The sequence below is a fragment of the Capra hircus genome, chromosome 3 (genome assembly GCF_001704415.2).
Source record: "Capra hircus breed San Clemente chromosome 3, ASM170441v1, whole genome shotgun sequence".
Classification (NCBI taxonomy): domain Eukaryota; kingdom Metazoa; phylum Chordata; class Mammalia; order Artiodactyla; family Bovidae; genus Capra; species Capra hircus.
The window spans coordinates 108,905,556-108,977,644 of record NC_030810.1 but is presented as its reverse complement, the minus strand read 5'-3'; the positions used below and the strand labels follow the sequence as shown (position 1 = coordinate 108,977,644).

General features: G+C 38.9%; 5 protein-coding genes across 5 annotated transcripts; 4 read left to right on the top strand and 1 right to left on the bottom strand.

Moving 5' to 3' along the window:
• LOC102185795 (olfactory receptor 6N2) lies at window positions 2,874-3,827 on the top strand. Its single transcript, XM_005677307.2, has one exon. The coding sequence runs from the start codon at window positions 2,874-2,876 to the stop codon at window positions 3,825-3,827; it is 954 nt and encodes a 317-aa protein (XP_005677364.2).
• On the top strand, window positions 19,284-20,240 carry LOC102173432 (olfactory receptor 6N1). The gene has a single exon (XM_005677266.2). It carries the CDS (start codon window positions 19,298-19,300, stop codon window positions 20,234-20,236), a length of 939 nt encoding a protein of 312 aa, XP_005677323.2. The 5' UTR covers window positions 19,284-19,297; the 3' UTR covers window positions 20,237-20,240.
• On the bottom strand, window positions 27,596-28,618 carry LOC102186070 (olfactory receptor 6K6). Its single transcript, XM_005677308.2, has one exon. The coding sequence runs from the start codon at window positions 28,541-28,543 to the stop codon at window positions 27,596-27,598; it is 948 nt and encodes a 315-aa protein (XP_005677365.2). The 5' UTR covers window positions 28,544-28,618.
• LOC102186357 (olfactory receptor 6K3-like) lies at window positions 50,467-63,375 on the top strand. Its single transcript, XM_013976109.2, is given in 3 exon segments — window positions 50,467-50,900; window positions 50,902-51,392; window positions 63,287-63,375. Coding segments are annotated over 3 exon segments (1,014 nt in total).
• Window positions 64,063-65,013, top strand: LOC102186645 (olfactory receptor 6K3-like). Its single transcript, XM_005677310.2, has one exon. It carries the CDS (start codon window positions 64,063-64,065, stop codon window positions 65,011-65,013), a length of 951 nt encoding a protein of 316 aa, XP_005677367.2.

Here is a 72,089-nt window from a genome sequence, read left to right as displayed (position 1 = left end):
AGTTGCTCAGTCCTGTCCGACTCTTAGCAACCTCATGGACTGCAGCCTTCCAGGCTCCTCCATCCATCGGATTTTCTAGGCAAGAGTACTGGAGTGAGGTGCCATTGGACAGCCCTCTGTAAATGTGATGTGACTGATATTGGTTATCATTTTTATGCATTTAAAGTCACATTACTTGTGGGGTTTTTTGTTTGTTTGTTTGTTTTTAGTTATGATGGTTTCTTTTCTTTTCCTTTCTTTTTCTTTTTGAATCTGCTTCACTTTGGTCTTGAGAATAAGAATGTCTGATATTTGTTCCTATGAAATATCATTAAGCCAGGTATATTTCTCACTTATTTCTGTTTTTCTGAAAATGTAGGATTTATACTAACTGCCACTTTATCATGTTTATTTTTTAGCCTTCATTCTCTTACCAGATGTGTTAACACTCCACTCATCTTTCCATCAGTGATACCCACAGGCAAATTCACACCTTCATCTCTGAGCTTGGTTAAAGTAGTCAAATATCAGTGACGTTTTCAAAATCTGCATATGATCAGGTCATTTACTGACCTAATATTCTTCAATGGCTTCCCCGACCTTTTGGAGTAAGATCCTAAATCATTGGGTGAGCTTTCCCAGTTGCCCTGTCATACTGACAAGCATGTGTTTCCCTAAATCAGGCTGCTTCCTGTTCATCATCTGCATGTGTGCTTTTTGTCTGAAATGTTTTTTTCCTCTCCCAGGTAACCCCTACTATTCCTGGAAAATTCTATTCAAAGGCTTCCTCCTCTGAGAAGCCTTTCACAGTCTTCCTGCCTTAGCGCTCTGTCGTGTTCTGTACTTCACAGGCTGTATCAAGATGACTGCTTTGTCCTCTTCCCCAGGAGGATGCAAGATTTCTGGACACAGGGATTATAGCTTGTTTCACTCTGTATTCCTTATGCCGGATACATCTGAATCCAATAAAGTTTTAGAGCGGTGAGCTGAACAATTAGAAAAGGCTTGTTACTGCATTAATCTCATCGACAAAATTCACCCTGAACTCGAGTGGCCTTGGCCTGCAACAGCTTGAAGCAGGGCTTAGGTTCCTGGCCAGAGGTTGAGGCTGGGTCATGGCAGTGAAAACACCAAATCCTAGCCATTAGACAAGTGATCAGTGACAAAGGCCCTTCAGCTCTGCAGAAAAGAATTCCCACAAAGATGGAAAGTAGTGAAACACGTAAAGTATTTACTAGGAGGAAAATAGTATAATATGTGTAGACAGACAAAAGGGCAGACTCAGAGAGTCCCTGAGTCACACTCTTGTGGCAGTTTGAATTAGTTTTATTTTCCAGGTTTTCTTTGGCCAATCATTTTGATTTTTCTGGTTCACTGTTCATATTTAGTATATTTCAGGATTGTCCCATGTGTGCACACACATCTCTTAGCCAAGGCGGATTTCATGTGTGGTTCGGGAGGTCTCCTGACTTTGAGGAGAAATATGTGGCCTGGGCAGGGGCCAGCCTCCTCTCTTAATTGTTCTGCTGGTCTCATCTTGGAGTTTCAGTCCACAGGGAATGAATCTCTAGTTGCTTTACCCTGTGGGGGTGGGGATGGGGAGAGTGCATCTACCTCCTGTCTCAAACCTTTGGAGACCTGACTGAAGGAAAACTATGAACCAGGTTATAGTGAAACAGAATGCTTGGGGAAGGTCACATAGCATAGAGGTAAATAGCATGGAGGTAGCATGCATAAGGTGAAATTCTGTTTCTGTACCATGGTATCTATATGAAATAGAAAATCTTCATAATCTCACTATTTTCTCTTAAATGTTACCATTGGTAAAACATGTATAGCAATGGTACTTATCTGATTGGATGTGTGAAAATTAAGTAAAATATTGAATGCAAAGCACTTGTAAAATGCTCAGTGCACAGTGAGTGCTAATGAGAGTTAGCTATTATTACTTTTCAGTTCAGTCAAGTTCAGTTCAGTTCAGTTGCTCAGTCGTGTCCGACTCTTTGTGACCCCATGAATCGCAGCACGGCAGGCCTCCCTGTCAGTCACCAACTCCCAGAGTTCACTCAAACTCATGCCCATCGAGTCGGTGATGCCATCCAGCCATCTCATCCTCTTTCGTCCCCTTCTCCTCCTGCCCCCAATCCCTCCCAGCATCAGAGTCTTTTCCAATGAGTCAACTCTTCGCATGAGGTGGCCAAAGTACTGGAGTTTCAGCTTTAGCATCATTCCCAGGGTTGAAATCCCAGGGTTGATCTCCTTCAGAATGAACTGGTTGGATCTCCTTGCAGTCCAAGGGGCTCTCAAGAGTCTTCTCCAACACCACAGTTCAAAAGCATCAATTCTTCGGCACTCAGCCTTCTTCACAGTCCAACTCTCACATCCATACATGACCGCAGGAAAAACCACAGCCTTGACTCGACGGACCTTAGTCGGCAAAGCAATGTCTCTGCTTTTGAATATGTTATCTAGGTTGGTCATAACTTTTCTTCCAAGGAGTAAGCGTCTTTTAATTTCATGGCTGCAGTCACCATCTGCAGTGATTTTGGAGCCCAAAAAAATAAAGTCTGACACTGTTTCCACTGTTTCCCCATCTATTTGCCATGAAGTGATGGGACCGGATGCCATGATCTTCGTTTTCTGAATGCTGAGCTTTAAGCCAACTTTTTCACTCTCCTCTTTCACTTTCATCAAGAGGCTTTTTAGCTCCTCTTTACTTTCTGCCATAAGGGTGGTGTCATCTGCAAATAGCAATAGCAGTGGTAGTAGTAATGAAAGTTCTGCCTTTAAATTAAAAAAAAAAAAAAAGACTAAACAGTAAAGAGACACTTTTGAGTTGAATTTTGCAATTACTTCAATTTAATTTCTCCTTTCCTTCCTCTCCTCAGCCTCTCATGGAGCCACACAACCATTCAAGCCTGGCTGAATTTGTGCTCCTGGGTTTCCCCAGGGTGGGACATATCAGGGGCTGGATTTTTGTCCTGCTGCTGCTGGCATACCTGTTCACTATCTGTGGCAACATGCTCATCTTCCTAGTCATACGACTGGATGCAGCCCTACACACACCCATGTACCACTTTGTCAGTATTCTTTCCTTCTTGGAGCTGTGGTATACAGCCACCACTATCCCCAAGATGCTAGCTAATCTTCTCAGTGATAAGAAGACCATTTCTTTTTCAGGATGCCTCCTTCAGACCTACTTCTTCCACTCCCTAGGGGCCTCTGAATGCTACCTTCTTACAGCAATGGCTTATGACCGATACCTGGCCATTTGCCGGCCCCTCCACTATCCTGCAGTTATGACCCCCATGCTCTGTGCCAAGATGGCTGCTGGTTGTTGGACCTGTGGCTTTCTATGTCCCATATCTGAAGTCATCCTGGTCTCCCAGCTCCCTTTTTGTGGCTACAATGAAATTCAACACATCTTCTGTGACTTTCCACCTCTTCTGAGCCTGGCCTGCAAGGACACATCCACTAATGTCCTGGTGGACTTTGCCATCAATGCCTTCATCATCCTTATCACCTTCCTCTTTATTATGGTGTCTTATGGAAGAATCATTGGGACTGTGCTGCAGATAAAAACGATCGCAGGAAGAAAGAAGGCCTTCTCTACATGTGCTTCCCATCTTATTGTGGTCCTCATCTTCTTTGGGAGCATCATCTTCATGTACGTACGGCTGAAGGAGAGCTATTCATTGACCCTTGATCGGACACTTGCTGTAGTCTACTCTGTACTGACACCACTAGTCAACCCAATTATCTACAGTCTTCGCAACAAGGAACTCATTAAGGCCATTAAGAGAACCATCTTCCGGAAGGGAGAGAGAGCTAGTCCCACCCAACACTGACATTCTACCAAGGTCTTTCCTCCACTTCAATGTTGTTCTCAAAAAATTCTATTTATCTTTGTCCTAGCCTGTAATAATCTTCCTATCATCACATATGCAATGAATCCCATCTCCTCTTACATTCTCAAAGGCTTTACTTCTTTTTATGTTTTCTTTATTTTTTACATCTTTATGCTTTTATTATTTACTTGAACAGTGCTTTCTGCATTTAAGAATACTTTAGTATCTCCATTCTTAAAAACAAGCCTACACATTTCCTTCAGGCTTCCCTAGTAGCTCAGCTGGTAGAGAATCTGCCTGCAATGCAGGAGACCCTCATTCGATTCCTGGATTGGGAAGATCCCCTGGAGAAGGGATAGGCTACCCACTCCAGTATTCTTGAGCTCTCCTGGTGGCTTAGACGGCAAAGAATCCTCCTGCAATGTGGGAGAGCTGGGTTCAATGCCTGGGTTGGGAAGATCCTCTGGAGAAGGGAACGGGCTATCTACTCCAGTATTCTTGTCTGGTGAATCCCCATGGACAGAGGTGCCAGGCGGGCCATAATTCATGGGGTTGCAAAGAATTGGACAACTGAGGGACTAAGCACAGCACAGCACATATTTCCTTGGTCATATATGTCCAGCCAGCTAGGGGTCTATTTCTCTGTTCTTTTCCAGTCACATTTCTCAATATAATGAATGGCACAATCTATCTTTTGTTCTTCACATCCTATTCACTTTTCAACCCATTTCAATCTGGTTTTGGTTCAGACCTTTCAGCCAATATTTTGCCACAGTCATTACTGACCTCCACACTGCCAAACCCATTAGGTACATCTTGCCTTTCCTCTTATCGAGCTCCTTATGTAGGTAAACAGTTCCTCTTAAGAAAAGTTTGTCTCTCAGATTCCATGTTATCAATGTCTCTTGATTTTCTTAACTCTCTAATTGGTCTTTATCAGTGGTCTTGTCATGTAGCCCTGTCTTCTTAGATGCTCAGAGTTATTCCTAAGAATTTAAATTCCATCTCTACTGATATCAACAATTCTTGAATTTATATCTCCAAGCCAGAACTCTTTTCTGAGCTTTAGACTTTTATATCCAAATACCTCTTAACAATCCTACCTGGGTGTATTAAAATATTTTAAAACTTAACTTGTTAAAAAGAGAGTTCTTTAATTATAAGATTATAATTTTCCAATCTTTGAATATTTATTAAAGCTCACAGGTAAATTTTCAATTTTCCCATCCTGAAAGCTTAATGCTTTTGTTTCTCTGTGCTTGGGCAAGAAAATTTCAAAGTTTATTTCAAATTTTCTTCTAGTCCTTCATTATTATCATGTGTAAATTCTTCAAAATATATCCTCAAATCTTTTTTTTTTGTTTGTTTTGTTTTCCCTTCCTTTTTCTCTTTAGTGTTTCTCCTGATATAAATTTCCAATATCTCTCTACTGAATTAATTCCATAATATTCTCCCCACTCTCCTTGATCCTACTCTTGTTCCATTCTAATATATTTTCCATAGCAAAACCAAATTGACATATTTTAAAGTTAAATTGGGTATGCCATTCAATAAAACCATAAAATACTACAATTACGGTTAACATAAAATCCAAAGCCTTGTCACACTTTACAAGATTCAACAGTATTCTCCCATACCATTCTCTCCAACATTGACTCCCACCTTTCCTCCATCAGTTCACTCTTATACAGTCAAATTATCACTCTAAATTCTTCAAACAAATTAAAATCTGTATGGTTTCAGGAAATTGATACTGTTCTCCTCAACCCCCTCAACCTCTCTAGCACTTCAATGGTCTCATTCCTCTTTGCATGAGTTTCTTTTCAAATGTCACTTTCAAATGATGTTATCTCTTAAAGAACTTCTGAAAAGCCATCCTATTTATGCTACTTATTTCCCTTTTGAAGTAGTTTGTTTTCCTTCAAAATATGTATCAAAATTTATATGTATATTCACATTTGGGTATATACATATACACAAGATAAGTTGGATAAGATAAAATTTTCGTTTTTTTTCCTGTAAGACTATAAAATATATTTGGCCTAAAATCATGTCAGTTTTGTTACTTGATATATAATGATATCCAAAATCGAACAAGTGTCTAAATATGGTGAGTATTTAATAAAAATGTAATAAATGGAAAGTGTAATGAGTCTTTAACAAACTGTGAAAACCTCTTAAAGAGATGGGAATAGCAGGCCATCTAACCTGTCTCCTGAGAAACCTGTATGTGGGTCAAGTAGTAACAGTTACAACCCTGTATGGAACAAATGGTTGGTTCAGAATTGAGAAAGGAGTATGACAGGGCTGTCCACTGTCACCATGTTTATTTAACCTATACACTGAACACATCATGAGAAATGCTGGGCTGAAAATTACAAGCTGGAATCAAGATAGGTGGGAGAAACATCAACAACCTCAGATATGTGGATGATATCACTCTAACAGCAGAAAGCTAAAAGGAACTAAAGAGCCTCTTGATGAGGGTGAAGGAGGACAGTGAAAAAGCTGGCTTAAAACTAAACATTAAAAAAAAAAACTAAGATCATGGTGTTCAGCTTTCTTTATAGTCCAAATTTCACTTCCATACAAGACTACTAAAATAACCGTAGCCTTGACTAGACAGACCTTTTTTGGCAAAGTAATATCTCTGCTTTTTAATATGCTGTCTAGGTTGGTCAGAACTTTTCTTCCAGGAAGTAAAAATCTTTTAATTTAATGGCTGCAGCCACCATCTGCAGTGATTTTGGAGCCCCCCAAAATAAAGTCAGCCACTGTCTCTATTGTTTCTCCATCTATTTACCATAAAGTGATGGGACAGGATGCCATGATCTTAGTTTTCTGAATGTTGGGCTTTAAGCCAACTTTACTCACTCTCCTCTTTCACTTTCATCAAGAAGCTCCTTAGTTCATCTTCACTTTCTGCCATAAGGATGGTATCATCTGCATATCTGAGGTTATTGATTATTTCTCCCAGCAATCTTGATTCCAGCTTGTGCTTCATCCAGCCCAGCGCTGAAGAAGTGATGCTTTAGAATTGTGGCATTGGAGAAGACTCTTGAGGGTCCCTTGGACTGCAAGGAGATCCAACCAGTCACTCCTAAAGGCAATCAGTCATGAAGATTCATTGGAAGGACTGATGCTGAAGCTGAAGCTCCAATACTTTGGCCACCTGATGCAAAGAGCTGACTCATTAGAAAAGACCCTGATGCTGGGAAAGATTGAAGGCAGGAGAAGAAGGGGATAACAGAGGATGAGATGCTTGGATGGCATCAATGACTCAATGGACATGAGTTTGAGTAAACTCTGGGAGTTTGTGATGGACAGAGAGGATTGGTGTGCTGCAGTCCATATGGTTACAAAAAGTCAGACATGACTGAGCAACTGAACTGAACTGAACTGAAGACTTGCTGTTCATCCCTGTAACTTCATGGCAAATAGAAGGGGAAAAGGTGAAAGTAATAACAGATTTCTTCTTCTTAGACTCTATAATCACTGTGGATGGTGACTGCAGCCATGAAACCAGAAGATGATTGCTTCTTGGCAGGAAAGCCATGACAAACCTAGACAGTGTGTTGAAAAGAAAAGACATTACTCTGCTGACAAGGGTCTGTATAGTCAAGGCTATGGTCTTCCCAGTGGTCATGTATGGTTGTGAGAGCTGGACCATAAAGAAGGCAGATTGCCAAATAATTGATGCCTTCACACTGTAATGCTGGAGAAGATGGCTGAGCAAGCAAGGAGGTCAAACCAGTCAGTCTTGAGGGAAATCAATCCTGAATACTCACTGGAAGAACTGATGCTGAAGCTGAAGCTCCAGTATTTTGGTCATCTGATGTGAACAGCTAACTCACTGGAAAAGTCCCTGATGCTGGGAAAGACAGAAGACAGAAGGAGAAAAGGGAGTTAGAGAATGAGATGGCTGGATGGCATCACCAATGCAACAGACATGAACTTGTGCAAACTTCAGGAAATGGTGAGAGACAGGGAGGCCGGGCGTTCTGCAGTTTGTGAGGTTGAAAAGAGTTGGGCATGACTGGGAGACTGAACAATAACAACGAGTCTTACCCACTCTTGTCACTGACATACTTTTATCTTTAGTGATTTCTTCCTGATTCCAATCACTACCCCACTGACTTCCTACTTATTAATGAAATGTACTATCTTTCATCTCTTTCTTACAAATCTTCCAGGTTGCAATGCATTTAATGTAAATGTCTGTGGGAAACACAAAGCAAAAGGATTTAGAAATTACAGAAGAAAAGACTAAGCTTTCTTTGGGCCTGATTCCTAGTTTGTTTTACTCTCTATTTGATTTGGTAAAAAATTGACTACACTCTGAGTAAATTACATACTATATGTCAGCTTCAGTTCTTGACCCCACAACCCTTTTGTTTTGCGGAGCCTGCAACTAGCCAAAGGAATGCAAGATACACAAGCTAGATGGTAGACTATCAGTGAAAATCATTACTGAAATATGACACTTAAACATGCAGAGAACTATATAAGATATAAATATGCAACAAAATGGAAGTTCATAGAGACTGAACTATTTCTTAAGAAAAATATTTATTTTTATTTTTTGTTTGGCTGTGTTGTTGTTGTTCAGTTGCTAAGTCATGTCCAACTCTTTGTGACCCCATAGCTGCAGGATGCCTGGCTTCTCTGTCCTCCACTATCTCCCAAAGTTTGCTCAAACTCATGTTCATGGAGTCAATGATACCATCCAACCATCTCATCCTGTCACCTTGTCTCCTCTTGCCCTCTGTCTTTCCCAACATCAGGGTCTTTTCCAATGAGTTGGCTCTTCACATCATGTGGCCAAAGTATTGGAACTTCAACTTCAGCATCAGTCCTTCCAATGAATAGTCAGGGTTGATTTCCTTTAGGATTGAATGTTTGATCTCCTTGTAGTCCAAGGGATTCTCAAGAATCATCTCTAAGACTACATGTTGAAAGCATTAATTCTTCAGCACTCAGCCTTCTTTATGGTCCAACTCTCACATCTGTGCATGATTACTGGAAAAAACATTTATCTGGCTGTGCTGGGTCTTAATTGCAGCACATAGGATCTTCCTTTTGGCACACTGAATCTTTAGTTGTGGCATTCCAAATCTTTAGTTGAGACAAAGTTAGTGAAAGTTAAGTTGCTCAGTCATGTCCGACTCTTTGTAACCCCATGGACTATAGCCCACTAGGCTTCTCTGTCCATGGGATTCTCCAGGCAAGAATACTGGAGTGGGTTGCCGTTTCCTTCTCCAGGGGATCTTTCTGACCCAGGGATCAAACCCAAGTCTCCTGCATTAGAGGCAGATGCTTTAACCTCTGAGCCACCAGTTGAGACATCTGGGATCTAATTCCCCAAGCAGGGATCAAAACTGGGCCCTCTGCATTGGGAGTCCAGAATATTAGCCCCTGAACCACCAGAGAAGTCTTGATGGAAACTTTTTATATAATGAGCGTTCAGAACAAAATATTGGAAATATCGCCAACACTCCCCATGCTCTTTTATATTAAACATACCCCTTTCCCTCCCACGACTATAATCAATAACATGACATCTAACACTGTAGACTGATTTTGCCTGTTTTGGCATTTGCAGAAGTTGTTTCTTACAGTATACATCTTTTGTGTCTGATTTTTTCACTCTACATATATTTATGAGATTCATCTCTACTGTCTTCATTTGCTGTAGCTTTTTCATTCCTGGGAGCTTCCTGGATGGCTTGGTGGTAAAGAATTCACCTGCTAACGCAGAGGATGCAGGTTTGATCCCTAGATCAGGAAGACCCCCTGTAAGAGGAAATGGCAACCCATTACAGTGTTCTTGCCTGGAAAACACCGTGGACAGGATCCTGGTGGGTTACAGTCCACAGGATCTAAAAGAGTCTGACAAGACAGAGTGACTGAACAATTAAACATCCTCAGTTCATTCCTGAGAGGTGAATATTAAATTGTCAGGGATTTTGTGAGCAGGTAGCTTGAAATTAGTCATGGTGCTGGAGTATATACACTATGCAAATCAATAAATGCTACAAGGAAAGCAAAAGTTGCTCAGTCGAGTCCGACTCTTTGCCACCCCATGGGCTATATGGTCCATGGAATCTTCCAGGCAAGAAAACTGGAGTGGGTAGCTGTTCCCTTCTCCAGGGAATCTTCTCAACCTAGGGATCAAACCCAGGTCTCCCACATCACAGGCAGATTTTTTACCAGGTGAGCTGCCAGAGAAACCCAAATGCTACAAATAAGAGCCTTTTTTTCAAGGTGATGGGTATCAAAAATAAAAAAGCTAGGCACTAGTTACAGTAGTAAGGAGAAATTTTAATTAGTAGCATACTATTGCAAAAAAGTAAGAGGTACAGTGTGAACTGAACTCCAGTTCAACTTGTACAGAGGTGACAGCTATTTAAAAGAAGAATGGGGAAGTAGAGACAAAATTGAGAATGGGCACAATAGAATCAGGGAGGTAAAGTCCAGGTTCAAAGCGTGATATGGGATCCTCAGGGCTGGTGCACTGGGATGACCCAGAGGGATGATGTAGGGAGAGAGGTGGGAGGGGGGTTCAGGATGGGGAACACGTGTACACCCGTGGCAGATTCATATCGATGTATGGCAAAACCAATACAATATTGCAAAGTAATTACCCTCTGATTAAAATAAATAAATTTATATTAAAAAATCAAATAGGGTTGGTAAGTATAAGTGCAATAAGGCCAGCTGTGTCTGGTAGCTGGCAATAAACTAAATTAGGAATCTTCTCTTTTAAAAAGACTGGGAGACAGAGGCCTTGCCTTTCCTGATGACTACACTTTAAAGGAATGGCTCTTAGGTATTTTGAGAAAGACACTTCTGAGTTGAAAGAGATTCATACACATCTCAAAAGGATAAGGGAAGCAGTCACAATTGGAAACCCTTTTCAGTAAGTGCCCTAAGAAAGCACTGGGCCTACTCAGTTCAGTTCAGTTCAGTCGGTCAGTCTTGTCCGACTCTTTGCAACCCCATGAATCACAGCACGCCAGGCCTCCCTGCCCATCACCAACTCCTGGAGTTCACTCAGACTCACGTCCATCGAGTCAGTGGGTCCGCTAGTTGGCTAGAGTAAGCAGTAGATTCTTTTGGCAGTCTTGGTCTGTCTCAGGCAGCAACTTCGTTAAGGTGGGTGGCTAGAATCACTTTTGGGATGAAGCACTGAGGTGTTAGAAACTGTTATTGTTTGTTCAAGTCTTTTAATGTGTGTGAGTTGGGGATGAGGATAGCCAAAACTATTATATAAATCTATAGTCATTCAGTCAGTTCAGTCGCTCAGTCAAGTCCGATTCTGTGACCCTATGAACTGCAGCACACCAGGCCTCCCTGTCCATCACCAACTCCTGGAGTTCACTCAAACTCATGTCCATCGAGTCAGTGATGACATCCAGCCATCTCATCCTCTGTCGTCCCCTTCTCCTCCTGCCCCAAATCCCTCCCAGCATCAGAGTCTTTTCCAATGAGTGTCAACTCTTCGCATGAGGTGGCCAAAGTCCTGGAGTTTCAGCTTTAGCATCATTCCTTCCAAAGAACACCCAGGACTGATTTCCTTTAGAATGGACTAGTTGGATCTCCTTGCAGTCCAAGGGACTCTCAAGAGTCTTCTCCAACACCACAGTTCAAAACCATCAATTCTTCGGCGCTCAGCTTTCTTCACAGTCCAACTCTCACATCCATACATGACTACTGGAAAAACCATAGCCTTGACTAGATGGATCTTTGTTGGCAAAAGATATTCTCTGCTTTTGAATATGCTATCTATAGTCATTCATTACATATAATTATTAGTTAAAAATCTATCCATAACAATCAAGGGATAAAATAACACTTAACTCAAAAATTAAATTATTGTTTAAAATATATCTACATAAGCATAAAATAACTTTCATAACTCAGTTTGAAAGGAGTAAAGTCCTCAAGGAATAGGTTAGTAAGAAGAGAAGTAAAAATTTGGATGAACAAACTTGAAGGCATGAATGGGACCAGGAAAATGAAAATATTAAGTCCTTTCATGGAATATGTTATAACTGATAAATACATTTTACATTCATTATCACATTTGGTCATTATTGCTTCATATGAAGAAAGTATATCTTCTTCACATGAAATATGGGACATCAAATACTCAGGTAGGTGGCCAATGTCACATAAATGGCTAGAAGAACAGCTGGGACTGGAATGCAAGATCCTGAGGCAGGGCTCTTTGTAGAGCAAGATAACAGTAGAGTAAAGAGGAAGCTGCTGTATGCAGTTGAAATGAAACTGCTATAGATACGAACAACAGGCATGAGTAGGAGGCATCATTTATGTTCTCATCCTGGCTGTGTTCTTATTCTCTTAGGGCCCTAAAAGGCCAGTCACATTTTAGAAAGATCCTGTTATAATTAGAAGTTATATGCTTTCTCCTAGGTTGTATGATACAGGAATCCATTTGAACCTAGATCTCCCACACCAGTTACTGTTTTTCACAGAAGAAAAAAAAAAAAAGTTTGTCCTTAGAGATATTCTTTCTCAACTTGGACTGGTGGTTATTACAATTGTAGTTAACTACTAGCTGATGAAGGATCATTGGGTAATGAATTTCTTTGACAGTTTACCGTCCTGAGAGAGCATTTTAGCAACCCCAGAAGGTTTGCTCAGAGACCCAGGGGCTTCTATCTCTCTCAGAACTCTATCAATGATGTTGGTCATGGGAGGGGAATCTTTCATGGTCTGACTTACTCCCAGAGGTTCTACCGAAGTGCTAAACTCCTACTCTTTCAGGACCCAGGGGACTGCGACTGTAATGCTCTAAGTACGAGGTAAGAAGTGAGCTGAGAGTTTTTCTTTTCCAGTTCCAGACTCAGCAGTGACTGGGCTGCCACAGCCAAGAACCCTCCCACCATCAGGCTTTGGGTAAGAACGTTGTCAGTCAGGCATTTCTACCATTTTGTATTCTAATCTGAGCACTGGGAAGAACTTAGAGCATCGTGAAATAGGAAGAGGAGGAGAATAATTAGAGTTCAGAGGACACATGATTCAGAACATAAAAATCATTAATGCACGCACACACACACACACACACACACACACACACACACACACAGATATTCTCCTTTCCAAATGTTAAAGACTTTGGGCTCAGAATCAGTAAATTAGCTATGTTTTGTCTTTTAATTTTTTCCATTTTTATGTACTTTATCTTAACTCTGTATATCCATTAATGCTGTTATGATTATTTTTTATATTTTATTGGATTATAGTTGCTTTACAATATTGTGTTAGTGTCTGCTGTATGGCAAAGTGAAGAGAATGGGGCGTGGAGTGAAAGGAAGGTGCAATAGGGAGGGATATATGGCTATGCTGTAATTAATCTGACTTTGAGAAAGTCATCTCTCCTTTCTGTATTCTAGTTTCCTCTTTTGCAAAAGGGAGATAGAACAATATGATCTCTAAAATTCACCCCCTTCCTAACTCCCAGCTGTTTGGTCCTATGCTTAACTAATTTGGGGTTATGGATAATGCAATTGTAAGGACTTGAAAATAGAATGCAAGGGATTTGTAGTAAAAGCTATTTTTGGAATAAGGGGAATAAAATATGATTACAAAGGACTGAAGTAAGATAAATGCTAATTTATACATGTGGTATGGGCTTCCCAGATGACTCAGTGGTAAAGAATCTACCTGCCAATACCGGATACCTAGGTTTAATTCCTGGATCAGGAAGTTCCCCTGGAAAAAAGAGTAGCAACCCACTCTATTATTCTTGCTGGGAGAACCCAATAGACAGAGGAGTCTGGTGGGCTATAGTCCACAGAGTCAGACACAGCTTAGTGACTGAAAAACAAAAACAATACATGCGGTAGATTTTATAAGAGCTCTGACAACAATATCAGGAAACCAATGGGAGGGGATGAGTAATTGGTAAGTTAAGGAGCTCTGTAAGTCATCTAAATTATCATAATTTTTCCATTAGCCACCATGGTTGCAATGTATCAGGCATTGTGCTAAGTATCTGGAAGATGGGGCATAATATGAGATTTCTTTTACTTTACAGAGAGCTGCTTTGGGATGATAAAATGTATGCATGAAAAGTAATTGCAGTACATTTCAGAATATAATTGGAGGAAAAGTGAGGAAGTGCTACTGGGAATTTAGAAGCAGGAAAGGCCAGTGTTTACCTTGGATGGTCAAGGGAAAATGTGAGGAAACTTGAGCCAGAAAATGGTTTAGGTGTCTACAGGTTAACTTTGGATAAAGTATATTCTAGTAAGGGTACATGGCCAACAAAAGAATCAAGGCTGAAGACAGAAACCGATTTGGTAAACAGTGAGGTCTCTATGACATGAAAATTATGTTTAAATTTATGAATCTGTCCTAGAGCAATGTTTCCCCCCCACATACACAGAGTAAAAACTAAGAATAGTGGGTGAAACTCAGATTTCAGGTCCATAGGAGTGTTAGTTACTCAGTTGTGTCTGATTCTTTGTGACCCCAGGGACTATATATAGCCTGCCAGGCTCCTTTGTCCATGGGATTCTCCAGGCAAGAATATTGGCGTGGGTTGCCATTTCCTTCCTCCAGGGAAGGAAGCAGCTTTATGTTTATGAACCATAAACAACAATGGGAAAGAACTGTCATATGGTGCAAGGACCTTCGGGCACTATCAGTCCACGCAGAAGTTTAGTGCCCATTTGTGGGGGGATGCCAAGAGGATGGGTTCCTACGTAGCTGAGAAGATGTGAGTTTTCACTGCTTTGAATAAAAATGAAAACTATACAGACAGTATAAAGTTTGGTTCAGAATGGTTTTTTTTTATTCTTTATTTCAGCTTTCCTTCTTTTTACAGATATTAAAAGATCTTTCATTTTTATCAGTTGATGGAATCTTTGACACACTTAAAATATTCATAGTCACAGAATGAAATCCAAAATTATGGAGGTCACTAGAGGGAGTGATCAGAGAAGGCAATGGCACCCCACTCCAGTACTCTTGCCTGGAAAATCCCATGGACAGAGAAGCCTGGTGGGCTGCAGTCCATGGGGTTGCTGAGAATTAGACACGACTGAGCAACTTCATTTTCACTTTTCACTTCCATGCATTGGAGAAGGAAATGGCAACCCACTCCAGTGTTCTTGCCTGGAGAATCCCAGGGACAGGGGAGCCTGGTGGGTTGCCGTCTATGGGGTCGCACAGTCGGACACAACTGAAGCGACTTAGCAGCAGTAACAGCAGAGGGAGTGATATTTCCTAATGCTTTTTTCAACACTGACTCAAAATCTCTTGGTGCAGAAACTGAATTATAGCAACATTTAAAAATTATAAAACAAAATGAAATAAAACAGCTATGCAAGGGAAAAAAATCAGGTTTTTTTTTTTTTTTGCCATATTGATTGGGTATGAGGGAATTGGTCAAAATCTCTGTAATTGTGAACTGAGAAATTGAATGAGTACAGAGGTGCTGGTTTTCAGTGGGAAATATGCTTGACCTGGACATGGTGACTTTGATTTCCCAGGCAGAGTATCCAAGGAGCTAGTGACAGCAGGTCATCATTATACTGTGAGTCTTTGGAGTCAAGTGGAAACTTTACCTTCTGAGAAAGGAAAGGGCAAGATATTGGCTTCTAACATTCAGTCTTGAGGCTGTAGCCATGAATATGTGAAAGTTTAGTTAAGGTCTCTACACAACATATCTGTGAGTGGAATTGGGAGGCCAGATATGGAGAGGAGCAGTTCCGGGAATGGTGTTTTATATTTAAATTTAAAGGGATGGAATGTAAAACGTCTAGGAAAGAAAGGATCTGAGTTGGATAAAAATGTGGGGATAATTTTTTAGAGGTGATATGCCTACATCCAAGATTTGAAACAGTAAGAAGGCAGAATTGGGCAGTAGACAGACATGAATTCAAAGTTAAAAAAAAATAAAACTAAACAAAGAGGAAATCTCTTGATAGTAAAATGATTCTGCTGAATGAGAGTCACCCATAGAAGAGTTCTGTCTAGAAGTAGTCCTCTGGTATCTTAGTGGAGAAACATTCACATTAATTCTTGGAATGAGAAAGGTTTTGATATAAGAGGTGGCCATGCTACTTGAATTTAGAAGAAAACCCTAAGAACAAAGCAGAGTAAATAATATTAGCTTGGATGGGATAAGAGGGGTCTGGAGAGAGAAGATGTGATAAGAAGATTGGAGGGCAGAAAGAGGAGACCTTTCATAACACTTTGCCTTTATACAAGTATTCCTTTGTGCCTAGAATACTTAATTTTTCCATCTAGAAAATTCTAACAGTTTTTCATTTCAAATGAAATTGTGCCTTCTATGAGGTTTTCCTGAACTCTGTTTCCAGCCCATAGGTCATTTACTACTCTTCCAACTCTTACTGTATATGCAAATATGCGTTTATCTTTATAAAGTTGCTTTTTCATTTAACAAGTATTTACTGAATTATCATCATGTTTGAGACACAACTCTGAACACTTGAAGTATATCAGTGAACTAAACAACAAAATCCCTTGATCTCACAGAGTTTATATTCTTGCAAAGGAGAGAAACAATAAATAATTGGGATAATAAATAAGTATATTTTATAATATGTTAAAGAAGATAAGTACCACTGGAAAAAATTAAAAGTAAAGTAGGGGAAGGTGATTTCAGTAGAGGATATGGATGTAAGGAAGGAGACTGCAGTCCTATTTAGGTGGTTCAGGTAGAGCTGACTGAGAGAGTTAGATTTGGCCAAAAACTTGCAATAAATGAAAAAGTTATCCAAGTGGATATTTGGTGAAAAAAACAGTTTAGGAAGAGGAAACATCTGCAGCAAAGACTGTGAAATATCAAGCCACAGAAGAAAGGAAAAGAAAGACCTGATTTAATAACTTAAAAAGATAATTTAGGTTGCTGCATCAGCATGAGGGTGTTAATGAACAAATGCAAATAAGAATATCTGTTAGGAGACAATTACAGTAACAGAGGTGCATGATGAGAGTGGCTTAATTCAAGTGAAAAATAGATCCTGGTTGTATGAGAGAAAGGTGGAAACAATGATGACTGCGAGAATTTTGGCCCATTAGCTGAGAGACTGTAATTGCTGTCATTTGAGATAGGGAAGACTATGGGCAGTGCCCACAGAAATTCATTTGGAGATGGCTACTAAGTGATTAATAGGAGATGTGCACAGGCAATTGAATAAGGGAGAGAAATAAAGGGGAGAGAAATGTTGGTTGGATATTCATTTAGAAATCAACACATATATGGGGTTTTCAGCTATAGCGTTGAATATTAACAAAGCAGTGAGTTTACAAGGAAATGAGAAAAGAAAAATAAATGCTGACCCCTGCAACCTATGGCATTAAAAAGGTAGGGCAAAGAGAAAACTTCCACTAAGGTAGAAAGAAACCTAAAGTATAGCATCCTGAGGACCAAGTGATGAGAGTGTGTCAAGAGGCAGGATAGATCACCTCCATGAAGAATGGCTGAGAGTCCAAGTAACCAAAGGAATAAGAGATGACAATTGGATTTATAAAATTTTAGCTAATTAGTGGCTATAGGATGGAGGCTTTGCTGGAGAGGATGTGGTGAAAGTTTAATTAGCATGAGTTTAAGAGTGAAGTAAGTCAGACAGAGAAAGGGAAATATTGTACCTTATCACTTATATGTGGAAGATTAAAAAAAAAGTGATACAAATATACTTATTTACAAAAGAGAAACAGACTCACAGACTTAAATTCAATGAGGAAGCCCGAGAGGGATAGTTAGGGATTGACATGTACACAATACTGTTTTTAGAATGAATAACAAACAAGGACCCACTGCGGAGCCCAGGGAACTCTGTTTAATATTATGTAGCAGTCTATATCGGAAGAGAATTTGAAAATGAACGGATACATGTGCATGTAAACTGAATCACTTTGTTGTACACCTGACTCTAACAGCCTTGTTAATCAAGTATACACCAATAGAATAGTAAGAGAGGAATTAGAGGCAGTAAATATAGGCAGCTTATATATGGGAAGTTTATTACAGTGACAGAGAAGGAAATGGAGCGGTGGCTGTGGGGTAATTGAATCAAGAGATTCACTTTTCGGGTTTTTCTGTTTTGTTTTGTTTCTTTTTTTTTTTTTTTTTTTTTTAAATTCCTTAACAAGTAAGAATAGTAGCATATTTCCATGATGACAGAATGTTCTAGTAAACAGTTATAAAATAATTAGTTGGCTCTCCATTTTCTCTATTAGAATATTAGTTTGTCAACTTCAGATGCCATATTTTCTTTATTGATTTAGCCCCTGTTCTAGGTATTAATATAATGCTTACACACACACAAATGTTCAGTTAACTTTTGCTACATTGACCTCAACACAGTGAAATACAAATATTTACCATCTGTGAAGCAACAAATCAGAAAAATGCATTTGAAGTTGGTGGAGGGGGAAAGTGGTATGAAGAGTTGATAAAGTGGCCACAGTATGGAGTATAAATGCAGAGATAGATTTGCCTTCTGGTTTTTGGTGGCTCTTCTTTTATTTAATCCCCGCCTCCCTTTTCCTTCGCTAGGATTCTCACCAATGTCCAAAAGAGGTGAAACTCTGATCTACCTGCTGGAAAGAAGCTGTTAGACCTGTGTTTCTATAAGAAAATGCAATGGAGCTGGGGGTGAAAGCATTGATTCTTTGGTGTCTAGAAAACTGAAGAAGAAAATGAATTAAAACTGGAAATAAAAATATATGGTTCAAATGATGTAATCTTAGTGGAGTGAACTACCAATATTTTATTAGTATAAATGATGATTTATACCTCACACAAGGAAATGTATATAAATTATGATATGAATCTGGTTGAAGAATATTTAAATTTTTAAAACTCCTATAGATTCTATTGGAGAAGGCAATGGCATCCCACTCCAGTACTCTTGCCTGGAAAATCCCATGGATGGAGGAGTCTGATTGGCTGCAGTCCATGAGGTCACTAGGAATTGGACACGACTGAGTGACTTCACTTTGACTTTTCACTTTTAAGCATTGGAGAAGGAAATGGCAACCCACTCCAGGATTCTTGCCTGGAGAATCCCAAGGACAGGGGAGCCTGGCTGGTTTCTGTCTATGGGGTTGCACAGAGTTGGACACGACTGTAGCGACTTAGCAGCAGCAGCAGTAGCAGCATAGATTCTATTAAGAAAGATAAATTTGTTATAGAATGGATTACAGTGGCCAAGAATGGGTTGTATAATTAGAGAAGACAATTTAAGTCTGGTTATAAGAGCGGATACTCTGAAGGAGGCTGTTGACAACTGTACGGGGGAGGGATAGAAATTCTGGCTTCGTACAGCATGTACTAAGATCACTTATTCTGGAGGTGCAGGGGAAGGACAAATGGACTTTGAGCATTTCCTTCTTCTTAGATATTCTTTGGCCCAACATTGTTTCTCATCCCTCCATACTTTACATTCCAGGGATACGAATGGAGAGCGATGAAGCCCGGGAATTGGAGCCAGGTAACAGAGTTCATCATCTTGGGCTTTCCCCATCTTCAGGGTGTTCAGGCTTTTCTCTTCCTCTTGTTATTCCTAATCTACCTCACTACCATCCTGGGAAACCTGCTGATATTCTTGGTGGTCTTCCTGGACTCCCGGCTCCACACACCCATGTACCTCTTTGTCAGCATCCTCTCCTTACTGGAGCTTGGCTACACAGCTGCCACCATCCCCAAGATGCTGTCGAACTTGCTCAGTGAAAAGAAGACCATTTCTTTCTCTGGATGCCTTCTGCAAATCTACTTCTTCCACTCTCTTGGAGCTACTGAATGCTATCTTCTCACAGCTATGGCTTATGACAGATACTTAGCCATCTGTCAGCCCCTGCACTACCCTACTCGCATGACCCCAGCACTCTGTGTCAAGATTGCTGTTGGTTGTTGGTTGGGAGGATTGGCTGGGCCAGTGGCTGAAATTTCCTTGGTCTCTCACCTCCCTTTTTGTGGTCCCAATCGTATTCAGCACATCTTTTGTGATTTCCCTCCTGTTCTGAGCTTGGCTTGTACTGACACATCAATCAATGTCCTAGTGGACTTTGTTATCAATTCTTGCAAGATCCTGGCCACCTTTCTGTTAATCCTCAGCTCCTATGTGCAGATCATCTGCACAGTGCTCAGCATTCCTTCAGCTGCAGGCAAGAGGAAGGCCTTCTCCACATGTGCCTCCCACCTCACTGTGGTCCTCATCTTCTATGGGAGCATCCTCTTCATGTATGTGCGGCTGAAGAAAAGCTACTCCCTGGACTACGACAGGGCCCTGGCTGTGGTCTACTCGGTGCTCACACCCTTCCTCAACCCCTTTATCTATAGCTTGCGCAACAAGGAGATCAAGGAGGCTGTGACAAGGCAGTTAAAGAGGATGGGGATACTGAAGTGAAGCTGGAGGAAGCAGGCCAAGTATGAAGCTGAGGATATGGTGACCTTGGGGGTCCCCAGTAGTCATAGATGAAATACAAACTGTTCAAGGATTTTCTACATGGGCTACTGAACTGGGGCAAATGCTGCCTAGTTTTCAGTAATAGTACAGCTATTATAATGTCTGCTGCAACCACATGTGACTTGGGATCAGAGACTGGCAATCCTCTCTAGAAATATGATACAGTGCTGTGATTTTCAAATCCTCGATGTTTGCACACCATACTTTGGAGGTTGGTCAAATCTATGTCTTCCTTATATATAAGTCTTTCAGATTTACTTGACTTAATGTAAATACATTTCATCAGATGATAAAAAATAAAATTTGTAAATACAGAATGGGAAAGACTAGAGATCTCTTCGAGAAAATTAGAGATACCAAGGGAACATTTCATGCAAAGATGGGCTCAATAAAGGACAGAAGTGGAATGGACCTAACAGAAGCAGAAGATATTAAGAAGAAGAGGCAAGAATACACAGAAGAACTGTACAATAAAGACCTTCACAACCCAGATAATCATGATGGTGTGATCACTCATCTAGAGCCAGACATCCTGAAATGTGAAGTCAAGTGGGCCTTAGAAAACATCACTACGAACAAAGCTAGTGGAGGTGATGGAATTCCAGTTGAGCTCTTTCAAATCCTGAAAGATGATGCTGTGAAAGTGCTGCACTCAATATGCCAGCAAATTTGGAAAACTCAGCAGCGGCCACAGGACTGGAAAAGGTCAGTTTTCATTCCAATCCCAAAGAAAGGCAATGCAAAAGAATGCTCAAACTACTGCACAATTGCCCTCATCGCACATGCTAGTAAAGTAATGCTCAAAATTCTCCAAGCCAGACTTCAGCAATACGTGAACCGTAAACTCCCTGATGTTCAAGCTGGTTTTAGAAAAGGCAGAGGAACCAGAGATCAAATTGCGAACATCAGCTGGATCATGGAAAAAGCAAGAGAGTTCCAGAAAAATATCTATTTCTGCTTTATTGACTATGCCAAAACCTTTGACTGTATGCATCACAATAAAGTGTGAAAAATTCTGAGACAGATGGGAATACCAGACCACCTGACCTGCCTCTTGAGAAATCTGTATGCAGGTCAGGAAGCAACAGTTATAACTGGACATGGAACAACAGACTTGTTCCAAATAGGAAAAGGGGTACATCAAGATTGTATGTTGTCACCCTGTTTATTTAACTTCTATGCAGAGTACATCATGAGAAATGCTGGACTGGAAGAAACACAAGCTGGAATCAAGATTGCCGGGAGAAATATCAATAACCTCAGATATGCAGATGACATCACCCTTATGGCAGAAAGTGAAGAAGAACTAAAGAGCCTCTTGATGAAAGTGAAAGAGGAGAGTGAAAATGTTGCCTTAAAGCTCAACATTCAGAAAACGGAGATCATGGTATCCGGTGCCATCACTTCATGACAAATAGATGGGGAAAACAGTGGAAACAGTGTCAGACTTTATTTTTTGGGGCTCCAAAATCACTGCAGATGGTGATTGCAGCCATGAAATAAGAAGATGCTTACTCCTTGGAAGAAAAGTTTTTGACCAACCTAGATAGCATATTCAAAAGCAGAGACATTACTTTGTCAACAAATGTCCATCTAGTCAAGGCCATGGTTTTTCCAGTAGTCATGTATGGATGTGAGAGTTGTACTGTGAACAAGGCTGAGTGCCAAAGAATTGATGCTTTGAACTGTGGTGTTGGAGAAGACTCTTGAGAGTCCCTTGGACTGCAAGGAGGTCCAACAAGTCCTTTCTGAAGGAGATCAGCCCTGGGATTTCTTTGGAAGGAATGATGCTAAAGCTGAAACTCCAGTACTTTGGCCACCTCATGTGAAGAGTTGGCTCACTGGAAAAGACTCTGATTCTGGGAGGGATTGGGAGCAGGAGGAGAAGGGGATGACAGAGGATGAGATGGCTGGATGGCATCACTGACTCTATGGACGTGAGTCTGAGTGAACTCCGGTAGCTGGTGATGGACAGGGAGGCCTGGTGTGCTGCGATTCATGGGGTCACAAAGAGTCAGACCCGACTGAGCAACTGAACTGAAATGAAAATACAGCTTAGGGGAAAAAAGTATTTGATGTATCATTTACAATCATTTCATGTTTATTGAACATCTATGTATTAAAATGAAAAACACTGATGTAGTAGAGAAAAGCTTTCTTTCAACATCACATATATCTAGGTTTAAATTCTAGTTCATTTAATCAGTTATTAAATACATAATTTCTATAACTCAAACTTTCTTAATAGATGAGTCAATTTCATCTTTTGTTATTTTTGAAGGTTGTTTTGAGGATTGCTGATAAGGTCTGTAAACCACAGTACAAAATGTCTGGTATAAACCAATAAAAAAAAAAGAGTTACATTTATTTTATGTCTTTAACTCTGCCCAGACTTCTCATCATTACTCTGTTAGAACAATATCCAGGAAAACATAATTAAGCAAAAATATTTCCCAGATATTTTTCTTAAAAGGAAAATAGGGGTAAACTAGCCAAAAGGAGAATTTGTGAGATGCGTATATCTCAGTGGTCTTAATATCTGTTCCCAGTAAAAAGTGTGAAAATGAAGGACTCTGTGGCAGGAAATAGGATGACTTTTTATATTGGACTACTTTATTTCATTTCAAGCTAATTACTTCCCTTAATATATGAAAAATAATCCTATGGTTTAGCATCTGAGAAATTCAAGTCTTTAATTATTATTTGGTGTTAGGGATTATTTATATATTGGCTATCTACTGTTGGTAGATTATCAAATGTTGATTGTAAGAAAATATTTAATTCTGTGTAGAATTACATAGATCGACAAAATAGAGAGCCAAAGTGTCTGTATTTATGCAATCTTCCATCTGTTAATTCAGCACATATTTATTTAGCTATTGGTGTATATCAAATGCTGTGTTAAACTTTACATAAAACGATGATGTACAAAGTAGACGTTACTCTGTTTTTCTTTAAGTTCTTGTTCTTAGAAGTGTTTTCAAAGAGTTGAAGATTCTAGACATTAAATTTGTGCTCAATTTACAATTAGTTACAATTAATTTATTTAAGTTGTGGCAATTAGTAATTGCCACAATTAGTAATTGCCACTCTCTTCCCAAATGATGCTACTGGTAAAGAAACTGTCTGTCAATACAGAAGATATAAGAGACATGGGTTTGATTCCTGTGTTTGGAAGATCCCCTGGAAGAGGGCATAGCAACCCTCTCCAGTACACTTGCCTGGAGAATCCCATCTACAGAGGAGCCTGTCAGGCTACAGTCCACAGGGTCTCAAAGAGTTGGACATGACTAAAGTGACTTAGCATGCACACATGCAATCTCTACTCAAATAAGCTACATTAAAGATGAAAACTGAAGGATAAATCACAATTGGACATATTTATGAAAGCAATAATTGCAATAATTATTTCTATTTTACAGAATTGGAAATTTAGACTTAGATAAAAGACCTGCCAAAACTATAGAGCAAGTCAGAATCAGGGACTCTGCATATGAAAACAAAGTCTTATAAACAAATTCTATTTCAAAATATAGATATTTTACTGATTAATTTCTCTGAACATAGTGATTTTAAGTGGATGGGAGGGATGGATTGGGAAGAGATTATTGAAAGGAGATAATATTATCAACAGTAAATGTTATGTCTTGGATCTTTTTTACTTTACCCTGCATGGAAGTTGATTAGTCCAAAGATATAAGATATATGGGATGGGATGCAGTGTAGCAAAATGAATAATAAAAAGTTTATTTTTAAAGGAAAAATAAGTATTGAATTCAGGAATATCACTGGCTAAACTGATTTAAACCAGGGTTTTGCACAACCAACCAGCTTTATGCCAACCTGGTGCTTTGTTCCCTGGAGCAATGAAATGTAAATGCAGAGAATGAGGTTCTCCAATCACAGTTTTAGAGAAGTAGTGTTTAATTCCATGCTCTGATGGTACTGACCATTTTGCTAAAGGGTTTGGCTATAGCTCTGATCATTTATCAGTTCCAAAATGTAAAGAATTATGTCTTCTTAAAGACAGTAAATTTCCAACATGGGGAGACATGATCACATCTTAGCCAGGACTCTGTAATCTATGTGTACAATGGCAAGGTGTCCTTTAGTTTGTGCCAAAAGTTCATACAACAATTTCAGTGCTTGGCCTTGGGTAACTCATGTTATGAAATTTGGGTACTCAGCATCTGCTACTGGGATTTCTGCATTATTGACTATGCCAAAGCTTTTGACTGTGTGCATCACAATAAACTGTGGAAAATTCTGAGAGAGATGGGAATACCAGACCACCTGACCTGCCTCTTGAGAAATCTGTATGCAGGTCAGGAAGCAACAGTTAGAACTGGACATGGAACAACAGACTGGTTCCAAATAAGAAAAAGAGTACATCAAGGCTGTATATTGTCACCCTGCTTATTTAACTTCTATGCAGAGTACATCACGAGAAATGCTGGACTGGAAGAAGCACAAGCTGGAATCAAAATTGCTGGGAGAAGTATCAATAACCTCAGATATGCAGATGACACCACCCTTATGGCAGAAAGCGAAGAGGAACTAAAAAGTCTTTTGGTGAAAGTGAAAGAGGAGAGTGAAAAAGTTGGCTTAAAGCTCAACATTCAGAAAATGAAGATCATAGCATCCGGTCCCATCACTTCATGGGAAATAGATGGGGAAACAGTGGAAATAGTGTCAGACTTTATTTTGGGGGGCTCCAAAATCACTGCAGATGGTGACTGCAGCCATGAAATTAAATGACGCTTACTCCTTGGAAGAAAAGTTATGACCAACCTAGATAGTATATTCAAAAGCAGAGACATTTCTTGGCCGACTAGGGTCCGTCTAGTCAAGGCTATGGTTTTCCCAGTAGTCATGTATGGATGTGAGAGTTGGACTGTGAGGAAGGCTGAGTGCTGAAGAATTGATGCTTTTGAACTGTGGTGTTGGAGAAGACTCTTAAGAGTCCCTTGGACTGCAAGGAGATCCAACCAGTCCTTTCTGAAGAAGATCAGCCCTGGGTGTTCTTTGGAAGGAATGATGCTAAAGCTGAAACTCCAGTGGTTTGGCCACCTCATGTGAAGAGCTGACTCATTGGAAAAGACTCTGATGCTGGGAGAGATTGGGAGCAGGAGGAGAAGGGGTCGACAGAGGATGAGATGGCTGGATGGCATCACTGGCTTGATGGACATGCGTCTGAGTGAACTCCGGGAGTTGGTGATGGACAGGGAGGCGTGGCGTGCGGCAGTTCATGGGGTCACAAAGAGTTGGACACGACTGAGTGACTGAACTGAACTGAGGCTGATATGGATACTTGGTTTTTACCAAGATCATCTTTTCTCTCTCCTTCATTTGTTCTCACAGGTATTGATCCACCTTTGTTAGTCAGCCCAGTTTCTCAAGCAGTCAGTCACTTAGCCAACAGCAAACCTTGAATAGTCAACAGATGCTATGCTGAATGGTATAACATTCAGAGGATGGGGAAACCTTATCCCTGTGGATCCTTAGTCCAATGGGAGATGTGGAGCAAGCAAGAAACAGCAAGACAAACAAAAAGATAGGAAATAAGTCACATCAAAACAAGGGCCTATATTGGTCCTGATGTCAGTACCCAGAATATTATACTTGAATATGAGGAATATTTCTTGAAGCTTGCAGTTAATATTGAGAAGTGGAGGACAATAATAGTAAAAACAATAATTTCTGAGCTTCAATGACAAAAGTTAAGGTTATCCTTGTGAAAAGAATCAATATGCTAGATTGAAAGAGAGAAGAAAGGATGAAAAAAATATACATATTCAAAGAGGCTTGAAGAACAAATACTAAATGTTTAGATTTAGATGAAATAAAATAGCCTAAAGCTGGGAATACAGAGTCTATAAGGACCATTACATTTTATGTTAAAAAAATGTGAATTCAATGAATAACAACACTCATTAAAATAGCAACAATAATTATTTAACAGACTCTGAGGGCTCCAAAGATCAAAAACACTAATATTATAACCACTAATTAAATCCTCTGCACTTAACAGAGTACCTAACAGAATTGCTACTCAAACATTTTTTTTTAAATAAATCTTGAAGTCTCGAGGAGCAAACTGTTTCATCACTTTTTGTTTAATAGTTATCATATTTACTGAATATCATATTTCCTTTGGAAGATTAGGCTTAGTAATTGAATATTCTTGGAAACTTCTCAGAAATGCACAAGAATGGTTTTCTTTTTCAGATTTTCTCAGTCATAAGTTCTGATAATCAATCAGTTCCAGGAACCATGTATTTTTAAAGACAAGGAAATGACACAGCTTAGTGGCAGAAAAAGACAGAACATTTTGTCCTTGAACCCTATAGTTCAATAGTCTTTCAACAATCACCTGAGGACTAGGAAATTCACAAAGGAAAGAACCCCATGACTCCTAGTACTCATTAAAGACTGGTAAGGTTTCATGAAACTTTGAGGAAAAGAAATGTGTATAATTTATTTTCCTCAACACAGAATATATTAAATGAACATATGTATTTATTGGGGGTAGAGCATGAAGTAGAATCCTGAAGTTAAGTCCCAGCTCTGTCACTAATGATCTATATGACTTTAGGCAAATCATTAAACTTCTTTGAACCTTTGTTCCCACATATAATATGGTGATATCTGACCTTACTGCTTTTTTTTTCAAGTCAAGAGGATTCATATATGTGAAAATATTAAAAATAGTAAATTACTAGAGGAAATAGTGGACTATTATTAATTACTATGCCACTCTATTGTGCTAAAATTCTATACAGATGGTATACAAGATCAGAACATGGCCACTGAGTTAAATTTGTGCATTAAATAAGCTAAAAGTGAAGATGTTTTCTCTGTAGTTTCAGGAAATTATTTATTGATGTGGAATGTGGAACTGCATGGGGTTCATCATTGGAAAGAGGATTGGGGAAAAGCTAACAGCAATGTCCATGATGTCTTTTATGCTTCTTCAGTCCTGCTCTCTGGCCTCACCAGCACTTGGGACCACAGTAGACAAGGGCAGGAGTCTTGCTAATAGAGTGTGAGGAAGAAGCCTGCCTGCACCATAAAGCAGGAAAACCCATGTATACTCCTTTCAGCTACCACAACTACATCAATGTAAATAAGCTCTGCAACCACTACCAGTGACTTGGATGCAGCAGTTTTCCATCCTTGTTTATAATATTAGAACAAGTAGCTGTGACAATGGAGAAAGAGCATAATCATGAACAAGACAAGGGACAGTGCAAAGCTGAACTTCCAAGAGTTTTTTTTAGAGTCTAGAGAGATCTAGATCTATCTCTCAATCCCACCAGCCCTCTTCTGATAGCCAAGGAGCCTCCCAATTGCATCTTTCATGTCCTTATTTCTCAGGCTATAGATAATGGGGTTGAGGAAGGGAGCGAGGATAACAAAAGTGACAGCAATTGCTGTGTCCCAAAACACAGAGTAGGTGGCTGAGAATCGCAAGTACATGACAGCCACACTGCCAAAAAACAGCAAGAACACAGCAAGGTGGGCAGCACAGGTAGAGAAAGCTTTGTGGCGGCCTTCAGCCGAGGGCATTTGCAGAATCACCACAATGATCTGGAGGTAGGATAGGGCGATGACCAGGAAGGAGGCCAGGATCTCCACTGCGTGGATGGCATCCACAATGACCACCAGGGATGTATCTGTGCAGGCCAAACTCAGCACAGGGGTGAAGTCACAGAAGATCTGCTGGATCTGATTGGAGCCACAGAAAGGCAGGGTGCCAATCCATGCAATTTCAGGGAGCACCAGGAGGAAGCCACAGAGGCAGGATCCAGCTGTCAGATGGATACAGAGTTTGGAAGTCATAATGGTTGGGTAATGGAGGGGGTTGCAGATAGCTATGTACCTGTCGATGGCCATTGCTGTGAGGACACAACCTTCTGTGATGCCAAGTGAGTGGAAGAAGTACATCTGCAGAAGGCAGCCAGCAAGAGAGATGGTCTTCTGCTCACTGACTAGGCAGGAGAGCATCTTGGGGATGGTGGCCATGGTATACCAGATCTCCAGGAAAGAGAGGACACGGATGAAGAAATACATGGGAGTGTGCAAGGCCACATCCAGCTGGGTGACAATGAATATCATTAGGTTTCCAGTTATGATAAATCCATAGATGAGAAGCAAGAGAATAAAGAATAAGAGGCCACCTTCATGTAAATGTGGGAACATAGAGAAGAGGAACTCAGTCACCCTTGTCTGGTTCTCACTGGTCATCACCTGTGTCACCTGGGAAGGAAAGAAAGGAGACCCAAAACTCCTGAAATTGGGATGGCATTTACTTATTGAAAATTGCTTTGCTCTTTTCTGTAATCAGTTACTTAACCTGATTCTGGGGCCCTAAACAGGCCAGTTAGAAATAGCTCCAGTTGCACCTCTACGCAGGAACATCTGAAATGCTTGCTTTTGAACCCCTAAATGAATCTTTTTGTAAACATCTTCAAATGATATGAAGAAAACACAAAGCAGCACACAGTTTTAATTCTCTTGAATAATTTTCTGGAGGTGCAGTCAATTTTTTAATTTCTGGGTTTTTTGTCCCACTCTGTGTTTAGCTTTAAAACACATACATTTCTTTTTGACCATCCTCAATTCCTGTTTTTAGAAAAGCAATTAAAAAATATAAAACACCATCAAAAACACTCCACTCAATAAGTCTTCAGTTGCTCACTCATATTTTCTAGCTCTGCTATCTAATCTTAGATTGGCCACCTTCATCACTCTGCCTCTTTTCTGTTGGTTTCATAGCAGCAAGTCTATTTTCCATTTAGAGCATAGGAACCCAGACACAAGAAAATATCCCTCCTCTCTTCTGCTTTCTCTGTAACTCCCTCTCCTTCTCTTCCCTCAGTGACTGATATTGATAGGTGCTCAGACCAAGAGTCTCTTCAGAATCACAGTATATCTGAAAAGTGGCCATTGAATTTTGGACAAACATGTAATTTCACCCTTGCTCATCCCATTCCTTCTAGAAAGACCACATCTAAGAACCAAAGGGAGGAGAAAATCATCCTGAAATTAAAAAAAAAAATAGCTTCTCTAATAACTTTGGCAGTTTTGGGAAGAAAATGTCACAAAAATCAGCTGCAATAGAAATCAGGCCATGTTTGGAAGAAAGGGCAACTAAATTTTTTGAAAAGTTAATTAAACTTAAGTATAGCAGTATGCTTATCTATTAACTATTTTAACATCTTTTTCACTCATCTTACCTCCATGAAGTCATTCTACAGATGAATATTTCTATGCATGGTCTTACTGTCCCTTGTCTTTTCAAAAACATTAAAGGGTAAACCCAAAGATCATAGCCTTATATTTATTGGCTTTTCTCAACAGGTTCCAATCAATATTTTTCTTTTTCTTATCTTTTATGGATTTCAATTTATTTATTAATTTTAAAAATTATTGAGGTGTAGTTACTTCATGATGTTGCTCAGTTTCAGGTGTACAGCAATGTGAATCAGTTATACATATACATAGATCCATCACTTTTCAGATTCTTTTCCCATCTAGGTCACTGGAGAGTACTATGTAGAATTCCCTGTGTTATACAGCAGGTCTTTATACAGTTCAGTTCAGATCAGTCGCTCAGTCGTGTCCGACTCTTTGCGACCCCGTGAACTGCAGCATGCCAGGCCTCCCTGTAAACCACCACCTCCCGGAATTTACCCAAACTTATGTCCATTGAGTTGGTGATGCCATCCAACAATTTCATCCTCTGTGGTCCCCTTCTCCACCTGCTTTCAATCTTTCCCAACATCAGGGTCTTTTCAAATGAGTTAGCTCTTTACATCAGGTGGCCAAAATATTGGAGTTTCAGCTTCAACATCAGTCCTTTCAATGAACACCCAGGACTGATCTCCTTTAGGATGGACTGGTTGGATCTCCTTGCAGTCCAAGGTACTCTCAAGAATCTTCTCCAACACCACAGTTCAAAAGCATCAATTCTTCGGCAATCAGCTTCCTTTATGGTCCAACTCTCACATCCATACATGACTACAGGACAATCCAGAGCCTTGACTAGATGGACCTTTGTTGACAAAGTAATGCCCCTGCTTTTTAATATGCTATCTAGGTTGGTCATAACTTTCCTTCCAAGGAGTAAGCATCTTTTAATTCCATGGCTGCAATCACATCTGCAGTGATTTTGGAGCCCAACAAAATACAGGCAGCCACTGTTTCCACTGTTTCCCCAACTATTTGCCATGAAGTGTTGGGACCGGATACCATGATCTTAGTTTTCTGAATGTTGAGATCTAAGCCAACTTTTTCACTCTTCTCTTCCACTTTCAACAAGAGGCTCTTTAGTTCTTTGCTTTCTGCTATAAGGTTGGTATCATCTGCATATCTGAGGTTATTGATATTTCTCCTGGCAACTTGATTCCAGCTTGTGCTTCCTCCAGTCCAGTGTTTGTCATGATGTACTCTGCATATAAGTTAAATAAGCAGGGTGACAATACACAGCCTTGATGTACTCCTTTTCCTATTTGGAACTAGTCTGTTGTTCCATGTCCAGTTCTAACTGTTGCTTCCTGACCTGTATACAGGTTTCTCAAGAGGCAGGTCGGGACTTCCCTGGTGGCTCAGAGGTTAAAGTGTTTGCCTGAAATGCAGGAGACCAGGGTTCGATCCCTGGGTCGGGAAGATCCCCTGGAGAAGGAAATGGCAATCCACTCCAGTACTCTTGCCTGGAGAATCCCATGGAGGGAGGAGCCTGGTAGGCTACAGTCCATAGGGTCGCAAAGAGTTGGACACAACTGAGCGACTTTTCTTCTTCAAGAGGCAGGTCAGGTGGTCTGGTATTCCCATCTGTTTCAGAATTTTCCACAGTTTATTATGATCCACACAGTCAAAGGCTTTGGCATAGTCATCAAAGAAGAAAGATGTTTTTCTGGAACTGTCTTGCTTTTTTGATGATCCAGCGGACGTTGGCAATTTGATCTCTGGTTCCTTTGACTTTTCTAAAACCAGCTTGAACATCTGGAAGTTCACAGTTCACGTATTGCTGAAGCCTAGCTTGGAGAATTTTGAGCATTACTTTACTAGCGTGTGAGATGAATGCAATTTTGCAGTAGTTTGAGCATTCTTTGGCACTGCCTTTCTTTGATGTAGCACTTTCACAGTATCATCTTTTAGGATTTGAAATAGCTCAACTGGAATTCCATCACCTCCATTAGCTTTGTTTGTAGTGATGCTTCCTAAGGCCACCTTGACTTCACATTCCAGGATGTCTGGCTCCAGGTGAGTGATCACACCATCGTGATTATCTTGGTCGTGAAAATCTTTTTCGTACAGTTCTTCTGTGTATTCTTGCCACCTCTTCTAAATATCTTCTGCTTCTGTTAGGTCCATACCATTTCTGTCCTTTATTGAGCCCATCTTTCCATGAAATATTCTCTTGGTATCTCTAATTTTCTTTAAGAGATCTCTAGTTTTTCATATTCTATTGTTTTCCTCTATTTCTTTGCACTGATCACTGAGGAAGGCTTTCTTATCTCTCCTTTCTATTCATGGAACTCTGCATTCAAATGGTTATATCTTTCCTTTTCTCCTTTGCTTTTCACTTCTCTTCTTTTTAAGGTATTTGTAAGGCTTCCTCAGACAACCATTTTGCTTTTTTGCATTTCTTTTTCGTGGGATTAGTCTTGATCCCTGTCTTCTGTACAATGTCACAAACTTTCATCCATATTTAATCAGGAAGTCTGTTTATCAGATCTAGTCCCTTAAATCTATATCTCACTTCCACTGTATAATCATAAGGGATTTGATTTAGGTCATACCTGAATTGTCTAGTGGTTTTCCCCACTTTCTTCAATTTATGTCTGAATTTGGCAATAAGGAGTTCACGATCTGAGCCATAGTCCATGCCGGGTCTTGTTTTTGCTGACTGTATAGAGCTTCTTCATCTTTGGCGGCAAAGAATATAATCAATTTGATTTTGGTGTTAACCATCTGGTGATGTCCATGTGTAGAGTCTTTTCTTGTGTTGTTGGAAGAGGGTGTTTGCTATGACCAGTGTGTTCTCTTGGCAAAACTCTATCAGCCTTTTCCCTGTTTCATTCTGCTTTCCAAGGCCAAATTTTCCTGTTACTCCAGGTATTTCTTGACTTGCTACTTTTGCATTCCAGTCCCCTGTAATGAAAAGGACATCTTTTTTGGGTGTTAGTTCTAAAAGATCTTGTAGGTCTTCATAACCATTCAGCTTCAGTGTCTTCAGCATTACTGGTTGGGGCATAGACTTGGATTACCGTGATATTGAATTGTTTGCCTCAGAAATGAACAGAGATCATTCTGTTGTTTTTGATATTGCATCCAAGTACTGCACTACTCCATTTCTTCTGAGGGATTCCTGCCCACAGTAGCAGATATAATGGTCATCTGAGTTAAATTCACCCATTCCAGTCCATCTTAGTTCACTGATTTCTAGAATGTCGATGTTCACTCTTGCCATCTCCTGTTTGACCACTTCCAATTTGCCTTGATTCATGGACCTAACATTCCAGGTTCCTATGAAATATTGCTCTTTATTCATTGGATCTTGCCTCTATCACCAGTGACATCTACAACTGGGTGTTGTTTTTGCTTTGGCTCCATCCCTTCATTCTTTCTGGAGTTATTTCTCCACTTATCTCCAGTAACATATTGGGCACCTACTGACCTGGGGAGTTCATCTTTCAGTGTCCTTTTTTTTTTTTTTTTTTTTTTTTTTTTTGCCTTTTCATACTGTTCATGGGGTTCTTAAGGCAAGAATACTGAAATGGTTTGCCATTCCCTTCTCCAGTGGACCATGTACTGTCAGACCTCTCCACCATGACCTGCCCGTCTTGTGTGGCCCCACATAGCATGGCTTAGTTTCTTTGAGTTAGACAAGCTGCAGTCCATGTGATCAGGTATGCCAGTTGTCTGTGTTGTGGTTTCAGTCTGTCCGCCCTCTGATTCTCTCTCTCAGAGCCTACCATCTTACTTGGGTTTCTCTTACCTTGGACAGGAGAGCCGCTCCAGGAAAGCGCAGCCACTGCTCCTTACCTTGGATGTCAGGTAGTTCCTCTCAGTCTCTGCCCCGACCTGTCTGTTTGATATATTTTTGAATAACACAATAGTACTGTGTCTATGTCAATTCCCATCTCTCATTTTATCCCTCCTGGCCCCTTTTCCCCTGGTAACTATAAATTTGTCATCTATAGCTGCTTCTCTATTTCTGCTTTGTAAATCAGTTTGTTTGTACCATTTTTGGGGTTCCACATATAAGCAGTGTCATGTATTTGTCTTTCACATCTCCTAGTCAAAGTTTTAAGCCAAATATTTTTTTATATGCTCATCAGCTCTGCCATATAGGACCAATTTTCTGCATTTTATTTTTATATCATTATTTTCTTCCATTTTCTTGATCTCTTCCTATTGGAATCCAATTGCCAATATCCAGTAAATGCTCCTATTGTCATAAAAGTCTCACTGATTCTCACTGCCAGAAGTAAACACCCTCTCTTAAGAATACTTTATATTTTCTTCTTTCATGATATTTAACACATCTTTTTTTGCATTTTCCCTGGTGGCTCAGATGGTAAAGAATCTGCCTGCAATGCAGGAGACCCACATCAGACAGTAAATAATATGCCAGCAATGCAGGAGATCTGGGTTTGAGTCCTGATTCTGGAAGATCCCCTGGAGGAGGAAATGGCAATCCACTCCAATATTCTTGCCTGGGAAATCCCATGAACAGAGGAGCCTCATAGGCTATAGGCCATCAGGTCGCAAAGAGTCAGACATGGCTGAAGCAATTGAGCAGGCCCGCATGCATGCTAGGGAGATTATTATCATTGTTTTACAGGTAGAGAAATTAAGAACTAGAGGGGAAAAGTAATTTCCCAAATTCACATGGATCCAAAGCAATAATTGGAATATTGGTCTTTAGGTCTTTAGTCATTATTATTATTTGTACCACACTGCAAAATTTAGATCAGGATTCATCATTCATTCTGTTTTCTTCTCTGAGTACCACTATGTGTTTTCAACTGTCTAGGTATGAGATGAGAGAGGTAATGTGTTTTTCCCCCGCTCAGGTCAAAGAGAGGTTAAAATAAATGCATTGAAGACTAGGAAAATTAGTTTTAGAAGATGCCTCTTACTTTATGTCTCAAGCCTTGAGGAAGAAAGATAGGAGAGCCAGGTTTTGGAAGGGAGCAGGCACCAGTGAGGCAGAAGGGCAGAGGGCATGCACTGAGAAAGATGTGAGAGATCTGAGTTTTCTCTGTTGGAAGCAGCCACATTTCTGTCTCCTGTGTATTATCTTTCCTCAGCCTAAAATGCCAGAGAATGGCCATCCTGAGTAGTCATTATAGAGAACACAGATGGATAAAGCAAGAGACCATGGAGCTATGAAAAGTGGAATTTCAGAGCTAAGTGGCTTATTAAAGGCATCTAGAGTGACTATTTCTTACTTTGAGTGAGGCTCTTTTCCCTAGCAAGTTTACATTGTTATCTATCATCTGTACATCAGTTCAATTACATTCATATATTTATTGATCCTCTGCTAGGTGCCAATCACTGCTGAAGGTTTGTGCATAAGTGTGTGCTAAGCCATGTCTGAGTCTTTGCAGCCTAATGGACTGTATCCTGCCAGGGTCCTCTGTCCATGGGATTTTCCAGGCACAAATACCAGAGTGGGTTGCCATGCCCTCCTCCAGGGATCTTCCCAACCTAGAGATAAAACCTGTGTCTCTTACATCTCTTGCATTGGCAGGCAGGTTCTTTACCACAAGTGCCACCTGGGAAGCTCGCTGAAGGTTCAAGGGCTATATAAAGTTGAATAAAACATTAATTTTTGCTCCTGAGACACATAAGGTACATTTAAGAAAATTCTGGCATGACAGATAATCAGCAATGCCCAAGGAGTTCAGCCTACAGATTTTCACTGTAGAGTAAAAAGAAACTTGAATTAGATTGCAGTCCTGGAAATAAAGAAGTAAAATTCTCTTTAAGTCCTCAGGAAGCCACAATTCTTTTGACTTTAAAATTTTAGTTTTGGAAAGACCTTAGATATCATTAATATCTTCATCTGTTAGATGAGCAATATTCTTCCTAATATCCTTTCTAATTTCTTTACTTATTCTAATTTCTTTACTTATATAATACAGTTCTAAACATATGAAGTTTTGCTCCATATTCTAAGAAAATTTTACCTTGAAAAGAAAATTTAACTTGAAAAAACAGGTTAATTTGGGTACCAAACGCAGGTTAGCATGCTCAACTGGCTTATCACATACCTTGTCTGAGACCACAAGAATGTTTCTTAGAATCTCTGCAGCAACCTGCCCCTCCTGCTAGTTTGTCAGTGAGACTATAGATGTTTCTGCACTCTCTTTCTGGAGTATCTAGAATGGAAAGATTATCTTGCCTGGGAGTTTCTCTTTAGATAACACAGGATCTTTAAAAAGTGGTGCATCTCATTCTCCACTCTAAGGGACCTATTAGAGGAAATATGTCACATGGTAACTAGACATTCCTGAGGGGGTCAGGTCTCAAAACTTTCCTGTGGCTAAATAATCTTATCTCTCATAAGGGAGTATAGATCTAGGCACTGGGGCCCGGAATGACAATGGGTGTCAGAATAGAATTCTTGCAAGATCACACCTCTCTGAAACAGACCACCAGCAAACACTACTTTCTTCTCAGCCTTTCACTCATTTTTCACTATGTTTTCCACTTCAGCTGAGATGATGATAATATATTTTTGAAGTTTTAAATACACATTCATTTAATTCTTATTTAAAATTTTATTGTTTAATTGGAGGATAATTATAAGGTGCTGGTTTCTGCCATAAAACTATGTGAATGTGTCACAATTTTATAAATTTGAGTGTGGCTCAGATCATGAACTCCTTATTACCAAAATCAGACTTAAATTGAAGAAAGTAGGGAAAACCACTAGACCATTCAGGTATGACCTAAATCGAATCCCTTATGATTATACAATGGAAATGACAAATAGACTCAAGGTATTAGAATTGATAGAGTGCTTGAAGAACTATGAACAGAGGTTCCTAACATTGTACAGGAAGCAGTAACCAGAACTGTCCCCAAGAAGAAGAAATGCAAAAAGGCAAAATGGTTGTTTGAGGAGGCCTTACAAATAGCTGAGAAGAGAAAAGAAAAGAAGTGAAAGGCAAAGAAGAAAAGGAAAAATACACCCATTTGAATGCAGAGTTCCAAGAATAGCAAGGAGAGATAAGAAAGCCTTCCTAACTGATCAATACAAAGCAATAGAGGAAAACAATAGAATGGGAAAGATTAGAGATCTCTTAAAAAAATCAGAGATACCAAGGGAACATTTCATGCTCAATGTGCACAATAAAGGACAGAATAGTATGGACTTAATAAAAGCACATGATATTAAGAGGAGGTGGTAAGAATACACGGAAGAACTGTACAAAAATGATCTCAATGACTCAGATAACCACAATGGTATGATCAATCACCTAGAGCCAGACATATATGTGTGTGTGTGTGTATGTGTGTGTGTGTATATCATCTCCATTTTGAGCCCCTCTCCCCCTCATTTAATTCTTTAGAAAAAGAATTTGTAAGCTTAAAATGATTAACATGGTAAATTTTATATTACACATTTTTTACCACAATTAAATATAAAGCGCTGTTTGTATGAGATAGCCAAGACAAGAGTTATTCCCATTTTACAGATGGAATAATTCAGAGCAGTTAAAGCCTTGCTCCAGTTCACATAGCCAAAAAATGCAAGGGCAAAATTGAACCTTGAGCCTCAAAACTCAAAATTAGCTAAAGATTAACCTTTCCCTTTGATTATAACTTTAATTATTCCCAAATATATATTCTCTAAAATGATCTTTCACTTAGCTTGCAGTATCATTTAATAGGACTTGGTTTAACTAAGAAGAAAGGCAGGGGAAATAAGGACATTCCTGGACCTTTACTTTACATTTTTCTATTTTCTACTCTATTCCCTGCCTTGAACTGTAAGTCCCAGCAACCAAGCTGTTTGTAGCCATACCCTCACAATGCTATTTTGATCTATCATGCTTTGGGCTTTTTCCCTATTTTCCCTCTTCCTAAAATTTCAACCCTGCCTTCTTTCCACCCTAAATATAGGCACACACTTCACCTCTGTAATTCTTATTAATTTTTCAAGTTTCAGTACATTACCCTCTTCTTCAGGAAGCCTTTCTTGGTTCCCAGGTTGTTTTGGGGGGGTCTTTTTTGTGTTCCTAAAGCATCTCATACATACATATGTTGTTGAAATTAGTTAGTTATATGTCCAGATTCTAAGAAATTTAATGGTGATCTATAATTATCTATTCATATTTGAAATTCTAGTACACAGCCCAGGGACGTATATGGAACTCAAGTAACATATGCTTAATGAAGAAGATAAACAAAGGTCTAGCCGTGAAAATACAAGAACTATGTTTGTAGGATATTAAATATATTTGATTTGAAACAGAGGGCTTGTAGAGTGAATCAGTGGAGAAATAGCATTGGAGGATCAAGTTAGGTGGATTTGGAGATCTAGAATGTCAAGCGTTGGGATTTTTAAAATATATTTTGCAAGCAGTATGAAGTTATTAGGTAATTTTAGAGTGGACATTAATGCACAAAATTGCACTTTAATATGCAGAATACAGAGAAATTATGGAAATGAGAAATGTCATTAATTCATTTAACTAGCATTTATTCATCACTATTCAGGCATCAGACTCTTTTCTGCAATGGTCTGGAATAAAGGCCTAAATAAGACAGTAATAATGAAGCTAAAGGGTAAAAGGGATAAGAATAAATATGAATAATCAATAAGGTCTGACAACTGACTATGTAGGGCATGTTGGAAAGAAGAGCATTAAAGAGACAGATTTTAAGTTTGAGTTAGTCAGGCACCATTATTGATAAATACAGCAACAGCTAAAGCAAAAGCTAGTAAAGGGGGGAAATTATGAGTTATAGATATGGTATTCTGAGTGTGTGGGCAAACTTATAAACAGAAATCTCTTATTGCCATTAAGGATGAAGAAGTGGACTTCAGGAGAGATGAAAAGTCTATGGACTTAGATATAAGTGTTAAATAAAGATTATAATTGAACTATGAGGATGCATTAGGTAGTTGAAAACAGTGTCAGAGGGAGGGAGGGAAAGATGGCAGAGGAATAGGATGGGAAGACCACTTTCTCCCTCACAAATTCCTCAAAAGAACATTTCAACGCCGAGCAAACTCCACAAAACAACTTCTGTAGGCTGGCAGAGGACATCAGGCAACCAGAAAAGCAGACCATTGTCTTCAAAAACAGGTAGGAAAAAATATAAAAGACGAGAAAGGAGGCAAAGGAGGTGGGGAGGGAGCTCCGTCCCGGGAAGGGAAGCCTGTCCCGGGAAGGGAATTTGAAGAAGAGAGGTTTCCAAACACCAGGAAACACTCCCTGCCGAGTCTGTGGCGAGCCTTGGAAACACAGAGGGCAACATAACAGGAAGGAAAAAATAGATAAATAATTAAAACCAACAGATTACAAGCCCAACAGTAACTCCCCCAGCGGAAAAGCAGCACAGACGCCTGCATCCGCCATTGGGAAGTGGGGGCAGGGCAGGGACGCGGGGGAGGCGCGGGCTGCAGAGCTTTGTAAGAATTGGGCAGGAACACCCCACGTGCAACCAGAACGATCTAACTTGGGCTAGCAAACCAGACTGTGGGATAGCTACCACGCGAAAAGCTCGAACGTAAGACACCGCCAGGACCGAGCACAGAACAAAGGACGGAACGGGAAAAGCCGGCTACAGACCATCCCCCACCGGGGACAGGCAGCCAGAGCCATAAGGACTGGAAAGGGGCAATTGCAGACTCGGAGAGACTTTACTTACCTAACTGCAAGCAAGCTCCTTTGCTAAGACTTCTGGGGGTGCTGGACAGTCACAATCTGCCACACGGGGTGCGCCAGCGGTCCACCCAGAAAGCTGAGCAGCAGCAGCAGAAAAGGTGACAAGCCGCGGCGATCGCGCTCGCCAAACTCCTGAGCTACTCGGACCTGGGAAGGGCACGAAGCACAGTCCCAGCCGAATCTGTGCCTCTGAGGGCTGCCTGAGCGCCGAACCTGAGCGGCTTGGACCGGGGAAGTGCACACAGCCTAGGGCCGGCCCCAGACGGTTCCCGGCTGAGCATCGTAGAGCTGGAGCGGTTTGTACGCCGCGAGAAAGGACAGGTCAAGCGGGGCTGAGATACTGTGTGCACACGACAGTGCTATTTGTTTGCAGCATCCCCCCTCCCCACAGCGCGACTGAACTAGTGAGCCTAAAAAACCAGCAAACAGAAGAAGTTAAACAGAGGGAACCACCTTGGAAGTGATCCCACATGGCCCATAACATCAGAGAAGGGCTAGATATATTTTTGACTATTTTTAAAATCATTCCTTTTTTTTTTTTTTGCTTTTTTGTTTTTTCTTTTTTGTTTTTTTTTCTAACTTTTTTAAAATTTTTAAGTCTTCTATTTCTCCTCTAATTTTTATTTCTATAACCTATTATTACTATTTAAAAAAAAAAAGACTTTTTTTTTTTAAGGCAAACACCATATATAGTCCTTGGATGGTTGTTGGTGGGTTTTTGTTTGTTTGTTTGTTTGTTTTTTAATAATTCTTTTTTTTTCTTTCTTCCTTTTTCCTTCTGCTTTTCTTTAATATTGTATCTTTGAAAATCCAACCTCTACTCTAGATTTTTAATCTTTGCTCTTAGGTTTTTGTGGTCAATTTTGTACATTTAAAAACCCAAACTTCACTACCCAAGTTTACCTGAGAGTGAGATTACTGGCTTGACCACTCTCTCCTCCTCTGGACTCTCCTTTTCTCCACCAGGTGGCCTCTGTTTCTTTTCTCCCCCATCTCTTCTCTATCCAACTCTGAATCTCTGTGTGTTCCAGACGGTTGAGAACACCTAAGGAACTGGTTACTGGCAGGATTTGTCTCTCTCCTACTCATTCCTCTCTCTTATCCTCCTGGTCACCTCTGTCTACTTCCTCCCTCTCCTCTGCCCCGTATAACTCTGTAAATACCTCTGAGCGGTCCAGACTATAGAGCGCACATAAGGAAGTGACTACTGGCTAGCTTGCTCTCTCCTCTTTTGATCTCACTGCATCTCATTCCAGTTACCTCTAACTACCCCCTCCATCTTCTCTTCTCCTTGTAACTCAGTGAACCTCTCTGAGTGTCCCTCAATGTGGAGAAAGTTTTCATCTTTAACCTAGATGTTTTATCATTGGTGCTGTATAGATGGAGAAGTCTAGAGGCTACTGTAAAAATAAAACTGAAAACCAGAAGCAGGAGGCTTAAATCCAAAGCCTGAAAACATTAGAGAACTCTTGAATTCAGGGAACATTAAGAGCTCATCAAATGCCTTCATACCTACACCAAAACCAAGCTCCACCCAAGGGCCAACAAGTTCCAAAACAAGACATACCACTCAAATTCTCCAGCAACACAGGAACACTCCCCTGAGCTTCAATATACAGGCAGCTCAAAATTATCCCAAAACATTTGATGTCTCATAACCCATTAAGGGTCACTCCACTGCACTCCAGAGAGAAGAAACCCAGCTCCACCCACCAGAACTCCAACACAAGCCTCCCTAACCAGGAAACCTTGACAAGCCACTGATAGAACCCCACCCAAAGTGAGGAAGCTCCATAATGAAGAGAACTCCACAAATTACCAGAATATAAAAAGGCCACCCCAAATGCAGCAATATAACCAAGATGAAGAGACAGAGGAATACTCAGCAGGTAAAGGAACAGGAGAAATGCCCACCAAACCAAACAAAAGAGGAAGAAGTAGGGAATCTACCTGAGAAGGAATTCCGAATATTGATAGTGAAAATGATCCAAAATCTTGAAATCAAAATGGAATCACAGATAAATAACCTAGAGACAAGGATTGAGAAGATGCAAGAAAGGTTTAACAAGGACCTAGAAGAAATAAAAAAGAGTCAAAATATAATGAATAATGCAATAAATGAGATCAGAAACACTCTGGAGGCAACAAATAGTAGAATAACGGAGGCAGAAGATAGGATTAGTGAAATAGAAGATAGAATGGTAGAAATAAATGAATCAGAGAGGAAACAAGAAAAACGAATTAAAAGAAACGAGGACAATCTCAGAGACCTCCAGGACAATATGAAACACTCCAACATTCGAATTATAGGAGTCCCAGAAGAAGAAGACAGAAAGAAAGATCATGAGAAAATCCTTGAGGAGATAATAGTTGAAAACTTCCCTAAAATGGGGAAGGAAATAATCACCCAAGTCCAAGAAACACAGAGAGTTCCAAATAGGATAAACCCAAGGCGAAACACCCCAAGACACATATTAATCAAATTAACAAAGATCAAACACAAAGAACAAATATTAAAAGCAGCAAGGGAAAAACAACAAATAACACACAAGGGGATTCCCATAAGGATAACAGCTGATCTTTCAATAGAAACTCTTCAGGCCAGGAGGGAATGGCAAGACATACTTAAAGTGATGAAAGACAATAACCTACAGCCCAGATTACTGTACCCAGCAAGGATCTCATTCAAATACGAAGGAGAAATCAAAAGCTTTACAGACAAGCAAAAGCTGAGAGAATTCAGCACCACCAAACCAGCTCTCCAACAAATTCTAAAGGATATTCTCTAGACAGGAAACATGAAAAGGGTGTATAAACCCGAACCCAAAACAATAAAGTAAATGGTAACGGGATCATACTTATCAATAATTACCTTAAACGTAAATGGGTTGAATGCCCCAACCAAAAGACAAAGACTGGCCGAATGGATACAAAAACAAGACCCCTCTATATGCTGCTTACAAGAGACCCATCTCAAAACAAGGGACACATACAGACTGAAAGTGAAGGGCTGGAAAAAGATATACCACACAAATAGAGACCAAAAGAAAGCAGGAGTGGCAATACTCATATCCGATAAAATAGACTTTAAAACAAAGGCTGTGAAAGGAGACAAGGAAGGACACTACATAATGATCAAAGGAACAATCCAAGAAGAAGATATAACAATTATAAATATATATGCACCCAACATAGGAGCACTGCAATATGTAAGACAAATGCTAACAAGCATGAAAGGGGAAATTAACAATAACACAATAATAGTGGGAGACTTTAATACCCCACTCACACCTATGGACAGATCAACTAAACAGAAAATTAACAAAGAAACGCAAACTTTAAATGATACATTAGATCAGTTAGACCTAATTGATATCTATAGGACTTTCACCCCAAAACAATGAATTTCACCTTTTTTTCAAGTGCTCAGGGAACCTTCTCCAAGATAGATCACATCCTGGGCCATAAATATAAACTTGATAAATTCAAAAAAATCGAAATCATTCCAAGCATCTTTTCTGACCATAATGCATTAAGATTAGATCTCAATTACAGGAGAAAAACTATTAAAAATTCCAACATATGGAGGTTGAACAACACACTTCTGAATAACCAACAAATCACAGAAGAAATCAAAAAAGAAATCAAAATATGCATAGAAACTAATGAAAATGAAAACATAACAACCAAAAACCTGTGGGACACTATAAAAGCAGTGCTAAGAGGAAAGTTCATAGCAATACAGGCATACCTCAAGAAACAAGAAAAAAGTCAAATAAATAACCTAACTCTACAGCTAAAGCAACTAGAAAAGGAAGAATTGGAGAACCCCAGAGTTAGTAGAAGGAAAGAAATCTTAAAAATTAGGGCAGAAATAAATGCAAAAGAAACAAAAGAGACCATAGCAAAAATCAACAGAGCCAAAAGCTGGTTCTTTGAAAGGATAAATGAAATTGAAAAACCATTAGCCAGACTCATCAAGAAGCAAAGAGAGAAAAATCAAATCAATAAAATTAGAAATGAAAATGGAGAGATCACAACAGACAACACAGAAATACAAAGGATCATAAGAGACTACTATCAGCAGTTGTATGCCAATAAAATGGACAATGTGGAAGAAATGGACAAATTCTTAGAAAAGTACAATTTTCCAAAACTGAACCAGGAAGAAATAGAAAATCTTAACAGACCCATCACAAGCACGGAAATTGAAACTGTAATCAGAAATCTTCCAGCAAACAAAAGCCCAGGTCCAGACGGCTTCACAGCTGAATTCTACCAAAAATTTCGAGAAGAGCTAACACCTATCCTCCTCAAACTCTTCCAGAATATTGCAGAGGAAGGTAAACTTCCAAACTCATTCTATGAGGCCACCATCACCCTAATACCAAAACCTGACAAAGATGTCACAAAAAAAGAAAACTACAGGCCAATATCACTGATGAACATAGATGCAAAAATCCTCAACAAAATTCTAGCAATCAGAATCCAACAACACATTAAAAAGATCATACACCATGACCAAGTGGGCTTTATCCCAGGGATGCAAAGATTCTTCAATATCCGCAAATCAATCAATGTAATTCACCACATTAACAAATTGAAAAATAAAAATCATATGATTATCTCAATAGATGCAGAGAAGGCCTTTGACAAAATTCAACATCCATTTATGATAAAAACTCTCCAGAAAGCAGGAATAGAAGGAACATACTTCAACATAATAAAAGCTATCTATGACAAACCCACAGCAAACATTATCCTCAATGGTGAAAAATTGAAAGCATTTCCCCTAAAGTCAGGAACAAGACAAGGGTGTCCACTTTCACCGCTACTATTCAACATAGTTCTGGAAGTTTTGGCCACAGCAATCAGAGCAGAAAAAGAAATAAAAGGAATCCAAATTGGAAAAGAAGAAGTAAAACTCTCACTGTTTGCAGATGACATGATCCTCTACATGGAAAACCCTAAAGACTCCACCAGAAAATTACTAGAGCTCATCAATGAATATAGTAAAGTAGCAGGATATAAAATCAACACACAGAAATCCCTTGCATTCCTATACACTAATAATGAGAAAGTAGAAAAAGAAATTAAGGAAACAATTCCATTCACCATTGCAATGAAAAGAATAAAATACTTAGGAATATATCTACCTAAAGAAACTAAAGACCTATATATAGAAAACTATAAAACACTGATGAAAGAAATCAAAGAGGACACTAATAGATGGAGAAATATACCATGTTCATGGATCGGAAGAATCAATATAGTGAAAATGAGTATACTACCCAAAACAATTTACAAATTCAATGCAATCCCTATCAAGCTACCAGCCACATTTTTCACAGAACTAGAACAAATAATTTCAAGATTTGTATGGAAATACAAAAAACCTCGAATAGCCAAAGCAATCTTGAGAAAGAAGAATGGAACTGGAGGAATCAACTTGCCTGACTTCAGGCTCTACTACAAAGCCACAGTCATCAAGACAGTATGGTACTGGCACAAAGACAGACATATAGATCAATGGAACAAAATAGAAAGCCCAGAGATAAATCCACACACATATGGACACCTTATCTTTGACAAAGGAGGCAAGAATATACAATGGAGTAGAGACAATCTCTTTAACAAGTGGTGCTGGGAAAACTGGTCAACCACTTGTAAAAGAATGAAACTAGATCACTTTCTAACACCACACAGGAAAATAAACTCAAAATGGATTGAAGATCTAAATGTAAGACCAGAAACTATAAAACTCCTAGAGGAGAACATAGGCAAAACACTCTCAGACATAAATCACAGCAGGATCCTCTATGATCCACCTCCCAGAATTCTGGAAATAAAAGCAAAAATAAACAAATGGGATCTAATTAAAATTAAAAGCTTCTGCACAACAAAGGAAAATATAAGCAAGGTGAAAAGACAGCCTTCTGAATGAGAGAAAATAATAGCAAATGAAGCAACTGACAAACAACTAATCTCAAAAATATACAAGCAACTTCTGCAGCTCAATTCCAGAAAAATAAACGACCCAATCAAAAAATGGGCCAAAGAACTAAATAGACATTTCTCCAAAGAAGACATATGGATGGCTAACAAACACATGAAAAGATGCTCAACATCACTCATTATTAGAGAAATGCAAATCAAAACCACAATGAGGTACCACTTCACACCAGTCAGAATGGCTGTGATCCAAAAATCTGCAAGCAATAAATGCTGGAGAGGGTGTGGAGAAAAGGGAACCCTCTTACACTGTTGGTGGGAATGCAAACTAGTACAGCCACTATGGAGAACAGTGTGGAGATTCCTTAAAAAATTGCAAATAGAACTACCTTATGACCCAGCAATCCCATTGCTGGGCATACACACCAAGGAAACCAGAATTGAAAGAGACACATGTACCCCAATGTTCATCACAGCACTGTTTATAATAGCCAGGACGTGGAAACAACCTAGATGTCCATCAGCAGATGAATGGATAAGAAAGCGGTGGTACATATACACAATGGAGTATTACTCAGCCGTTAAAAAGAATTCATTTGAATCAGTTCTGATGAGATGGATGAAACTGGAGCTGATTATACAGAGTGAAGTAAGCCAGAAAGAAAAACACCAATACAGTATACTAACACATATATATGGAATTTAGGAAGATGGCAATGACGACCCTGTATGCAAGACAGGAAAAAAGACACAGATGTGTATAACGGACTTTTGGACTCAGAGGGAGAGGGAGAGGGTGGGATGATTTGGGAGAATGGCATTCTAACATGTATACTATCATGTAAGAATTGAATCACCAGTCTATGTCTGATGCAGGATACAGCATGCTTGGGGCTGGTGCATGGGGATGACCCAGAGAGATGTAATGGGGAGGGAGGTGGGAGGGGGGTTCATGTTTGGGAACGCATGTAAGAATTAAAGATTTTGAAATTTAAAAAATAAAAAACTTAAAAAAGAAAGAAAAAATAATAAACACAAAGAGATAAGACTTGAAAAAAAAAGAAAAGAAAACAGTGTCAGAAACAGCAAGAGAGACTGGAAGGTTATAATTGGTGGGTGGAGGAATATAATACATAACTCTTATTTACCGGGTTAAGTATGTGCTAAAAATGCACAAAAGCAATTATATATTTCTTCTCATTTCAGTATTTTTATAAGTTATTCATTATTATCAACCACTTTAAATTGAGGAAACTAAAGTTTAAATGACTTATGTATCATCCCCATAGTCATGTAGCTAAGAAGGTGACAAAGTCAGAATTAGAACCTAAGTCTATCTTACTGTCTTGTTCCAAAATATCCAGGGAACTAAGAGAACAAAGACACAGCTGTGTCATGAAAATCAAGGCAAAAAATACAAGAACAAATAAATGATCAATGGGTGAGATTTGGAAATGATCTAGTCTTATTGTTATTCCTTATTCTCAATGTCTTAAAGTGTTGGAAGTGTTAGTCACTCAATCATGTCAAACTCTCTCTGACTCCATGAACTGTAGCCCTCCATGTTCCTCTGTCCATGGATTCTCCAGGCAAGAATACTGGAATGGGGAGCAATTTCTTCCTCCAGGGGAATCCTCCAGACCCAAGGATCAAATTCAGGTCTCCCACATTGAAAGCAGATTCTGAGCCACCAGGGAAGCCCACCAATGTCTTAAAACCACCTTGGATATATTTGCTGAGTTAATATTTGTCAGGGAATATGAAAACTGAAAAAATGGCAATAAAATTTTGTGGTTCGTGGAACATTGGCAAATGAGGAGTTAATATAATTTTAGCCATATGGCTTCTGAATAGTCTGTGGAAGATGAATGAATAAAATTAATACAAATGAATCAACCAATATGGATGATATTTGAGACATTTGATAATGAAAAGATGGGAGAAGTAGAGCAGGTAATGTAATCAACGATAACTTTTTTAAGTTACAGTAGATATATAGTTTCTTAGATACTATGATATAGTAGTAAAACGTGCATGCTTGGAAGAGAGGGAGAAGAGTCAGTAGTAAAAAAGAAACTAAAGATACTGAAGATCAAAGAGATAATAACTAGAGCAAGTGGTAGGAAAATGGGTCAAATAATAGTAAGCTTTATCTTGCAGTCAAGGAGTGTTAAATCCTGACCCCAGCTTTTGGAGCCATCTGCCTCTGGAACCACTGAAGTCAGTGAAATCTCATGCACGTGAACCCCTCCTTCCCACTGCCACTACTAATGGTCCTTTAATACCCTAGATCCTTTTGAAGAAGTTCTGCTGAAGTGTGCTGCACAGCTGCTGACAGAATTTTCTAGAATATACTTCAGAGTTGTGCTGTGCTATCACCAAACTGTTCTGAAACTGCTTCAGTGAAGAGTAAAGATAATCCTTCCTTTGAACCACATTTTGTTAGCTTAGCTCCTCTTGTTCCTTAACCTTCCTGTGTCTCAGCAAACACTTTTTATACAAACAATTCTTTCACACTTTGTTCAGAAAAGAAACGAAGTATCTCTTTCCATCTGATTTCTAGCCTGACTCAAAGACCTAACTTCCCATAGGTACGGCAACTCCCTGAAAGGGAGCTTGGCAGCAAATGCATTCCTAATTAACCACATGGGGCATGGAGTTGATTTCCTTTAGGCACTGAGGGAGAGCCCTACAGAAGAAAGCTATTCCCTACCCTACCAACTAGTCCCTGAGAACGTAGATTTGTAATTGTGGCTAGAACCTTCTGATTTGTTGGACTGCAGAACAGTAAAAATGAAGACATTTGGGAAATAGGAGGGAGCCCTCTGAATTTCTGGAAGACGTAGGTATGGGATGAAGGGTGGGCTCTGTACTTTGACATATGTGTGAGTGCCCTACATAGGGGAAGAAGCCCAGAAAATTAGATTATTTTTCTGTTGGCTTTAAATTAAGACTTGTAGAAGATCTGTTGACATTTTGTAGGCTTGTGAGGTAGGGGGAAAGATAGTAAGTAGTTCAGGAATGAGGGATTTTGGATAATGTGTGTTATAGGACTAGAGATGGTCATAAGATAATCTATTAAATTTTGTCTGGGACATTAGCCCTTGAGAGATCGTTTTTGTCTGAGCCACTAGAATTATGACTCTTTACCTCTGCTGACTTGTTTATTTATTTAAATTTTTAATAATTGAGATATAATTGACATATAACACTGTATAAATTTAAGGTGTTTGTGTTTATTTTATGCATTTATACATTGTAGTCTGATTAACATTATAGTGTTATTTATCACTCTTGTCACATTACAAAATTATAGATGTCCCGTGTACAAGAGCTAAACTATTAGCTAGTTCATTGAAGGCAAGTCTCAGGATTTTGCCAGGCACGCAAATATTTACCAACAAGCAGGTACGAAAACCAATATTAAATCTGGTTTTGGAAGCCCAAGGAAATTCCAACTCTATTCCTTAGTCCCTCTGATTAGAATGAATGAAAGTCTCTATCAAAGATAAAATGTAACCAAATTCTCACTGGAGGAAAAACTAACATGGTGGAATCATGTGATAGATCCTCTGTTAAGGGAGGAGCACAGAAATGAATGAATCACAGGTCTATTCCACCCTTCCACACTGTATAGGCCGCGTGACAAGCTCTTATTCTAATGCTACTTCAAGAAATCGTTTAGGTTTATTTCTAGCCAGGCCACATATCTTGGTCACCTGGTTTTTAACTAAAGAAAGAAACCTAAAGTTCCTTATACTGCTGATTTTTAGCTGGGACAATTTTACTTCCACTGTTCCCCTGCAGAAATATTTAGCAATTTCTAGAGACATTTTTTTTATCATGACTGAGGAAAGGGTCTGGGCTATTGATTTCTAGTAGAAGCTAGAACTGATGCTAAATTGCCTACAATGCATGGAAAACCTCTCTCTTCCTCATCCCTAGCAAAAAATGATCTGATACACAATGTTAGTAGTGCTGAAGTTGAGAAAATCTGCCCTACGCTAATTAATGAGCCCGCTTTGCTGAAGGCTCAACAGTTAATTAATCCACCTGCAATAAAGGCAACACAGGAGACGCAGGCTTGGTCCCTGGGTCAGGAAAATCCCTTGAAGAAGGAAAATGGCAACCCATTGCAATATTCTTGCCTGAAAGATCCCATGGACAGAGTGGCCTAAAAGTCTAAGTGTTAGTCACAGCCCCATGGACTGCAGCCTGCCAGGCTCCTCTGTCCATGGAATTTTCTGGGCAAGAATATTAGAGTGAGTTGTTGGTCCCTTCTCCAGGGGATCTTCCCTACCCAGGGGTCGAACACGGGTCTCCTGCATTGTGGACAGATTCTTTACCATCTGATCACCAGGGAAGCCCCTAGAGTAGCCTGGTGGGCTCCAATCCAAAAGGTCACAAAGAATCAGACGACTGAGCATCTAAGCACACATGGTGAAGATGCCATTCTGGATACTTGAAACTATCTGCCTCTGGCTATAGACTGCTAATCAAAGCTTTTGACGTGTCATCAAACCACTCCTAGAGTGTGATTTCTTGATTAGTATATTTCAACTATTAGCTAATGCTCTTTACCATTGACCATTAACTAACCTAGATTAATTTGCACACAAAGGTATATTGCATGGGTCTAAGCTGTTGTGTTTTAAAGTAAATTGAATTCAGTATGATATTTACTTCTTCTCTTTACTCTATTTTTCTAACTATGAAGCCAGCAAGAAAAGATAGTACCTGCACTTGATTTGTAAGATACCCACTTAAAAAGTTTTTACTTTTATCCACAAAGGGGATCATTTTGTCACAACTCATTTTGTGTCTTCAATATTTAATATCAAAAATAAAAATGTTTACCTATTTAAGGTATTTCTAATTTGCTACTATAATAAATATTCCAATGAATATCCTTGTATTTGCTTAATATTTAACGTTATTTTCTTGGGCTATATGGTGAAATGAATCATCTAAAAAGTCTCAAAACTCTTAAAAAAGATTGCCAAATTGCCATTCAGGAGAGTTTGTACCAATTTAAATGTCCAAATAGCAAAACTGTTTGCTTAGCTCTCAGAATAGTTGATAATACAATGTGTTATAATTACTAAAAATGTATTTACAAGTTAGACATACTCACTTTATAATTTGCAAAGCAATGCAAATAAATATTTTGTTTAATCAACCTCATTTCAAGGCTGATGAGCTGCTTGAAAAGAAAGTTTATAGTGGTTATTTAACTTAGGTAGAGTTCTGACTGTTTGTATTTGATTTCACTAGCCAACAAGTGAAACACCTGAAAATATGGATCAGGAGAATCAGACAATGGTGACTGAGTTTTATTTCTCTGATTTCCCTCAGTTTGAGAAGGGCAGTCTCTTATTCTTCATTCCTTTGTTCTTAACTTACGTGTTCATTATTGTTGGAAATTTCACGATCTTCTTTGCTGTCCAGCTGGATGCACGTCTCCACAATCCTATGTACAATTTCATCAGCATCTTCTCCTTCCTGGAGATTTGGTACACCACAGTGACCATCCCTAAGATGCTCTCCAACCTTGTCAGTAAAGAGAAGACTATTTCTTTCATTGGCTGCCTCCTGCAAATGTATTTTTTTCACTCACTTGGGGTCACAGAAGCCCTAGTCCTCACAGTGATGGCCATTGATAGGTACGTTGCCATCTGCCACCCCCTCCGCTATGCAACCATTATGACCCCTCGACTATGCATCCAACTCTCTGTCTAGCATCTTTGGTTTTCTTATGCTACTGCCTGAGATTGTGTGGATTTCTACTCTTCCATTCTGTGGTCCCAACCAAATCCATCAACTCTTCTGTGACTTTGAACCTGTATTACGCTTAGCCTGTACAGATACATCTATGATTCTGATTGAAGATATAATTCATGCTATTTCCATCCTGACTTCCGTTTGTATCATCACCCTTTCCTATCTAAGAATCATTGTTGTGATCCTGAGGATTCCCTCAGGTAAGAGCCGTCAGAAGGCATTCTCCACTTGTGCAGCCCACATTACTATTTTCTTCCTGTTTTTTGGCAGTGTGACACTCATGTACCTGCGTTTCTCTGTCACTTTCCCACCACTACTGGACAAGGCCATTGCACTAATGTTTGCTGTCCTTGCCCCACTTTTCAACCCGATAATCTACAGTCTGAGGAACAAAGACATGAAAGATGCCATCAAGAAAGTCCTCTGTTCTTGGGGCTTCACTGGTGGTCCAATGGTTAAGAATCCACCTTGCAATGCGAGGGACACCGATTCAATCCCTGGTCCAGGGAGATCCCACACGCCATGGAGCAAATAAGCCTGTGTACCACAGCTACTGAGACTGTACTCTAGAGCCCGTGAGCCACAGCTACTGAGCCTGCAAGCCCTAGAACCTGTGCTCCGCAACAAGAGAAGCCACCACAATGAAAAGCCCATACGCTACAAGAGTAGCCCAACCCTGCAACTAGAGAAATCCCTATGCAGCAACTAAGACCTACCACAGCCCCCAAATAAGCAAACAAATAAGTAAATCTTTTAAAAAAAATGTAAAAAGAAAGAAAATCCTCTGTTCTCAAAAAATGTTCAATGTCTCTGGAAGCCAATGAGAATTCACTCTATCTGTTCAAGCGTCTCTATTCATAAGTTTAAAATGCTAACAAATCAGTTTTTAAAACTACTGGGAATAATTTATTTTTATGTAGTAGTTTGGGTATGATTTCCACTTTTCTAACGTAAGAACTTTTGCTTAATCTAATAAAGGAAGTTATCAGTGATTTGCCTATTTTTATAATATTTATAGATTATGATGGAGTACTTTGTACATTTTAAAACACCAAATCAATGGGGATACTGAACTAAATAATAATCATATTTATTTCTTGCAAATCTAAAATTTTCCCTTACCTAATCTTCCATTTTATATTCATAGTACTCTTATATCATTATTATTATTTTATTTAGAAAAGATTAACAAGATGTGCAGCAGTGAAGTAGTTTAAGACAGAAGGAGAAACCTGGCTTCCTAACATTCATCTAAGAGACATTTATACCTCTATGTGAAAGTGAAGTCACTCAGTCGTGCCTGACTCTTTATGACCCCATGTAGAGCAGCTTGCACCAAGCTCCTCCGTCCATGGGATTTCCAGGCAAGGTTACTGGAGTGGGTTACCATTTCCTTCTCCAGGGAATCTTCCCAACCCAGGGATTGAACCCAGGTCTCCCACATTGTAGGCAGATGCTTTACCATCTGAGCCACCAGGGAAGTTGTCTAATGATAGATAACAATGATTGTGCAGTCCATATAGCCTTTGACCTTGTGATGCTTGTGTCCTGCTGTTTTTATTAACTCTTTTGGGTTCTGTTTTATATTGTTCAGAAAATTCTCTACCAAGTACTCTTGAAAGCTTGAAGGTTAAATAGACAAAATATATAGGCTTTGGATCAAAAAACTCCCATAAATTATGTAAATATGTATAATTATATCTGATGCGCTAATCTAAAAAAAAATCACTATCACTATATAAATAATATTCTATGTTATGTTATACTAAAATGCTGGGCCCGTCTCACACCTCAGTGTCCCTCTTCTTATTGCCTTTCTGCTCTGGAATATTTCTCTCTTTCTTATTTTCTGCCTTATAACTTACACTCAGCATAAAGAAAAACACACACACACACACACACACACAATTTTTTTTCCTTCCCTGTCTCAAACTTATTAATTTTAATTGAAGGAAAACTGCTTCACAATATTGCATTGACCTCGGTCTAGATCAACATGAGTCAGCCATAAGTATACATGTTTCCTCTCCCTCTTCAACCTCCCTCCCATACCTTCCCACCTCTCTTGGTTGTTATAGAGCCCCATTGGTTATCTATTTTACACATGGTAGCGTATATGCTTCCATGTTACTCTCTCCATTTGCCCCACCCTCTCTTTCCTCTCCCCCACCTGTGTCCATAAGTCTGGTTTCTATGTCTGTGCCTCCATTATTGACCTATAATTAGGTTCACTGGTACCATCTTTCTAGATTCTATATATATGCACTAATAACAATATTTGTTTTTCTCTTTCTGACTTACTTCACTCTGTATAATAGGCTCTAGGTTCATTCACCTCATGAGGACTGACTCAAAAAATGTGCTCCTTTTAATGGCTGAGTAATATTCCATTGAATATATGTACCGCTGTTTCCTTATCCATTTATCTGATGTTGGGCATCTAGGTTGCTTCTCATTCTCACTATTGTAACTAGTGCTGCAATCAACATTGGTGTACTTGTGCCTTTTTCAATTTTGGTTTCTTCAAGGTATATGCCAAGTAGTGGGATATGCTGGCTCATATGGTAGTTCCACTCACAGTTTTCTGAGTAATCTCCATACTGTCTTCATAGTGGCTGTATCAAGTTATATTCCCACCAACAGTTCAGGATGGTTCCTTTTTCTCTACATCTTCTCCAGCATTTATTATTTGTGGATTTTTTGATGATTGCCATTCTAACTGGAATTCACACACATTTTATCTTCTGGGCTAAGAGTCCATGCTTTCCTCCTATTAAAGTGCTCTAGTGATTTTAAGGGTAAATTGTCTCTAGAAAAAAAATTTTTCCAGCTCCTGTTGAAAGCAAACCAATCATCTCAATGGTATCACAAATAGCAGGAAGACAACCACAGGTGAGAGAAGGGAGAGGTGACAAAAAATAGAAATAGCAGTAGTATGGAACATCAAAAAAAAGTTCAGTCAGCTTTGATCAGGGAGATAAATTCTTAAACGCATTTGGAAGTGTTAAGGTGGAAGACAGTGCTAGCTCTCAACTTAGGATCAGCTCCAGGCCCCGTTTCCTCTCATGCCTCAGGGAACCAGTGCTATCCTATATCCCTTCTCACTCCAGTAAATGCAAATTATCTCCTATATTAATGTGAGTTTTTTGATACCCATTAGAAAATTTTGGGGAGTAAAGAAAAGTATATAGACTTTTATTGGTTGTAAAATTAAAATGAACGTATTTGAGGCTACTGTTTAGAAATCTAGACTTTTGACCTTTGAACTCCTGGTTTAAAAGCTTAGTATTCCATTTATAGATCTAACAGATTTTATTATTCACTATTAAAGGTGTTTTACAAATATTTGGTCCGGTTTATAAACTTGACAATTAAATCATTTAAAATTACATTTAAATATGGTATACACTGGGTTTCTCTGGTAATTCAGCTAGTAAAAAATTCGCTTGCAAGCAGGAGGCCCCTGGGTCAGGGAGTTTGACTCCCAGGTCAGGGAGTTTCCCTGGAGAATGGATAGGTTACCTCTTCCAGAATTCTTGGGCTTCCCTGGTGGCTCAGGCAGTAAAGAGTCTGCCTGAAATGCAGGACACCTGGATTCAATCCCCGAGTTGGGAAGCTCCCCTGGAGGAGGTCATGGCAACCCACTCTAATACTCTTCCCTAGAGAATCTTCATGGACAGAGAAGCCTGGTGGGCTATTTAGTCCATGCAGTCACAAAGAGTCGGACATGACTAAGCACAGCACAGCACATGATATATACTATTTTGCTTTTAAGTACCTCGATTTTCTGACTCAATAAACAAAGACTCCACAAGTTTTAAAAAAACAATCTTTATAATAAAAAACTCTCCAAAACTAAAAAGTAAGTTATAAATATGGCTTATCCTAAATACTTTTAAGTGTTTTAATGCTTTGACAAACATAGTAAGATTTTAATTTTAAATAATAAAGTGCAAAATCTTGATTTAATGTGTGCATTTTATAAACTATAAATTTTTTTAAAAAGTAAAGGCTTCCCTGGGGGCTCAGTGGTAAAGAATCTGCCTGCTAATACAGGAGACACAGATATGATCTCTGGTCTGGGAGAATCCCACATGCTGTGGAGCAACTAAGCCTGTACACCACCACTATCAAGCCTATGTTCTAGGGCCTAGGAACTGTAACTCAAGCCCATATGCCACAAGCACTGAAGTCCACATGCCTAGACCCTGTGCTCTGCAACTAGAGAAAGCCCACACTGCAATGAAGACCCAGCATAGCCAAAGGTAAATAAATAAAAAAATTAAATGTATGAATTAATTGCTCAATTAGAAATCTAAAATTAGAATTGCAAGGTAGATTTAGTATTCTAATAGGTCAAATTATCTTAAATAATGCAACTGCATAAAATACTAAATATATACAAATTCCTTAGTGCAAAATAATAAGTTTTGATTCTATCAAACCTTTCTAAAACCTTGTTGAGTTTAAAAGATATTAACCAACTAAAGAAATAATAATATGACCCATTTTGTTATTCATACAGCAAATGTTTACTAAGACTATTATGCCAAGCACTGTTTTCAGTGCTTGTGATGAGACTAAAAAAGTTCCCTGCCATTATGCAACTTGCACTATGATGAGGGAAGTTATCAAAAAAATATTAAAAATAAGAAAAAAATCCAAAATAGAATAAAATCATCTGGTCTCTATGAAACAGAAACATAAAGCTATTGCAAGATAATAGGATTTGGTGTGGAAAGGGAGATCATAGTTTTAAATAAAGTGGCCATAATTGGACCTCATATAAGGTTACATTTGAACAAAGATTTGAATAAAATTGTGATTCATGGGAATATGAGGAGAGAAAATAATAAATAATCTAGGTAGCAGTAAAAGTTAGTGAAAACCTGACTCAGAAGACATGATCAATAAGACAGAAGAACAAAGATAAAGCATTCTGAAAGTCAAGTGAACAGAATACATCAAGAAAGAAGTGATGGTTAAATTCTGCAAAATAGTCAAGTAAGGTAAAGACTGAAGGTTGACTTTGAACTTAGACACTTGGAGATCATTGTTAAATAAATAAGAGAAGTGTGCATGAAATGGTGAAAGTAAAAGCCTGACTTGAGTAGTTGGATAGAAAAGAATCAAAGAAAAATTGGAAATTTCAATTACAGATAATTCTTTCATGGAGTTTTACTACTACTGAAAACAGAGAAATAAGGTAATAAGGAGCAAGTGGAATCATTAAAATACTTAGTTAAGGGTGAGTCACAATATATTTTAAACATAATATAGGATACATATATCTACATAAATGTATATTCACATCAATATTTGTAGCTAAAATAGTATTTTTACAAAAGAATACTTATGCTTAATCCATATGGTACTTCTTATCTTTTCTTTACTTCCTTTCCCCATTCTATTTCTTTAAAATCATTTTTAGAACTGATTTCACCACTTCCTAATGGATTGTGATAAGTGTGAAAAATTGATGAAATTAGGTCTTTAATTTTTGCTGTCTTTGGATGAGTATTTAATAAGCCGTTTCTATTTTCAACTTTGTATTTGCTTATAGTTTTCTAATTTATTTATAATAAAGTATTACATTTTATTAAAAAAACAAATGTTGCTTTTAAAAATGATGGCAATTTTAATATGATGAAGAAAATAAATATACACTCTCTGACAGTACTGACATGATGTTAAAATAGTATAATCTTTCCTAGAGCAATTTAGCAATATGTCAAAAGAATTAATATATCTATTTAGAAGTAGTGACAGAGAATGCTTTTTTGATGAAGTAGCATTTAAACTGATAGTTGAATACTGAGAAGGAATCAGCCAGGGAAATATATAAGATAAAACAATTGTGCAAATATCCTGAGGTTAGAAATAGCTGGGTTTCTGAGAAAACCATTTTAAAGGAACCAAATGCACATGTGCAAATGGAACACAGTAAGAGTCATGAGATGAAGATTAGTAGCAAAACATGCCAACTTGAAGCGCATATTATGAGATACTGGAATTTGTTCCAACTGAAGACACTGAAGTAAGATATTAGATTCTTAGAATAACATCCCTGCTGTTGTATGAATGCAAATTGTGTGCACGCTCCGTCGCTTAGTCATGGTCAGCTCTGCAACTCCATATGCTATAGCCTGCCAGACTCCTCTGTCCATGGGATTATCCAGGCAAGAATAATGGAGTGGGTCGCCATTTTCTCCTCCAGGGGATCTTCCTGACCTAGGGATCAAACTCCTGTCCCCTGTGTCTCCCGCATTGGCAGGTGATTCTTTACTTCTGAGCCAGCTAGGAAGCCCATGAATGCAAGTTGGAGTGCAGCAAATGTGGAGGTGGAGAAGATGAATTACAGGAACACAGTAATGCTTTTCTGTTACAAAACAGACTGCCCCCAGAATTAGAGCTTGAAACAGAAACTATCTCTCTGTCTCTTAATCTATGGGTTAATTTTCACTGTAGTCAAATAGCTAGTTCTTCTAGTCCTGGTTCACTCATGCATTAAGAGTCAGCAACTGTTTGGTTAGAACCGACTGAACTAGGACAATGCTCTGTCTGGCTAAGACAGTTATACTCTCTCCCATGTCTTTCATCTTGCAGCAGGCTAGCACCTATTGTGCATATAATGGCTAGCTGGGGTATTAATATAGAGGCTGAGTACATGGGCTTCTAGAGACTCATCTCATTACTGGCACATAAATCCTTCTGTTGCATCCTACTGCCAAATCAATTTAAAAGGGGGACTTGTTCAGTTGCTTGGGAGTGTCCGATTCTTTGCGACCCATGGAGAGGAAAAGAGACCCCCACAAAAGACTGAGCCAGATCTGCCTGTGAGGGTTTGAGTGTCTCCTTCAGAGGCATGGGTCAACAGTGGCCTGCTGTGGCGAAACAGGCTCTGGCAACAGCAGTCCTGTGAGGTATAAGTCCTCTTGGAGAAGGTTGCCATTAGTCTTACCGTAAAGCCGCTGGGTGGGTCACCTAGAAACTGAAGAACAATTATACAAAAGAAGTTCTCACACTGCTGCAAAGGTTCTCGGCCCTACAACAGACTTCCCAACCTGGGGATCTCTTAAAGGGACTGGGAATCCCCAGGAAATCTGACTTTGAGGGTCAGTGGGATTTGATTACATCCTACTTCTATAGGACTGGGGAAACAGAGACTTTTGGAGGGCACAAACCCAATCTTATGTGCACCAGGAACCCAGGGGAAAGGAGCAGTGACCCCACAAGAAACTGAGCCAGACTTGCCTGTGAGTGTTTGTGAGTCTCTGCCAGAGGCATAGGTCTCTACAGTGGCCTGCTGCAGGGTCGGGGCACTGGCAGCAGCAGTCTTTAGAGATGTGGCATGTTGGCATAAGTCCTCTGGGAGAAGATTGCCATTAGCCCTACCATAGAGACTGTGAAAGTGTTAATTGCTCAGTCATGTCCGACTCCATGATCTCATGGACTGTAGCTGGTCAGACTTCTCTGTTCATGGGATTCTCCCGACAAGAATACTGGAGTGGGTTGCAATGCCCTTCTCCAGGAGATCTTTCTGACCCAGGGATCGAACCCAGGTCTCCCACATTGTAGGCAGATTCTTTTCCATTTGAGCTAACAGGGAAGCCCTTATAGAGACTATAGCTCTACCACAGAGACTGCAGACTCCAGGACTGGGCAGCCCCAGGTCAAAATACAGGGCGGGAGTACACACCTACCCATCAGCAGAAAATTGGATTTACTGAGCAGACCCCGTCCACCAGAGCATGACCCAGTTTTCCCAACAGCCAGTCCCTCCCATCAGGAAGCCTGTACAATCCTCTTATTCTCATCTATAAGATGGCAGACAGAATGAAAACCACAATCACAGGAAACTAACCGAAATGATCATGTGGATCACAGCCTTGTCTAACTCAGTGAATCTATGGGCCGTGCTGTGCAGGGCCACCCAAGATGGTTGGGTCATGGTGGAGAATTCCGACAAAATTTGATCCACTGGAGAAGGGAATGACAAACCCCTTTGGCACTCTTGCCTTGAGAACCCCATGAACAGTATGAAAAGGCAAAAAGATGAGCTTCCCAGGTCAGTAGATGTCCAACATGCTACTGGGGAAGAGTTGAGAAAAACCTCCAGAGTGAAGAGGCTGAGCCAAAGTGGAAACGATGCCCATTTGTGGATGTGTCTGGTGGTCAAAGTTAAGTCTGATACTGTAAAGAACAATTTTGCATACAAACCTGGAATGTTAGGTCCATAAATCAAGTTTAATTTGATGTGGCCAAAAAGGAGATGGCAAGAGTGAATACTGACATTTTAAGAATCAGATAACTAAAATGGATGGGAATGGGAGAATTTAATTCAGATAACCATCATATATACTACTGTGGTCAAAAGTCCCTTAGAAGAAATGGAGTAGCCCTCATAGTCAACAAAAGGGGCACTTAGCGGAGGGAAAGAAATTTCACTTCTTGGTAGATTGAGTAAGTGTATGAATGCTCAGTCATGTCCAACTCTTTGTGACCCTGTGAACTGTAGCCCACCAGACTCCTCTCTCCATGGAATTCTCCAGACATGAATCCTGGAGTGGATAGCCATTCCTGTCTCCAGGGGATATTCATGACTCAGAATCAAACCTGCATCTCTTGCCTCTCTTGTACTGGCAAGCAGATTGTTTACCACTGCACTAGAAAGAGCTGACAAATTAGCTTGCAAAGGGCATGGATACAGGGAAGAGTTAAGATTGTGTGATTTTCTTTGCCATATAGAGATGATTGGTATCCCCACATTATGCTAAAATCTTCACTGGAACCACTGGAACTAATCCTGTATATGTGGGCTCAAACTGAAAGGTAGTGGTCTATATTTAGAGCTTGTGGTAGAGGAGTATCTTCAGCAAAGTAAACAAGTTTATCATGGCATAGTGTGCTATAATTAACGATGCTATTGCAAATGATATTGTGTCTTCCTCAGGGAAATTCAACAGGCCTTGAAAAAGGCCACTATCCTTTCAGAGAATAGTTAAAAACAAAACGACAACAAAACACGCTACAAAAAACAAACCCTAATTCTGTTGAAAGCAGTTCTTCAGAATAATGGTATTTATGCGTATTGATTCTGAACGTATCTATGAAAAGTGGTCATAGTTAAGGAAGACTCTTAGAGTTCTTAACAGAAAGGAGAACTGATGAGAAAAGACCAGAGGAGAAGGGTTCTACTAATTAACCCATGGGGAAGTAGAACTGCTATTTTTCTTCAGCCATCAGGGGGAATATTTTGGTAGAGAAATATCCCCAAGAAGATTTTAGACAGGTATAACAGTCCTATCTGAGGTACTGAAGGGACTTGAACTGCTTAAATGCTGGACAGGGAAGGGACCTCATTGTTTCTGCCAGAGGTAAGAGGAAAATGCACACGGGTCCAAGATGAGATTGGTCCAATGTTAATGAGAAAGTAAATTTATTCCCAAGTAGAAAGAAAAGACACTTAGCTAGGGCTTCTTCTGTTAACTTAAATACCAATATTTGGGAACATATTTGAGATTGCATGAATGGAATTAGGATCAGAAGGGAGGTGATAGATTTAAAACCAGTGATAATGTTATGTTTTATCTGAGGCATGATGGGTTGAATAATTAACACCTTTTCCCTAAATACTATGTTTCTCTGCTTTCACACCTTCAGAGTTTCTCTAAATTAACTCTGGTCCAAAAGTAAGTCATTTTACATACTGGTTTCTGTTCCCAATGAAATGAATATAAACCAAATGAGAACATAAATAAAGAGAGATAAGGTAGTATCAGTAACCTATTCCTGAAAATCATATCCCAGAGTACTGACTCAAATTGACTAGTCTCTAAATCCAGATCAGTTTTTTAATGCACGTCTTCCTTTCTCCAATGCGGTTCTGAAAGTGAAAGTGAAGTTGCTCAGTCGTGAACGACTCTTTGTGACCCCATGGACTGTAGCCCACCAGGCTCCTCTGTCCATGGGATTCTCCAGGCAAGAGTACTGGAGTGGGTTGCCATTTCCTTCTCCAGGGGATCTTCCCAACCCAGGGATCGAACCCAGGTCTCTTGCATTGCAGGCAGACACTTTGACCTCTGAGCCACCAGGGAATCCAATGGGATTGGGTCAGCTCATTTCTCTTCTCCCAGTCTCCAACAGATAAATTTCTTATGAAGCTCTGTAGAGTACAATATTGATTTTGCTAAAATATAAGCACCTGGATTCTACTGAAAGGATTACTACTAGTCACTTAGAGGAAATAAATAGAGATGCTAGAAACCAAAGAAGCCAGTAGCTGTGACTACTTTAGAGGTCCAAAATGTCTCAGTTCTAAGGAACTGGCAGTAGTCATTTTTCCACTAATTTGTAAATGGAGCTCATGTAACTCTTCCTTGCTCCTTTCCTTAATCTCTTCCTGAGTTCAGCTGATCTAAGAGCGTTTAATTGCCAGGTGTCAAAACAGTGGGTTAAAGCAACAACGGAAACAAGTGAGAGTAAAAGTGAAGCTTTGAATCACTTACTGTGATAGTGTGACTGGAGAAAGGACCAATTCCCTCCATCCCAGCCCCGTTTCATATCTCCTGCAAAACTGAGCACCAGTTAAGCACCAGGGGTATCAACACAGACTTGGAGGTCATTGCAGTGTTGAAGCGGCTCTGAACAAAAGGCTGTACCATTTTATAGACATTGAAATAGAAGGGAAGTCACAGAGTGAGCTAAGTCAGAGAGGAGAAGAGTATCTCAAAGGGTTTTCCTTCTCCTCCCATAAGGAGGTCTCAGTAGAGATACCTGAAGATGACTTTGGTACTTTGGTCCAAGGCTTCAGCTAAAGTGACTTAGGAATGAAAATGCCAGGGTGAACGTAATTGTTCAGAAAGCATGAATGACCAGCGGAGACTGGGTCTTTTACTGCAACTCCCTTCAGAGACTGATGACCTGGCTGTGCACAAATCAGGAGTGGAACGAGCATCTATCTCCTGGAGAGTCTGCTGGGAGACATCTGAAAACTCATACAGGTTTTTCATCAGGAGCCAGTTTCTTCACTGTCCATGTATTTTTGAGGTGGAAGGTAGAGCAAGAAGGATCTTCCACTCTCTTATTATTTTATTCCTGTGCATTAAACTCTTAAATCCACGTCCTTTATTTAAAAGTGTAATTCTTTTCTTTATGATTCTTTCCCTTCTGATTCTTTCCCTTTGGGTGTTGGGATAGCCTAACATTTCTGTGAATTTGAAGTCAATCCTGTTTCTTACCTTCTTCTGTGAATTTCTCCAAGAGTTTCCTAATATAACCTTGTTCCTACTAATCCCAACTAATACCGTTCCTTCCTATTCTTTCCTATGAATACCCAGCGGCATTTTTCCCTTGGCAAATAGTCTTCTCTGTGCCTATAATGTCTATTTACCTTCTTGCTTAACTTATGTGAATCTGTTTTATAAAAACAATACCATTTTCAGATGAAAGTTGCCAACTCTTCCACTTCCCTTGTGTTTCTAGGCTGAGAAAATTTCCAGGGAAAATGTTTTATTGGTATTCTCCTTTTCCTTACATTGCTGTTACCTAAAAATTATTTTCTTTGGCATATACTTTGATACCTTCAACCTTAGTTGTGTCATGCAAAGACATTAAAGTTCACAGGAATGACTCAGTTAACAACTTTTCTCATAAAATTTTACCATGAATTTATATCATTGATTTTCTCCCATTCTAGGACTTTTGACATATGGTAATTATTCTACTTACATGTTTTAAACTCTAATAATTGGTCTTTAAGAATATGACCTTTTATTTTATTATTATTTCTGTTATAATTTTTCTTGAATTTCATGGGAATATCAGCTTCTAGGCCTCCATTTCCATACAATTATCAATATCTTATTGTCTTCACATTTTTATGCATCCATCTTAAACCCCTAAATCCAAAAGCTAAGCAATGTATGTCATTATCTTTGAGTTTTTCCCTTGAAGAATTTCAGCTACTTTCTCCAAATCTACTAACCTTAAAGTTCCAATTCTAAGAAAATCAACTTTTTTTGTAATTCAACCGAGAAAACTGAATAGGGAGACAGTTGTTCATTCAGAATCTCTTCTTCTTTTCAATATCTCTAACAGACTGATGTTTTAGGAATCTGATTGAAAAGATTTCAAGAACCAGATTCCCAAGAGAGAGTCCACAGTTCACCTACTGGGCCTCCTTCATACTTACAAAATGCTCTAGTGCTGAATTTTTCACCAGTCCTTTCATTCTGTGGTGGCCAATTTCTACTAGATTTACTTTTGCTGCTGCTGGAGTTTCCTACCAAATCTCTATATCGATATGTGTGTCTGAAAGCCTTATTCTCTTCTCTAGCTACACTCAAAGCTGCTCTGTGGCCTGATAAAGAAGCATACTATTGGAAACTGAGGATGTTCCGGAAAATGCAAAATGTAACTTTATGATGATTACATCATCATACGAACTAAAAGTTTTGATTTTTCTAATCTATAGCCAAGAGTCATTAGAGAATTTAGCATGCGATTAATAATGATTTTGTGAATTCTTATAAAACTGTGATTATTAATAGTACCCCTAATATCCTACTTAATTATAGTTACTATGGGCTTATAAACATGACATTATTAATACTTTATTTGATTATCTGTCTCCTTAATTAGTATATAAGGTTCATGAAAGTAGAGACTGTTTTCTTCACTACTGAACTCAATAAACCTACAGTTGTGTTTGGCACGTGTGTGTGTGTGCTCAGTCGTGTCCAACTCTTTGAGACCCCACGGACTGTAGCCCATCAGGCTCCTCTGTTCATGGAGTTCTCCAGGCAAGAATACTGGAGTGGGTTGCCATTTCCTGCTCCAGAGGATCCTCCCAACCTGGGGATCAAACCCACCTTTCTTGAATTTCCTGCATTGGCAGGAGGGTTCCTTATCACTGCATCACCTGGGAGGCCCGAGGCACACAATAGGCACTAAATGAATATTTATTTAATGAATCAAAGAATGATAGAAGTAAATAATTTATCTCAAGTGTTGTTCTTTGTACTCATATAACATAATTGACCCGATCCTTCACACTTCATTTAGGGAGTGAGTTGTGTCTTTTTATGTATAACAATTAAGGCTGCCGAGACCATGGTGAGAAGTAACCAAACGTCTATGGTGACAGAATTTTTATTTTCTGGATTTCCCAAGTTTGAAGATGGTAACCTCCTCTTCTTTATTCCTTTGTTAATCATCTACATATTCATCATTGTGGGGAATCTCATTGTGTTTTTTGCAGTCAGGATGGATACTCATCTGCACAATCCCATGTATAATTTCATCAGCATATTCTCATTTTTGGAGATCTGGTACACCACAGCCACCATTCCCAAAATGCTCTCCAATCTTGTCAGTAAGAAGAAGACTATCTCCATAATTGGCTGCCTCTTGCAGATGTACTTCTTCCACTCACTGGGCAATTCAGAGGGGATTTTGTTGACTACCATGGCCATTGACAGGTATGTTGCCATCTGTAATCCTCTCCGCTACCCAACCATTATGACGCCCCGGCTGTGCACTCAGCTCTCTATAGGCTCCTGTATCTTTGGTTTTCTTGTGTTGCTACCAGAGATTGCATGGATTTCCACACTGCCCTTCTGTGGGCCAAACCAAATCCACCAGATCTTCTGTGACTTTGAACCTGTGCTACGCTTGGCATGCACAGACACATCCATGATTTTGATTGAGGATGTGATCCATGCTATTGCTATCATCTTCTCTGTCTTGATAATTGCCCTCTCATATATCAGAATCATCACTGTAATCCTAAGAATTCCCTCTGCTGAAGGCCGTCAGAAGGCCTTTTCTACCTGTGCATCTCATCTTGGTGTCTTTCTGATGTTCTATGGCAGTGTGTCCCTCATGTACCTGCGTTTCTCTGCCACTTTCCCACCAATTTTGGACAAAATCATTGCACTGATGTTTGCAGTTCTTGCTCCCTGTTTCAATCCTATCATTTACAGCTTGAGAAACAAGGATATGAAGATTGCAATTAAGAAGCTTCTCTGCCTTCAGAAGGTATTTTATGCATCTGCAAGTTAATGTTAGATCCCAAGAATTGATTGATCATTCAAATCTCTCAATTTGGATGTCACTGTAATGTTCTAGATCCTAAAATTAACATAATACTAATTTATTGTCATACTGATATTTTCTGTTTATCCCAGTTCTTCCCACATACCTGTTTATTACATTTATATGTATTCAATTAAGATATCAATAACTACCTGTATAGACTTGAACAGATAGATAAATAATAGAAAGGAAATATGATGTTTAAGCCATCAAAATATATTTGAGCATTAATTTTATTGTTGTTTGCTTTCTTGAACATTTGTTTTGTTGTATATGAACATCAATTTTATTGTTAATATGTTTTAAAATTATTATTATATTATTATTATTATGTTATAGGCATTAGTAACAACTGAAAGTTACAAAATATAGCAGTCAAAAGTATAAGATCTAGAGAGGAGGGTGAGGTCCATATTTCACTGGTACCACATACTAGCTTTGAGACCTTGAGAAAGATGTTAATTAATCACTCTGCATCTTAGTTTCATCATCTATGAAATGGGTATAAAAGTAATATATATTGAAGGTAGAACTTCATATAGTTGTTATAAAAACTGAGTGAATTACCCTATGAAAGTAATTGGAATGTTTTACAACATAGGGCAAATGCAAAAATAAGTGTTAGTTATTACTCTTATTTGCCACTAATTACTTGCATTTATTTTGGATGTTTTAAAGAATGCTATAGTAAAGAATGATATATTGGAAATGAAATCTCATACTTAGGGACATTTATGTATGATTATTATTCATAGAGTTTTGTTAATATTGTTTTTCTGGGGCCAAGTGGAATTAATCTTCACTTTAACTATTTTGGTTGAATTTGTCCAATTTGATTGAATTAGGCTATTTGATTTAATGTGATTTCAAACACACTCTGAAATGATAAAAAGTAGATAGATGATGAATAAAGAGATAATACATATAATTAAAGAAAGATACAGACCTTTCTGAGTTACTTCTCTTGCTTTTATTTTTGTTCTCTTTGTATTGTCCAAGGACATTCATAATGGCCATTTTTATACCTTGAAATACCATATGTCACATTCCTTTCAAGAAAGAATTAATATATTTGATTTGAAGTGTCTAAAGCACCAGCTGAATCTGTTGGGTAGTCCAGAAATGATCAAAGCGGAATATATAAAAACTACAGTAAATCAGTGGAAAATACTCTGATGCTGGAGGGATTAGGGGCAGGAGGAGAAGGGGACGACAGAGGATGAGATGGCTGGATGGCATCACTGACTCGATGGATGTGAGTCTGAGTGAACTCCGGGAGTTGGTGATGGACAGGGAGGCCTGGCGTGCTGCGATTCATGGGGTCGCAAAGAGTCGGACACAACTGAGCAACTAAACTGAACTGAACAGTAAATCAGAACATACAAAAAGTAAAATAATATAAAACCAAAATACTATAAATACTGTAAAAAGATTGCCCTTAATTTATCCCTAAACTTGAATTGTTACCCCAGTATACATACATACAAGGTCCAATTGAAGACTATACTTATCAACAGATATTGATAGAGGAAATAGGATAAAAGAATCTAGGGATGAAAATGGGTATAATTCTACACATAAGCTATGGAAAAAAAAAATGATCAAAACCTGGAAAAGCAGATGCTGAGAAGTCATGGTGCATTTGGAAGCTCCAGATACAAGAAATAGAATCAAATAGAATCACAGTGGAGCTGTCCCTTGAGCTGTGTTCAGAGAAGTGTATGAAAAGTAAGTCTGAAATACACAAGCCAGAGAAGTGATTAAATATCCAAGTAATCTCAGGCTGCTAAAACAAAAACAGAAACGTACAACTTTTCGGCACAGAAACAGTCATCTACAGCTGATGTCAGACTTCATGGCAGATGCTTCCACGTTTGTGATGAGCCATTAGATCATTGACACATTCTTATCTAGTTAGTTTTGTATCTGTATACATAGTCACATACATGAACACACACAAATATACCCACACACCCAGATTATCCTTTTGTAAAATAATTACTTTAGTCTTCCCCTATACTGAGTGCTATAAGACCATTAAATGTGTTTAATGCATGGCTCAATAATTACTTGAAGAATTACTATAATGAAATAGAGATAGATATTTGAGGATTGGAAACAAATGAAACAGAATAAATCTAATTAAAAAATAAGTAAAATAATTTTTATTTAAATGTTCAATGAGATTTGTGAAAATAGTATTAATATCTATTAGTAAAAACACTGGCAAATAAAAAATACAAAAATAAAATGTAATAGAAATATTGAATAAATTGAATACTACAAAAATGAAAATAATGACTTAGAAGAAAGCCTAAAGGACATATTCCAGAAAAAAAGGACCAATATGAAAAGTCTAAGATTAAATGTAAGGAAAGAAATATATAGGGAATATATTCACTTATTCTACAAACCATATATTGTTGTTATTGTTCAGTAGGTAAGTTATGTCTGACTTTTTGTGACCACATGGACTGCAGCTTCCCTGTCTTTCACTGTCTCCCAGAGTTTGCTCAAATTCATGTTCATTGAGTCAGTGATGCCATCCAATCATGTCATCCTCTACCATACATATGAATATAGAAATTTCACAAAGAAACAAAATAGAAGAAATATAATAATTGAAATTAAAGGAAATTATTTTTGAGCTAAAGAATAACTGAATCAGCAGATCAGAAGAGACTTTCACATAAGACCTGGGACTGTAAAATTCCTAGAAGAAAAGAGAGGAAAATACCCTTGGCATCAATTTTGGCAGTGACATTTTGCTTTTGGCACAGGCAACAAAAATAAAAATAGACAAGCAGGAAAAAAAAAAAAAGACAAGTGGGACTACATCAAACTAAAAACTATTGTACAGCAAAGGAAATAATCAACAGAACAAAAAGGCAACCGACAGAATGAGAGAAATATCTGCAAACCATATATCTGAGGAGGTGATAATTTCTAAAACATTTGTTGGTCACCCAGTCATTTCTGACTCTTTGCAACTCCATGGACTGTAGCCCATCAGGCTCCTCTGTTCATGGAATTCTCCAGGCAAGAATACTGGAGTGAGTTGCTGTTTCCTTCTCCAGGCAATCTTCCCAATCCAGGGATCAAACCCTGGTCTCCACATTGCAGGCAGATTCTTTACTGTCTGAGCCACCAGGGAAACCCCAAAATATGTAAGGACCCCCTCAAATAACTCAATTAAAATGGGTAAAGTATTTGAACAGATATTTCTTCAAATAAGACATACACTTAGCTAACAGGTATATATAAAAAAAAAATTCAGCATTAAAACATTATGGTGGCTCAGATGATAAAGAATCTGCCTGTGCTTCAGGAGACTTGGGTTCGATCCCTGGGTCAGGAAGATCTCCTGGAGAAGGTAATGGCAACCCACTCCACTATTCTTGCCTGGAGAATTCCATGGACAGAGGAGTCTGAAGGGCTATCGTGCATGAAGTCACAAAGAGTCAAATGCGACTGAGCAACTAGCACTTATTAACCATCAAGGAAATGCAAATCAAAACTACAATGAAATATCTTCTCACACCAGTTAAGATGGCTATTAACCAAAAAACAAAAGAGAACAAATATTGGTGAGGTGACAGAGAAATTGGAACCCTTGTATAGTGGGTATGTAAAATGGTACATAGATATGGTAAACAACATATTCAAAAGCAGAGACATTATTTTGCCAACTAAAGTCCGTCTAGTCAAGGCTATGGTTTTTCCTGTGGTCATGTATGGATGTGAGAGTTGGAGCATGAAGAAGGCTGAGCACCGAAGAATTGATGCTTTTGAACTGTGGTGTTGGAGAAGACTCTTGAGAGTCCCTTGGACTGCAAGGAGAACAAACCAGTCCATTCTGAAGGAGATCAACCTTGGGAATTCTTTGGAAGGAATGATGCTAAAGCTGAAACTCCAGTACTTTGGCCACCTCATGCAAAGAGTTGACTCATTGGAAAAGACTCTGATGCTGGGAGGGATTGGGGGCAGGAGGAGAAGGGGGCAACCGAGGATGAGATGGCTGGATGGCATCACGGTCTCAATGGACGTGAGTCTGAGTGAACTCTGGGAGTTGGTGATGGACAGGGAGGCCTGACGTGCTGAGATTCATGGGGTTGTAAAGAGCCGGACATGACAGAGCGACTGAACTGAACTGAACTGATGGAGATTCCCAAAAAATTAAAAATTCAAGTACCATATGATCTAGTAGTCCCACTTCAGGATATACATCTAAAAGAATTGAAGTCAGGATCACTGAGAGATATCTGCACTCCTATGTTTATTGAAGCACTATCCACAATAGCCAGGAAATGGCAGCAACCCAAGTGTACATCATGAAATAACCTGATTAAAAATTGTGGTATACATGCATAGTGGAGCATTATTTAGTTTTTTAAAAAAGAGAGAAACTCTGCTATTCGCAATAATATGGATAAATCTGGAAGATATTAAGCTAAATGAATCTAACAACAGAAAGTAAAACACTGTATGATTCCACTTATATGAAGTATATAAAATAGTCAAACTCACAGAAGCAGAGAATACTATTATGGTTGCTGAGAATCGAGAGGCGAGGGAAATGAGGAGTTGTTCAGTAAGTATAGAGTTTCAACCATGATACATGAATCAGTTCTATAAATCTGCTGTAAAACATAGTGCCTATAGTTAAGAATATGGCATTGGGCATTTCAAAATTTCTAAGGGGTAAATCTCATATTGTGTTCTTCACATGTAGCACAGAGAAAACCATAACAAGCAAACTACAAATTAAGGGGTATAAGGACCTTCTAGATGGTACTGGACATGCATGTTACCTTTATTCTGATGCTGTCAAGGGTGTTTGCAATATATTCAAACTTATCAAGTTGTACACATTAAATATGTGTGGTTCTTTGTATGCAAATTGTTGTTGTTCAGTCACTCATAGTGATCAAGCCTTTGTGACGCTATGGACTGCAACTGGACATGCCAGCTGCAACTTCCCTGTCCTTCCCTATCTCCCGGAGTTGGCGTAAATTCATGTCCATTGATTCGGTGATGGTATCCAGCCATCTCATCCTCTGCTGCCCTCTTCTCCTTTTGCCTTCAATCTTTCCCAGAAAATTTTTAATACAAATTATATTTAAATAAATCTGACGAGAAAAAAAAGATGGTTTCTTCCTATGCTAAATTATTAAAAAAAACAATTTTGCCACCTGAAAGTTTTAACTTTAAGAAAAAATATAAGCAAATAGACAAGGAAAATAAGCTTCCAAGTCACAAGAAGAATTGTTAGACAAAACTTTCAGAGAAAGAATGTCTTCCTATACCAAAATATATTTCCAAAATCTCATATTAGGCAATCTTTTAAGAAGATTAAAGATAAAATCAACTACATTTGGAAAAAAATAACTTTGAGTTTTCAACAGAGCAGTAGATTAAGTACACAATAATCTCATGAAAAGGATAAGATATTGACTGTGGTTGACAGGACTAAAGAGAATTGTTTAAGGTTGAAGAGATTCATATACATTTGTAGCATAAGGAAAAGAAAAATAAAATTGTTCCTTCATTTCAATATTGGTATAAAATCCTAATCACATGATTATTTTAAAATAATCTTATTTTCTATTATATATTTCTTTCAACATGTTTTACTGGTGTCAATATATTCATTCAAGACTTTATATATTTCTTTGTTCATGTAATAACAGGACTATGACAAAACTGTTATTTACCAGGTGCCCTGTAGCACAGCTAAGGACAATGATCGTAGGGCTGGAGAAAGTAGCTTCTCAGGATGACGAGTGCAATCAGAAAATAAATATTTATTGAAAACTTTGACCTGTTAAACTAATGAGAGGAAAGTACAATGGGGAGCTTTCTGATAACTAACCCCATGAGGGAAAGTGATACTCTCTACTGCAGTGCAGGGGAGAAGTCCCCTATGGAACCCATTTCCCTTTCTGTTATGCCCTGAGGTACCTGTGAATATAATTGCAAGTCCGCATTTTGAGGGACTTAAAGGATATCAAGGATGAAGAGACCCAGATAAATAGAAGAGTTTCTGTGGTCTTTGGTAGAGGTAAGTGTAGAAGACTCAGGCTTGGAAAGAAGGTATTCACTCACTGTGCACGAGAAGAATCATCTTACTCCATGAAGATTGCATTATTATATTATTATATAATATAGATTATTATAGATTGCATTATTATTATATTGCATATAAAAATTAGAGGCTTTGAATTTTGGTGAAAGGCAATAGAAAGTTTAGAAGAAACCCTCCCTCCTGAGGTACTAGGCCGAGGAATACATGAAACAGGATACTCCATTTAAGGTACCATCTTTTGAAAGATTACTTTGTCCAGACTTGATTATGACTCTCATCAAAATTGAGTTGTCATACTTTTCTCTCCAAACAGTCTTCAGTTTTCTTTGCTAGATTATTCATGACTGTCTTGTGGGTTTAATTATAATTGTGCATGGTGGCCTTGCTCCAAGTTGATATATTTGACCCCAGCTCATATGTTGCTTGTCAATCCTTTTCAGGAAGAACTCATTCTTGAGAAGGTTAAACAATTAAGTTGTAATACAATAAATGATCCTTATGTAATGCAATAAATATATGTAACACAACAAATATGATGATGATCCTTATGTAATACAATAAATATAATGCAGACACTCCAGTGTAATGGTGCCCAATATTTTGGAGTGTTTAGTACATTTCTAACATACTTTAAACATTTAAATATATTTACTTTGTCCATGCTAGGTTTTCTCATTTGTAAAGTGGAATTAATAATCCTATCTTATTAGAGCATTTTGAGCATTAAATGAGAAATATATACTTGTGCTTGTCACAGTGACTCAGTACCATATAATATACTACTGACTATGCATACAATATTCATAATACTATGTAATACAGTATGGCCTTCCCAGGTGGCACTAATGGTAAAGATGGAGAAGGCAATAGCACCCCACTCCAGTACTCTTGCCTGGAGAATCCCATGGACCGAGGAGCCTGGTAGGTTACAGTCCACGGGGTCATGAAGAGTCGGACA

What these genes read in the sequence shown, in the direction of transcription:
- LOC102186645 (XM_005677310.2), top strand. Translation starts at nt 64,063, where the DNA reads ATGGTGAGAAGTAACCAAACGTCTATGGTGACAGAATTTTTATTTTCT.
- LOC102173432 (XM_005677266.2), top strand. Translation starts at nt 19,298, where the DNA reads ATGAAGCCCGGGAATTGGAGCCAGGTAACAGAGTTCATCATCTTGGGC.
- LOC102185795 (XM_005677307.2), top strand. Translation starts at nt 2,874, where the DNA reads ATGGAGCCACACAACCATTCAAGCCTGGCTGAATTTGTGCTCCTGGGT.
- LOC102186070 (XM_005677308.2), bottom strand. Translation starts at nt 28,543, where the DNA reads ATGACCAGTGAGAACCAGACAAGGGTGACTGAGTTCCTCTTCTCTATG.